The following is a 72,089-nucleotide window of genomic DNA, read 5'->3' as shown; positions in this document are numbered from 1 at the left end:
TCACAATATCAAACATTTTTTGGTCCACACAGTTCGTTAATTTTATTATTTTATATAGCTGTTTTTTACATATAATAATAACATTTATGTTTTATGCTTCATAAACTTGCACCATATTATTATTATTATTATTATTACCAGTTATTTATATAGCGCACACATATTCCGCAGCGCTTTACAGGGAATATTTGTCCATTCACATCAGTCCCTGCCCCCCCAAAAAACAAAACAATTCTGGCCAATGCCAGCATCGGGATTGGAGGCTCCCAATCCAAGGATTCAAGCACGCCCATTTTTAGTCCCACATCCCAGGGATTGGCTTCCTAGTCACTACCACTACTAGGCAGTCCCTGCGGGTGGTGTTTTTTACTGGGAGGGCTGCTGCCCCTATGTAAAATCCGCCACTGCTGGTAATACTAGATGGGTATACAGAGAAGAACCAATGGCTGCTGTAAAACAAAACTACTCCATCATTTTACAAGCTTTACAATAGTCTATTTGAATTGCAGTTTATCTTTTGTTATTACATTCAGCACCCTATTCTCGAAATGGTGATAGAAGTGAGTAAGGCTCTTGAAACCCCATAACGCAACATACTACATATATATATATATATATATATATATATATAGTTAGTTCGTTCAGCTATCTATATATATATATATAATATATATATATAGTTAGTTTAGCAATATATATATATATATATACACACACACACACATATATATATATATATATATATATATGCTTGCTGATGTACCAGGCGTTGCCCAGCCTTTTCAAGTTACTAATGCTGGCCATACACGCTACAATTATTGGGGCGATCTGCCTGATATCGGCGGATCGCCCCGATAATTGTAGCGTGTGGGAGGGGGCGACTGAGGGTTAAATATTGCTCGGTCAGGCATGCTGGATTGTCCAGCATGCCCGTCCGATGCGATATTTCCCGTTAAACTGTCAGCCGCATCGGGCAGTGTATGCCCAGCCGCGGCCGACAGACAGACATTTCCTGTGTTCCTTCCTATGGAAGAAACATGGAAATGTCTCCTCCCCCAGGGGCGGAGCGCAGAGGTCTGCCAAATACACTGTGAGAGAAATCTCACAGTGTATGCCGGCGACAGATAAAATGTCTGTCGGTCTGACAGGCATTTCATATGGCCGTGTATGCCCAGCATAAATTTTATTATGTGATATCGTTCAAATCCATCCAGTGGAAGGACCAGAAAATGCTCCCTGTGTCAAAGTCCTGCCTGGTGCACTCTGCCTTGAGGTTCGACCGGGGCTCCAACCACACCATTAGGCATCCCAGACCAATTGTCACTCCTCTGTGAAGTTTTCATCCAAATCCATTGAGTGGAAGGCCAAGAACAGGCTTCAAGGGTCAAAGGTCTGCCCAGCATACACCAACTGTTGGTCCGACCAGGACCTCACCCCCCCTAGTATGTCTTTCATCCAAATTCATCCAGTGGATGGCCCTAACTTCCCTAAAACCTGGTCAGGATCCAAATGGACCACCTCACATTGGTTTCATCCCAATCAGTGCAAGGGTGTATCTGCCCTGCCCAGTCCTGCCCAGCATACACCAACTGGATGCAAGAAATATCTCTGAATTTCTATTAGCATATAGTTTTCAAGTATTTTTGTAGGTAAAATGTAATGTGCTGAGGGACAACCCCCTGTCTGTTTTTAGGTTTATTATGACCCCTCCCTGTCATGCACCTGAAGAGTATTGCCAAATTATTTGAGCAGCTTCCGCTTTGTTATGTTTGCTGTTTGAGAGGCATAGATGAAACCTGCATTCGGAGGACATGCTGGTTCCTATAGTGCTAATTGAAAGTGCCAGTGGTGACTCCCAGATAAGCTGGCTTTCAATTTGGATGTATTTCTGTATGTGAATTTACCATGAGGCCTTACAATAGACAATTACATGGCCCTAAGTGGGTAGTGTTATCAGGGCCGTAGCTAGGGTAGTGTGGCCGGTGCCATCGCACAGGGCACCACAGGTCAGGGGGTGCTGTTTGGGCCTGTCAAATTTCTGTTTATTATCATTCTCACTTATAACTTTCTCTTATTTCATCCCCAGCATCTCCTGGCCTCCCCTATCTCTTCCCTGGCCCTTCCCCATGAGGTAATTCCCCTTTTTTTGGGTGCATTATGCCCCTTTGAAAAATGAGGGGGCGCCAATGCTCTTTCTGGCACAGGGCACCAAAAAGTCTAGCTACGGCTCTGACTGTTATCATGCAGTGTAGGGACCACCAGTATCAGAGAAGTTGAAGGTACAATTCAGTGTGTTGGGACACACACTGAATTGTCTGTTTTTATGCACTTGCCACCTCCTTGAAGTTTTCATTCAAATCCATCCATTGGAAGGCCCAGAAAAGGCTCCCCAGGTCAAAGTCCTGCCCAGCATACACCAACCGGAGGTCCGACCGGGACCCCAATCGGTGAAAGGGTGCCCGAAGGCATAACTGGACAAACAGATCAATTAACTTTATATATAACATTTATATAAATATATATAAAAAGAAAAAACACTTGGCGCTAAAGTGTATACAATGTGAATAAATATGTGAAAAAATGTATAATACAAAGGTCCAAGATCAATCCAATAGGATATAGTTCCAAATATGCATAGGAAAATCCATGTGAGGGACGGCAACACAGCTCCTTGTTTAGATCCACACCACCTCCATATTATAATATATATATATATATATATATATATATATATTAAATATGATAAGATAAAGGACGGCACTCTTGATACTATTTAATGCATCTTAAGAAAGGTGTTATCTAGCACCAAAATGTTGATCAATTTATGATGTCATAAAATACAAATTTCTATATTGGAAGAAGTCTGGGAGTGCCGTCCTTTATCCTCATCATATTGTATTTCCATGGATCATATGTATGATGGTTCAGGCACCCTGGCGCAGAGACTGGTTTGATTGAGTGCCGGACTTTTAAATTTTTTTATTTTGAGTGAGAAATTCACTTGCTCCGTGGCTCACTACAAACGGGGCGGCTGTCGATGTTGATCGACAGCTCGGCCCGTTTTGTAGGTGGGGAGGGGGGGTGGCTGGCCATTTGTGGGCGGCCCTACTGACATCACTCGTGATGTCAGTAGTGAGCTTCCTGCTCTATTAGAGCAGGAAGCTCACTGGGGCTTGCGGGAACGAGACCCTACCACAAGCGTAAATAAATGGCAGACAGTGCTAACAGACTGGTATTTTAATTAGATGCATAAATAATATATATTTAAATACATATACAATACATATGAATATTAAAACACAATTCATATAAAAAAAATAAACAAAAGGCTGATAGTATAAAAATATATATAGTTATCCCAAGAAAAACAGACTTTGATGGAGCTCAGTGCAGATCTATATAATGAAATTCAGCAGTGCAAAAATATTAAATGTCCTTTGCGCACATATGTAGTTTATACCCCTTCTGTTTTTTAGGGGAATAATAAAACAGAACTCTAGCAATGATTCTTATAATGCTTTAAGATATTAGTCAAGCATAGAAGCAGTGGTGTAGCTTGATTTTCTAATGCTTGTGTTAGTAGTGAGACAGACAAGCAATTTAGTAAAGCAAAAGCAACAGTCTTGTTACATGCAAAACAGAGATCCAGCAGATGGCTGTGCGGCTCAAATTTATAAACTGAAAGTAATGCAGTCATTTGTTAGTTTGTGCCCGCATGGTTTAGTAGAACCGTTTTATCAACATACAGCAAAGACTTTGATCCACATGTGCTGACACACAGGAGCCGACAAAATCCGATCCTTTGTTTAAGAAGGAAGCCTGTACTCACAATTCTCCTGGGAGATTTAGACAAGCAAATACCAGCCGACTGATAGAATGGTTTGTATAGTCTCTTAACACGTTTCTCCGCCTCCTTAACACTCAGCGGGTTCCTCAGAAGTAGAACTATACACTCTGACCCACCTGGTATTTATTCCGGGGATCGGCGTTGCGCGCATGCGCTGTAGGAGTAAATCCGAGCCTCGTTTTATAAAGGAGATCCATGGCCATTTTCACACAACTTTATGGATATCTTCCACTTTGATATCATCGCTAGGCAATCAGAACGCATAGACAGTTTGCTCTGTATATTATAATAGAACATTTCCAATTATCACTTAAGTCTCAACAGGTTAATACAGGTGGATAAATGTTGTAATGTATGCGTTTCGATATACTTCCGCGTTACATATATCCAGATGTAATTGGAAAATAGGAAGTTTGCTACACAGAAGATATATATATATATATACACCCATATACTATATATATATACACAAATAATAAAATTTATATAAATAAATAAAGTATACATAAAGAAAAGAGAGGGATAAAAGAAAGGAATAGCAAAACTAACATATTACATATATGAATATAAATAAATATTAATAAAACTAAATAGTATATATAAACAAATTCATAGATAATTAAAATCACGAGATTATTTTTGACTTATCATGACTTGAATCAAACATATCATATTCTATATTAGGAAACCATACACAAAACGTGACATAAAGGGTCGACTATACAGTATATATAGATGAGTTAAAATATGTTGATGGTTGTGCACTGCGCACGTGCGGCGTGTGTGAGCCCCGGAGCTCACCATGGGGCTCGCTACAAACGGGGCGGCTGTCGATGTTGATAGACAGCTCGCCCCATTTTGTAGGCAGGGAGGGGGTGGCTGGTCAAACGGAGGCATTCCTGAAGGTACACCTGCCATTTGTGGGAGGCCCTACTGACATCACTCGTGATGTCAGTAGTGAGCTTCCTGCTCTATTAGAGCAGGAAGCTCACTGGGGCTTGCGGGAACGAGACCCTACCACAAGGGTCTCGTCGCAAGCCCAATGGTCATGATCATCGCGACCATCACCTGGCCGCTTGCAAAAGCTGTGGGTGACCAGGAGGCCGTTTCTTTTTTTTAAAACGGCTGCCCTGTTTCAGAGCGAGCTCTCGCTTTTTGTGAGCGGCTCTGAATCAGGCCCAGTGTTCTTAATTTAAAACACTCCTTCTTAAAATTGTCTTCTTCTATGATGGATCAGGGGATGTCTATCTCTTTGTGGATTCCGGATTCAGACCTCATACCAGGAAAGCACCTGAAACCAAAGGCCATTGGCTACACGTTAGATACCATTTTAAAATGTTTTATTCTTAAATAATTGGTATTGAATTTTAGACTATGCTTACATAATATAGCATAAGAAGCAGTAATGCCCCACTGGTGGTGACATGTAATTAGCCTTCTGTCTCACCCTGACTGGGTAAAGAGCCCACAACATTGGCCAACACTACGTAGTGTGTATGTCCGCAACTTCATCCGTGTTTCGTCTTATAAAGCAAACTTCTTCAAGGGTAAAACAGATAGTAGATGGAAATGTATCTGAACTATCCCACAGCATTTACAGCTTAATTCCAATAGTAAGATGTGATCTCTAGTTAGTCTACCTGCAGAATCATTCTGTAGATGCTGTGGGATAGTTACTGTAAGATTAATTTCTATCTACTATCAGTTTTACCACTGGAGCAGTCTCGTTAGGTGAAGTTGCAGATATAGATGTGTTGCTAATGATTTAAGTACCATCAGGTGGAGGAGTTAGTTTGCAATGAGCCTATCAGAAGTGGCTAACGATTAGAATGTAAGCTCTCACGTGCAGGGCCCTCTTCCCTCATGTGTTTTTCCTTCCCTCACTTATTAGATCATCTCCTCCCCACTGCTGAAAGCGGCACTGTGGGTTCAGCCAGTGCTGCTTATGACTGCTGGCAATGTTTATAAACCTTGTTGTTGTTTCTTGTTTTGTTCATACTGTTTCTGTTTATGTACTTTGTAATGTGCTGTCTTGTGGAGCCATGTAATAAAGACTAATAATAAAAGTGCTGAAAAAGTAATTATCATTGAGTATCACAGCACCAGCCTCAGCTTGAGATATGGCTTCTAAAAGCCTTATCTGCCCGCCCACTTCACAAGAAAAAGAAGTGTGATCTGGGATTTGAGAGAGTAAGCACATGTGGCTAAGAGCATGGTACAAAAGTAGGTACAATGAATTAACAAATGTACAAATACAACTCTTATTGTGCTTGTACAGTGGGCCGGATTCAGTGTAGTATGCAAACATGATGGTGCATGCTCAGGATCTGTACTGTGCATGCGTTGGCCTTCTACTGCGTGATCTCTTGCAGTTCCTCAAAGCGGTTTGGTGGTTGGGAGTGGGGAGGGGTCAGCCTCTATTAAAGAAAATGGGGGCGAGCCATGACTGTTGTCTGGGAGTGCCTAGGCCATGATCTGGAGATGGCTATGGAGCCGTGGTTACTCAAATTGCCAATGGTCTTGCAGAAGATCCGATGCAGCACTGGGATCTGCGATGCGTCTATAATTAGGTCCATAGTAAATAAAACATTTTTGATAGATTTTCTGATAAAATAAAAACAAGAGTTTCACAAAATGCATAAAACTTATTATTGTCTAAATACAGTACATATATATGATGAAGTAGAATGTTCTTAACAAGTTTTCTCTGAACTTTTTAAGCTATTTCATTACTTGGCAATAACTGCAGAAATATCATAACATACTCTTTTCTCAGCTAATTATGAGACCTTGACTTTCCTCCAATGACAGCTATACAAATTGTTTATTCAGTTCTTTCTGCTATTGTGTTTTTCTCAGCTACTCTTTTCAACCAGAATTTGCAGTGCAAGGATAAGCATATTTTTATTTAGAAAGTAAGAGTACAATGTTAGTTTGGCATGTGCTGCTAGAGGTTAGTTAACTTCTATTGTTTTCTCACTGCATTTGAATAGAGCAGAGGTTCGCAAGCGCAGTCCTCAAGGCACCCCAACAGTTCATGTTTTAGAGATATTTATGTTTGAGCACATGTAGTTAAATTAAATTGACTGAGGTACTAATTAAGGTACCTGTGGTTAAGCATGCATATCCTTAAAACCTGGACTGTTAGGACCATATTTGGGAACCTCTGAAATAGTATCTTCAGCACCTAAGCCTGGTAATCAGAGCAACTGATTAGCTGCTTTTTAATGAAAGATTAGTTCAGCCCACAAAATGTCTTCTTCCAATTTGTACAGAGAACAGCTACACTTTAGTAGTCCAGTAGAGTGCCCACCCATATTGTGAGAGTGTGCCTGGTAAAATCTGAGAAGGTAGGTAAAAGTCTCCCAGGATGAAGTCCAATGTGCTCTGAGCAAGTTGACTGCTTCAGGGTTCACCTGAGGATGGGTTCCCTTTAACAAGGTGGAGAGTTTTGTTGCAAGTTGGACACTGTTGATTTGTGTTGCCTGATGCTCATTCCTCATCCTCCTTCTCATTGATTCTCCCCCCATCCCCTGCGCCAGGGAGCAGCCATGCTGCTTACCTCTGTTGTTGTGCGGCTGTGCCCAACAGCAGACACGTAAAAGATCCTGATTGTGCCCGGTGGAAGTCCAGTCCCTGCAGACAATGCAGGAGAGTGGGAGGGGCAGGAACTGCAGCGCTGCCCACTGTAATTTATATTAGCAGCGGTGAATCTGGCAGAGAAGGAGCGGGCAGTCAGTGGCATCTAGTTCTGCCTGTGGGGCATGTGCGCTATGTGTGAGCGTACCTGCCACACCACCCTAGTTATGGCTGTGGTTTCCTGTTACTTTGACCGGAATGTTCAGGGGGAAATCATATTGCTATGGGGGTGCTAGAGACATATTTAGAGAGTGTGGGCTATGGGGGAGAGGCAGATACATATGGAGAGTGAAAGCGCAAGAGGAGGTGACACTTCTATGGGGGAGGAAGAGGCATATGGAGACTGTGCGCTCAGGGATTGATGACAATGCTCTGGGGAGTGGCAGAGACATGGAAAGTGCGGGCTCAAGGTTAGATGACACTGCTATGGGGAGGGTGAGGAGGTCCATTGAGAGAGGCCAAATGATGATATGAGGGTAAGAAGTTTAGAGACAGAAGAGTGAATTTAGACATCAATAGGGATATTGAAGTTGCCTAAAATGAGGGAGAAAGCAAAGTTGTCAAAGAATTTGGAGATAGGGCCAGGGAGATGATAGATGACAGCTACACAAAGGTGAACAAGTTGGAAGAGGTGAATGAACCTCAAATGAAGAGAATGAAAGGTTCTGAGAGTATGAGTTGGTAGCTGCAGCAGGAGGATGGAAGAACCCCTACACCACCACCATGTCGACCCCCAGAGCAGGGGGTATGAGTGAACATGAGGCCACCAGAAGAGAATTAAGTAGTGTCTGAAGGGGAAATTTAGGATTCAGTGATGGATGGTAGATTCAGGGAGTTGGAGTACAAAAGATCGTGAGTGGGAACGAGTTTATTACAGACCGATCTGGCATTCCAGACGGCACAGAGAGAGGGACAAAGTGAGATTGATTTGAAACACTGAGATAAACAGAGTGTAAGAATGATCTGGGCTCCTGAGTGAGGAAGGGAAACTGCAGGTGGTAGGCATGGAAGGAGTTTAGTGTGATGCACATTGAGAAGAGACAGGAATGGGAGAGGTGGGGTAAGGAAACAGATAGATGTAAGGGAGACAGAGGAGGGGGTGGAGGAGACTAGGGGGGGAGAATAGAGGTGGGAACAGGTGGTAGAAGGAAGGATTATGTAGTTTAGCATGTGCTGCTAGAGGGGAGTTAACTTCTATTTTTTTCTGACTGCATTAAAATAGAGCAGAGGTTCCCAAAGGAGGTCCTCAAGGTACCCCAACAATGGTGTGGATTCCCCCCCTAAAAGCATAATCACCAGCAAACTTTTCAGCCCGTTCTGGTCATGGCAAAATGGGTGAAAAATTACCTGGGGTTCTTGTGTATTTCCAATAACCAGCAGAGGTGTGGGGGGGCACAGCAAGGGGGACACAAAGCATGGGGTCACCCTTGCCAAAGCATTAATCAGCCCCAAACTGGTCACCCCAGCCCCCCAAAAGGGGGTCCCCCCTCCCGAGATACCCCAGGGCTAGGGTGAAGCTCAGGTCTCTTCCCTGCACCCCTGGAGGTGGTGTGTGCAGGGATAATAGGTTGTATGTAGTAATAATATTGTTCTTCACAAATCACAAATCTGAGTGCTGAAGCTGAAGACGAAGAATCTGATCACTTTTGCGACCATCAGTCACAATTGTCACAGGCATCGGCCATCTGAGTAAGGAAATGATCAGTCGGGGCCAGGAAATAGGTTTTGAAAGATGCAGACCTAGGCTTGAGCATGTCTTCAAAACAGGCAACACGCCCACAATTTGTAAAACGATTAGTGTCGCTGCCCCCAAACAGCCGCAGCATGATTGGGGCACTGCAGGAGATCTCACATGCGCAGAACTGGTCATGTACATGCCCTCCTCCAGAGCTACCGAAGTCACATCTTGAAAAGGGAGACGTTTTGATAAAATGGCAACTCCAATAGATTTTCCTGCACTATTATTATTATAGAAGGAGACTGGAAAGTTACAGTCTTTGAGGGTAGGGGCGGCATCAGACCCAAAATGGGTTTCTTGAATAAACCCAATATCCGCTCTAGCAGCAAATAGGTCCCGGAGGACTCTGGACCGTTTCACAGGTAAATTGAGGCCTTTTGCATTAAGCAAGACCAATTTAATAGTCCTTGCTCGAGTACTAGCTGCCATCAATCACTATGCGTGTTGCGGAACCCGAACTGAGGAGATGGGCATCAACTCTGCTGAGACAGGGAACCACACTGGGGAAGAAAGGACGGGTGGGGGGGAAGGTAAAACGAAAAACAAACGGCACATAATAAGAACCAGACAGAAAAAATGATAAACAGAAAATAAAAAATAAATAAAAAGACAATACACTACCGCCACTTGGGAGCCCGGGCATGTGGAGCACGACCAAGACCAAGTAAAAACCAGGCAGCTAGAGGGTCACCGGGGGTCAGTGACAACAGCAACCTTCGTTAAAAGGCCAAAAAATATACTCTAAACATTATACAAAAACATAAGTGAAATGGAACATATATGTAGTACATAACAAAACAAATAAGTAATGACACGTATCAAAGGTGCCAGAAAATAAAAACGAATTGGCATTGCCTGTTTAGAACATATATCCATAGTGCAATAGGACCTATATAAGAAATGACATAAGAAAGTGCAGGGAAGATAAAACCAGAAGGAGGCATGAGTTCAACCAATCCCTATATAGGAACAAAAAAGAAAATGGAATCCTCCCTGCAGAAACTGTATTAAGGCACATAGAATTCCTTTATAAAATAAGAAAGAATCAACTCTAAACTATTGGGCCGGGACCATTGATGTGTGCAGGGCTGTAGGTGGTTTCGGGTTGCATTACACCAATTGCCAATCATTATTAGAATGGGAGAGCTCCAGCGGAATGGAACGTATCAAAGACTCCTGCCAATCCAGAAGGGAGACTAGAGGAATGCCTAGAGCAGGGCAGTAGGAAGTGAGATCAGCCGGTTCTTTAAAAGTAGCCAACTTGCCATTATGGGAGACTTAGATGCTAAAGGGGAAACTCCAACTATATTTGATGCTGAGCTTGTGGAGTTCCGCAGTCAGAGGTTGTAGAGCCCTGCATTTTTAGAGGGTCACCCAGGAAAGATCTCGGAGGATTTGGATATGTTGATTGTCAATGTTTATAACATCCAGGCATTGGACCTTGCGAGGATATCTTTCTTCTGGGAATAATAATGTAGGCAACATATAATATCCCTTGGATGGTCTGACGGGGCTCCTCTGGGTTGCAGTGTGCGGTGGGCTCTATCTAACTCAATCGGAGAACTGTGGTCTTGACCCAAGAGCTCGTTAAAAACCCTGGTAAGAAAGTCAATAAGACCCTGTGGCGGGATATCTTCCGAGACACCCATAATCTTTAAATTATTCCATCTCCCTTTATTGTCCAAATCATCCAGACAGTCTTGAAGTTGTTGAAATTGAACCACCTGACAGAGAACGGCTTCCTGTAAAGCATTGTGAGCAGCAGCTGAATCAGAGTATCTGGGGTATCTGTATGGCGAGCAGAGTCTCTCAGTTGGGAGCACCTCCCGTATTTTTGAGAGCCTTTCTTCTCTTTCCCCAGGAGGGAGGTAGTAATAAACAATGGAAAGGTGAGGAAAAAATAAAAATAAATAAACTGATATGTGAACAGAGTAGTAGACAGTCAAGGTTGATGTTGACCCATTCCCCCCAAAAATGGCTAGGCTGGCATTAGAATGCAAAGACGTCCATTTCCATATGATACAAATGGTCTCCGCGTAGTGTCAACTGCAAACAAGGGGAGGGATAAAGCCAGTCCTGGACACAGAGGAATCTGCTGATTGGTGACTGACGATCCTACACTTCCCGGAAACAATGCAGGGTGTAGTATCAAGAAAGTAGTGAAAAAAGACAAATTGTAGTGTAATCTTCAGTGCGATTGCAAAAGTTGGCCACCAGAGGAAGCTTCAAAAACAGAAAATGTATGGGAGCAATCAAACATAAATGTGTGAGATTGCTGGGATAGACTTATGGTGCATACACACGATCAGATTTTTCCTTCAGATATGAACGATAACGATTTAAAAATCGTTCAGTCGTTCATATCTGATGGAAAATCGTTCATATCTGACATGCCTGAACGATGGACGATCAACGATGCGCGTTCCCGTTTGTCAGATAACGATATCTGACATCTGATGGGTTTGCAGTCAGACTTGGACGATTCCATTCATTTTAATGTAGTCAAAAATCGTTCAAATCGTTCAAATCGTTCAAAACTTTGGTAAAATCGTTCAAATCGTTCAAAACTTTGGTAAAATCGTTCAGATCGTTTAATCGTTCATCTGACAAATCTGACAAGTCTGACAAATCTGACCGTGTGTACGCTCCATTAGGGTGAGTGTGTGAGATTGCTGGGGTAGAATTAGGGTAAATTTGTGAGATTGCTACGGTAGAATTAGGGTAAGTGTGTGTGATTGTGGGGTAGAATAATGGAGCGTACACACGGTCAGATTTGTCAGACTTGTCAGATTTGTCAGATGAACGATTGAACGATTAAACGATCTGAACGATTTTACCAAAGTTTTGAACGATTTGAACGATTTGAACGATTGAACGATTTTTGACTACATTAAAATGAATGGAATCGTCCAAGTCTGACTGCAAACCCATCAGATGTCAGATATCGTTATCTGACAAACGGGAACGCGCATCGTTGATCGTCCATCGTTCAGGCATGTCAGATATGAACGATTTTCCATCAGATATGAACGACTGAACGATTTTTAAATCGTTATCGTTCATATCTGAAGGAAAAATCTGATCGTGTGTATGCACCATTAGAGTGAGTGTGTGAGATTGCTGGGGTAGAATTAGGGTGAGTGTGTGAGATTGCTGGGGTAGAATTAGGGTGAGTGTGTGTGATTGCTGGGGTTGAATTAGGGTGAGTGTGTGTGTTTGCTGGGATAAAATTAGATTGCTTACTGTAGAATTAAGGTAAGTGTGTGTGGCAAATGAGGTGCTGGGATAAATTAGGGTAGTGGGAGAAATGATTTCTGGGGTGTGTCCCAACATCACAATTGCTTTGCGCATTTTCCTCAGTTTGCCAGCATCTGTTGCTTCTGGTGAATGAATGTTCAGTGTGCTGAAAAATGTAAAAAAATATCATCACTCAGCTACTTTATGGGGAGAGAGCGATGGAATTAGCTGGCCATGCTCAACATCAACTGTGGCGTCGCACGAAAGTTGGAAATAAAAGCTAGACAAATACTTCTAATTTGAAATCTCCAATAATCCAGTAAATTAGTATATGTATATAGTATTTTATTTGTACATTTTACTAAAGGTAAGCATTAAAATAAATTGAAAATAAATTTTAAATGCATTTTTTATGCTTTTTTTTTTTTTTTTTAAGAAAGAGGGGGTGGGGGCCTCTTCATTTGGGTTTTCCTGGGCCTATTTTATCAACAGCCCCCAAGTGTTTTATAGACATTGGCTAGAACAAGAATTATATTTCTCTATAGTTTTGGGATGAAGAATAGGCACTCTGGACCAGATAGCTTAGGACTAATGAATTTGTACATCTTATAGTCTGTTTTAGAAATGTATCTAATTTATATTCAGGGCATACTTTCTATATCCTTCCAGGTGGGAGAACTGGGGGCATGACGCAGCCAGCTGGGCGGTATGAGGAGGTCCTGATCGCGAGCCATGACAAATCCTAACCCCGCTAACCCGTTATACAAAGCCGCGACTCCCAGCATTGTAAAGCAGGGAGCCGGGCCACAGTGACTTGATTCAGCGTCTCTGGGAAGCTTGCACACTTTTATATTTATATTTAAATTATATATTAATATGATATTTGAAAATACTGATGAACATTTAAAATTAAATATTTAATGTACTAGCTGAAGTACCCTGGGTTGCTCGGGTTTAAATCTTCAAGTTATTAAGTTAGGCATCCCAGACCAATTATCACCCCTCTTTGAAGTTTTTAATTCAAATCCATCCAGTGGAAGGCCCAGAACAGGCTCATCGGGCCAAAGTTTTGCACAGCATATACCAACAGGAGGTCTGACCAGGATCTAATCTTCAAGTTATTAAGTTAGGCATCCCACACCAATTACCACCCCTCTGTGAAGTTTTCATCCAAATGCATCCAATGGAAGGCCCAGAATAGGCTCCGCGGGTCAAAGTTCTGCCCAGCGTACACCAACGGGAGCTCCGACCGGGACCTCAACCCCCCTAGTATGTCTTCTGGGATTCAATTTTACCACTCTGAAGTTTTCATCCAAATCCATCCAGTGGAAGGCACAGAACAGGCTCCCTGGGTCAAAGTTCTGCCCAGCATACAACGACCCAAACCCTAACCCCCCTAAAGCCTGGCCAGGATCTAACTGGACCACCTTGCGTTGGTTTCATCCCAAATTGGTGCAGGGGTGTCCGAATGCATAACCGTACAGACAAACAAACAGACCAATTAATTTTATATATAAGATGTAATATTTGAGCCTTGAAAAGTTTTAAAATAAAAACCACTGTTTCAAATATCTTTATCACGCTTGGGCTTAAGGACATTAAGGGCTGTTGATTCCAATTAAAATAATATTTCGATCATTATGCACTCCACAACTGACTTAATATCTTTTACTCACAGCTTCCTTCTATTCACTTGAAAAACTCTGGGAATATCCCAATGGATTTACTGCAAGATGTATTCAATTTATCACGAATGGTTCTTTATGTATTAGGAGATCTTGTGTAGTGAAGAACATCGTTAGCCTCTGTACTGCTGGAGGGGTAGATAATTACAAATAAATAGATGTACATTCTGCCACTAGTAATGACTTTTTCCTCACATTTTACACACAGTTAGATATTAAAATGTTTTCATTTAATACGTATCAATTGCAGCAAAGACGTGGTGTAAGTATGTAGTTTTAGTCAAAATATGAAGGGAAATTGGCCTTGTAATCAAGCAAGTACACAAAGAAAGATTTAGTTATACCTCCCAACTGTACCGATTTCAGCTGTGTTTTTGAGAGAAAAAGGTTGTACACGAATATAAACATATCTTTGCAAATATATGAAATAAAGATCTCTGGATTTCTATTATCATGTAGTATTCAAATCTTATTGCTGGTCTATTCCATTGTGCTAGAGGATCATTTTTTTTCTTTTTTTATGTTTAGATTAAACCCTTCTCTTTTTAAGTACCTCTGAAAAACCATTAAGTTGGTAATATCACAGACAATCAGTGACAAGTGCAGGGGAAAGGGTAGGGCAACTTGCTGCAGCTAGAGTCTCTACGCAGTGGTGAGTCGCAACAGCTCTAAATGATCCTGAGCCCATCGTATGGGCTTGCATACAGTGCCAGATTGGCTGAAGGGGAGAAGTTGGCAAAAGACAAGGAGCTCTGATGGCAAAGATAGTGCTGGGAAAAACTAAGAGGGAAGAGTGCCCTTCCCAAGAGCTACAAGGAGGCAGGGATGTAAAGAGGGCTGTGTAGACAGTGCAGCCACATAGGATGCAAAAAAATGGGGTGCCATGACCGCCTGCTAGCTGCTCCAGAAAAAGCAAGCATGCTGTGCTACAGGGCAACTACTGCCTTGCTCACAGCCAGGGCCAGATTAACAATGGGGCGGATGGAGCTTCAGCTCCAGGCCTCAACATAAAAATAGGCCCATTGTCATGACAACATGATGTTGACTGGCCATCTGCCCTCCACACGGTCAGCCATAAATCATAAGTAGTAAAATTGTATTTCTATTTACCTCACAAAATGAAGCATTTTTTTATTTTACATATTTAGGGTGACATTGGGGCTGAGAGTATAGAGATGTACACGCCCACATGGCACTGGTCACACCTCCTCTGCTTCACATAATAAGCCCTTGGTTATTTTCAGCTCCAGGCCCATGTGGCCCTCAATCCAGCCCTGCTCACAGCAGAGAGCCATGACAAGAGCCACAACTGCAAACAGAGACGCTCAAATTCTTCAGCTCCCTGCAGTGTCGCTGACTAAAGTCACTGTACCGTTATTGCAGAGGAGCAGAAGGAGATGAAATAGAGATAGAGAAAGGAAACTGAGGAAGCAGGTGAGTCATGAGAAGAAGGTCAGAAATTCAGAGGCCTATCAGATAAGCTTAGTACTAAAAGTAGCATTGGAGAAAATAGTGATGGGAAAGAATATAGAACAATATGGTTTGGACAGAATAGTGTCGTATGCGAGAAGTGTATTGTCTATTGTTTTATGCTCTCTGTTAAAATCTATAGGTCTATGCAGAAAGGTCATACAATGCGGTCTGCACTATGGTTAGTGTATATTACACTGGGATCTGTACATTACAAACTGCGAGAAAGCATGTGCAGTGGAGTATGTGCAAACGACAATTGGCTGCAAATAAAATTGTGGTTTGCACTGCAGTTTGTACAAAAAAAAAAAGGTGCATCGTGGCCATATTAAGGTCAATGCATTGAGCTGAATGCAAACTGAAATTTGATATACTAAATAGAATGTGGAGCTTTTAAACTGCGGCCTCTATTAAATGTGGGAGATATTTGTAATACTTGATATTTTGGATGGTTTGGGAAATAGGCTTTTTCATTAAATGGGAATGTCATTACTTTAATGTCAGAGCTGGTGGGGAAGAAATAGGTTTAGTCATGAAATGGGATTACTATTCATTTAAAATTAGGTCTGGTGGGGAATTATTTGTAAAGTGCAACAGAATATGCTGGGACTGTATAAATAAATAGAACAAACAAGTAGGTCTACATATTAAATGGTAATGCTATTAATTTAATGTTGGTCTGGTTTGGGGAAAATACTGTAGATGTCTTTATTAAATGTGAATGCTATAGATTGCTAACCAAGCCGCACCTCGACATTCAGCCACATCAATTCTACCAGCAACTAGATGCATCAACTCCACAGGCTATACCAGCCACATCTATATCACCATTGCTACAATTGCCGCATCTATACCAACAGTGCCACATTAGCTGCATCTATACCACCATTGCTACATTAGCCACATCTCTACCACCAGTGCTACATTAGCCGCATCTCAGCATACCGGCTCTCGTGGTGTCATATTTTATTCTGGCACTCCTGGGAGATCTGTGTAAACCCCTGCTACTCCGAGTTTGAGTCCAGGTGGCCGCCTAAGTACCGGTGAACATTCCTAGTTCTAAGGGAACAACAGGTGGCTGTTAAAGGCAGAAGACCTCGTCTTTTGAGTTCTGGGTTTACGCAGGGTATCCTAGAAAAACCGTAACATTATAGCCAGCCAAACTGTAGTGACATGCATGGAGCCATCGCAGAATCCAGCTCAGTTTCTGGCAGGCCAGATTCAAATCCTGACTCAGAAGGTGCAGGAGCTCTCCATCAGAGTGGAAGGTGTTCGTTCCACTTCAGCTCAGATGAGTATCAAAGAACCTAAAATGCCTCTCCCTGACCAGTTCTCAGGTGATCGCAAGCAGTTTCTCAATTTCAGAGAGTTGTAAGCTCTATTTCAAATTACGCCCCATTTCCTCAAGGAACCGAGGTACAACGTGTTGTATTAGTTATTTCACTCCTTCAAGGAGATCCTCAGACTTGGGCTTTCGGGTTACCTTCCACTCATAGCGCCCTTCTTTCCGTGTAGGCATTTTTTAAAGAGTTAGGTCTCCTTTATGATGACCCGAATAAGACCGCAATGGCAGAGGCTAATCTACGATCTCTTAAGCAAGGACTGAGGGCAGCAGAAGACTACTGCACGGAGTTTTGTAGATGGGCAGTGGACTCTGGCTGGAATGACCCCGCTCTCCATAGCCAGTTTTGCTTGGGGCTGTCTGACCCTATTAAAGACATTCTGGTTCAACATCCGGTATCAGAGTTACTGGATGACCATATGCATCTAGTTATCTGCATTGATTGTCGTCTTCGTGAATGCAGTCATGAAAGGAATCTACCCACTAGATCTCCTAGGGTTTCTTCCTGGGGTCCTCCTCCGGATTCAGAAGAACCTATGCAGATAGGAGCTTTTCATCTGCCCCCTGATGAGAAGCGTAGGAGGCGTTCCTTGGGCCTTTGTATGTACTACAGTAAAAGAGTACACTCAGTTAACAACTGTTCAAACAAACTGGTAAAAGGGAAGGCCTAAGTGTTCAGGGGAAATTACATTTAGGCCTCGCATCACTTGCCAAAAAAAATTTAGTCTTGGTCCCTACGCACCTTCAAATTTCCAATAAGAAATTTTACACCTCCACATTCCTTGATAGTGGTGCGGGTGGTAATTTCATGGACCTTTCCTTCTTTAAGATCTTGGGTATTCCTACTGTTTCTCTGGACCATTCCATTTCTATCTCTGGTTTAGATGGTCATACCTTCTGTGACTGGAAGACTTCCAGCCTGGACTCCCGATCACAGATTGGGGTTTTGATCCCCACTGGAACTTGGGGTATCAGGGACCCCCGCCCACTGCGCCATGGTCATAACGATGCTGCCACCACCAAACTCTACCATCAGCATTTGGAACCTCTTTTTAGGTACACTCAGGCTCCTATCGCCGGCGCCTGGAACCACTTCTGCTATGTATGCATCGACTAGCTGTGGCCACACCTCCTGTTTGGGTCAGCTGTTCCCACCTGATCCCTCACAATGGAGCAGGCTCTGCATGGTAGCGGCAGAGGGCTTGAACTTCGGAGACGCTCGGCTCAAGTCAGAACAGTAGGAGAACGGAATAGCATTTGGCGCAATTCTGTTGGTCGCAGGATTCAGATGCAATGGAATAGGCAAAGGTGTTTATTGCTCAAAGTCTTAAAAAAGACTCTCCCTTCGGATTGTAGGGGAATATCAGCATACAAAAGATGGTTTCTTGGCCACGGAGTGGAAGCTTTTTGGAGCACCCTAAAATGGTTAGCTGGTTGCTTTCCCTCTACCTTCTCATGCCACTTCTAGGCATGAGGCCTTACAGAAGGACATTTAATTCCCTTAGGGGAGAGGTTGGGGGACCCAGCAGCCCACAGAGAGCTCCGGATCCCCCTGGGCTTCCACAGACCAAAGGTAAGTGCATTTTGCCCTTAATTATACACTTTAAGCATACATTTATTAAATATATACATATTTCATGCCAGTGCACAGCATCAGGCTTTTCACCCTGCAGCACTGGAGCCCAGGACCTGCTGTCCTGGCTCAGTGCTGCACATACCATTTTCAAACACCTTTATTTATTTTAAATGTGTGTTGGTGTGCTTTTACTCTGTGCCCTGCGCTCAGTACTGGGCTCCACTAGCCCTGCAGTCTGGGACTGCTGGGGCTCTCCCTTGATGCAGCACCCAGTTGCTATCCTCATTGCTGGGTGTCTAGGGAGCGTGCTCTCCCTGTCACCCAGCGTGCAGGCACACAGCTCATTGCGCACTCTGCTGCCTGGCCACGGAAAGCAGCCAGCATGCAGTGATAAGTGGTACCCCCCAGTGGGATGGGGTGCCGGGAGCTAAGCCAGCCCTTGCTCTCCCTGGCCCTGCATCACCACACGGGGAGCCGGCTTGCCCGGACCTCCCCCCAGTGTGCGGCTCTATGCACTCCCAGTGCTGGAGGTACAGGGAGCTGGATTTCCCTGTCCTCCAGCAGGTGGCTACTCAGCCCTGCTGCGCTGGGACACTTGTCCCAGCAGCAGCGGTTTTCTGCCACCCTCCATGCTGGGGATCGGGGAAACTGGCTCTCCCTTTCCCCCAGCGTGTGCACAACCGGCCTTGTGGAGCTGGGGGCACCAGGAGCTAGTTCCCAGTCCCCAGCAGCCGGCACACAGACTCATTCTGCACCCCCTGTGCTGTGGCGCTAGGGGCACTGGGAGCTAGGCCTCCGGTCCCCAGACTCAGTGCACAGCACCACATCACACAGGGAGCCGGCTAACCTGGTCCCCCTGTGTACTACTTAGCCCTGCAGTCCGAGACACTTGTCCCGGCTGCAGCTACTCAGCCCAGTGGCGTAAGTTCATCCCAGACGCCCGGAGGCAAGTTATAATTTGTTGCCCCCTTGTCACAGCCGCTGACACTGTAATGTAGTAATTCGCATGCAGACAGGCTATAGATAGACAAAGGCAGCAGCCGTTGGTCTGACATGGAGCTCTCCTCTAGTGTACGGTGGCTTCTCAGGTGCCGTGAAGGGCCATGACGGTACACTCCGGGTACATAGTTACCACCCTAAGTGGGGTGAATATGTTGTGGACAATGGAGGAGGTGCCCCCTTCAGAGCTGGAGCCCGGTGGCAGGCGCCTCCATTGTCTCCCATAGTTCTGCCCCTGGCTCAGCCACATGGTCCCCCATTGCCGCAGCCACCTACCCCCAAGTATACTGGGGGTTAACCCATCACTGCCGCGGCCGCCGTAGAGGGACCTGGCCGCAGCAGATAAAACACCCGGCGCCTAGCGCCGCTAATACATTGTAAAAATGTTGCCTAGCGCCCGTCATACATATAAATATGGCGCCTAGCACCCATCGATCATTTAAAAATGGCGCCGCAGCACAAGGGGTTAACCCCTTCAGTGTCGCGGCTGCCATTACACACGTGGGGCTGGCCACACCTTCCATCTGTCAGTAGGATTGTTACATTCTGAGGCAATTTATTTTCTGCTCATTCATTTTACCTTGGAACCCATCATCTTGGGTCTTCCCTGGCTCAGAGATCACAATCCTGTTATTGACTGGGAGACCAGTGAACTCACCAAGGGGATCTCCAGATGTAGTTCTCAGTGCCTCTCGATACCAGTCCGGATGTTGCAGCCTCCTGCTTCAGAGATTCCTCTTCAATACAGTGATTTTTCTGAAGTTTTCTCCAAACAAAAGGCCGACGTCCTTCCGCCTCATCGACTGTACGACTGCGCTATCAACGTCATTCCTGGCGCAAAAACTACCCAAAAGGTTGCCTGTATGCCCTGTCCATCCCGGAGAACAACGACGGACTGGCCAAGGGATTCATCCAGCCTTCCAAGTCTCCAGTCAGGGCAGGGTTCTTTTTTGTCGAGAAAAAAGATGGGTCACTTAGACCCTGCATAGATTACAGGGGGCTTAACAACATTACGGTTAAGAATTCTTATACTCTGCCTTCCATTTCTGTTCTACTAGACCAGTTACGTGAGGCTACCATCTTCTCCAAAATCGATCTCCAAGGTGCCTACAATATGATCTGGATAAGAAGTGGTGATGAATGGAAGACTACTTCCAACACTCACTCGGGCCACTATGAGTACTTGTTTATGCCATTCGGGCTATCAAATGTCCCAGCTGTCTTCCAGGATCTTATTAATGATGAAACTTTTTGGGATCTTTGCTGTTGTATATCTGGACGGTATTCTGATCTAGTCTCAATCTTTGGATCAACACCACCAACATGTCCGACAAGTGTTACAAAAGTTGCAAGAAAATAATCTATATGCCAAACTTGAGTAGTGTGAATTTGAGGCGACCGAGATTTAATTTCTGGGATACACCATCTCATCCCAGGGTTTTTCCATGGATCCTGGTAAAGTCAAGGGCATTATGGATTGGGTACAGCCCACTACTCTGATACACAAATTACTATCAGAGATTCATAAATTAGTTTTCTTCTATTGTGGCCTCAATAGTTGAGTTGACCAAAAAAGGAGCTGATACCGCTAACTGGTCCTATGAGGCTGTGCAGGCTTTTAAAGCTGCTTTCATTATTGCCTCGGTCCTCGTTACCCAGATCTGGATCTGCCATTCATTGTTGAAGTGGATGCCTCGGAGTTCGGAGCTGGTGCCATATTGTCACAGAAAGATCTCCTGGACAATAAATTGCATCCTCACGTTTTTTATCTCCCATAAATTTGCTTTTGCAAAGAAAAATTACGATGTGGGCAAACGTGAATTATTGGCGATAAACTGGGCATTTGAGGATTGGAGGCACTAACTATAGGGGGCCAAATATCAGGTCACTGTCCTCACTGATCATAAAAATTTTACATACATTGAAAACAGCCAAACGACTGAATTCCAGGCAGACACAATGGGCCTTATTTTTCACCCGCTTCAATTATGTAATCTTTTTTCATCCAGGATCAAGAAATTGTAAAGTGGATGCATTTTCCAGAAGTTTTGTACTGATGCAACAGACTCAAGGTCCTGATGAAACTATTATTCCTACATCTCGTATGCATCTGGCTGTTGCACGTGAGTTGGCCGATTCCATTAAAGCTTGTCAGTTGGAAGCCCCAGCTGAAAAACCTGCCGGACTTTTGTTTGTTCCAGAGAGACTTCAAGAGACAGTTCTTTTGAATTTCCATACCCAAAAAGCCATAGGTCATCCAGGCTTTTTCAAAACAATGGAATTACTTTCTCACTCAGATGTCACAGTCCCAAACAAACTCATGAACAAGGAGTGAATTTACTAAAGTGAGAGCTTTTAGAAGTGGAGATGTTGCCCATAGCAATCAATCAGATTCTAGCTATCATCTTCTAGAAGGTGCTAGGTAGATGTTAAGTAGAATCTTATTGGTTGCTATAGGCAACATCTCCACATCTAAAAACTTTCATTTTAGTAAATATACCCCTAAGATTCCACGTGTTGCTCCATCTGGTCTCCTTTTACCTTTGTCCATACCTAGGAGACCTTGGACACACATTGCCATGGATTTTGTTGTTTACCTCCTTATTTCTTCTCGTGGTTCAGTGATATGGACTGTGGTAGATCGATTCAGTAAAATGGCACATTTCATTCCTCTGCTCAAGCTTCCCACTGCCAAGGAACTTTCCACACTATTCCTCCAGCATATTTTCCATCTCCATGGGTTACCTTTAGATATTGTGTCTGACCTGGAAACACAGTTTGTCACTCAATTCTGGAGGGATTTCTGTTCTTAATTAGGCATTTTCCTCAGACGGAACATGCCAATCAATCTTTGGAACAATACCTTCGCCGTTATGTGTAAGTGTCATAATGACTGGGTTGCTCAGTCACCTTTGGCGGAGTTTGCTTTTAATAATTCTTGTCATTCGGCTTCCTCAGTTTCTCCATTCTACTGTGTTGCTGGACTACATCCCAGAGCTAATTCCTTTGAATCAAATACCAGGGAGTCTACATCTCCAACCTCTGTCTCCCGGCTGCAGTCCTTTTGAAACAAGGTTCACCTGTGTCTCCGTAAAACTTCTATTCGTTCCAAGACCCTTGCTGACAAACATAGGCAGCCGTGTAAATTCAAGGTTGGAGATTGGGTTTGGCTTGCCATGAGGAATATCAAACTCCGCCAACCTTCACAGAAATTGGGGCCCAGGTTCATTGGTCCTATCCGGATTATTGCCCAGGTCAATCCTGTTGCCTTCCGGCTTATACTGCCTAAATCGTTGCATATTAACAACACCTTTCATTGCCCCTTGTTAAAGCCAGTGTTATTTTCCTCCAAATTCAAGTCAAGGCGTTCAGTTAGACCCTCTCCAGTTGTGCTTCGGGGACCACAAGAATTTGTGGTTGAGAAGATTCTGGATTGAAGGTTCTCATGAGAACGTTTGCAGTTCCTGGTCCACTGGAAGGGTTATGGCCCAGAAGAAAGGTCTTGGGTTCCAGAGAATTTTTTACATACTCCAAGTTTGAAGAAGATCTTCTTTGAAGACTTTCCCTTCAAACCAGGTTCTAGGGGTTTCGTAATCCCTCGTCAAGGGGAGGGTACTGTTACAAGTCACCAGTACGACTTGTCACTCTCTGGCACTTCAGTGACCACATCTACCACTTCCACCTGCCGTGCGGGAATTGCACCACCGGTTGCAAGGTTATCTGGAAGCCGGACGATGCCAAGAGTTACTGTAAACACGGGAGGATCGTCCATAGTTCTCATTGGTTCTTTTTCTGTTTTATGCCTGACAGCGTCCTCATGGTTTTGACGGCTATAGCGTCTCAGTATATGCCCTTCTTGTTCCTGTTTCTGGACTTTGTTCCTGCATTTCTCTAAGCCGCACCTCAGTCCCCACGCTGCATCGAATCCTCCGGCTCTAGTAGCCGCACCACGGCTAACCAATCCGCAGCTCGGTCACCAGGCCGCATTGAATCCTCCCTCTATAGTAGCTGCACCATGGCTAAACATGTCATGCCTCGACATTCAGCCACATCAATTCTATCAGCTTCTTGCTGCATCATTTCCTCAGGCTATACCAGCCACATCAATTCGACCAACTACTAGCTTCATCAATTCCACAGGTTATACCAGCCACATCAATTCTACCAGCTACTAGCTGCATCAATTCCACAGGCTATACCAGCCACATCAATTCTACCAGCTACTAGCTGCATCAACTCCACAGGCTATACCAGCCACATCTATATCACCATGGTTACAATTGCCACATCTATACCAACAGTGCTACATTAGCCGCATCTATACCATCAGTGCTACATTAGCCGCATCTCAGCTACTGGCTCTCGTTGGTGTCATATTTTATTCTGGTGCTCCTGGGAGATCTGTGTAAACCCCTACTACTCCGAGTTTAGTTCCAGGCGGCCACATAAGTACCGGTGAATGTTCCTAGTTCTAAGGGATCAACGGGTGGCTGTTAGTGGCAGAAGACCTTGTCTGTTGAGTTCTGGGGGTTTACGCAGGGTATCCTAGGAAAACCGTAACATTGCCCTAGGGTTGTTTTAATTGGCATCTCAAATAGGATTGCAGAATCCAAAGCAAGTGTTTCCCCACAACCACAGTAAAAATGTCACAGCAAGATCAACCAGGCCAAGGTGATAGACTAAGGAAAAAGTGTTGATAGCGCACACTACATCAAATTGGCGTGCATAGAATGGATGGACAGTGTATATAGAGAATTACCCTTAATTAAGGCAGATGTACAAGAAGCATATATTTAATGAAGTTAAAATAGAGTCAACATTACATATTAAAAAGGTAAATATTGTTGATGGTAATCATAAATAAATAACTCATATAATATGAAAATATATGAAGAAATGTATACCAGGATTGATCTAAACAATAAAAAGTAAAAAAATAAAAAAAATGTATAAGTCAATATTCAGCATATAGAGATTGGGCTGAGTTGGTAAGTCCCAAATGGGAAAATAAATGAATTATCAGGCACGTCACTGTGTAGTTTCAGAGTTACCTAACCTGCAGGTTGGTGTGGTTAATAATCTGTATCCCACGTTGAGATGGATGTGTTGTAATTTCTCCCCATGAAAATACCAGCTATGCAGATGGGCAACTTGGTGCAGCGTTTCAGGAGGAATTCTGCAATCCTGTAGGTATTTAATGGCGATAGACTGAGCTAAAGAAGTTCTGCCCTGCCTACAATATTACTGATCACTATGCCCTACTACTTTGGGGCTCCATTGCTCCCTACTTATTTAGGCAAAGCTCATGTGCCTCGGACCAGTGTTTTCAATGGGTTCAAGACCAAAATACAATCCATGTCATGGTTGAAAGGCATTGCTCCCAAGAAGCATATTCCTGTCCCTCTTGTCAGAAAAAGAATGCGGAAGAAATGCTTGAAAGACTGGCGAATATATTTGTTCCAAGTATCATCTCAGAGTTATAGAGGAGATTCTACTCCAGAAACCAGCAGCTGAGTCATTATGGGAATTTGCCCTGAGACTACAAGAGGTTCTCAGGGCAATCAAGGCCTATGATTCAATAGAAGTACAAGAGGACAAGGCCTTAGTCAGTCAATTCATGGATGGAGTCTATAGAGAAGCCCTGAAGTCCCAACTCCACAATGTCAGGCTTCAAGAGCGAACAAGCTCATTTTTAGGGGCATATTCAATTAGGCACGAGGTTTAGTGAGGTAAAAAAACCTTGCACCCAATTTTGGAATACCGAGGGTATGCGCGCTCCCGATACCCTCGGTATCCATTTAAAAAAAAAAAGTGATTTCTTCACTTACCTGCCTGGGGGTCTCCACGGCTCCCGGTGGCCTCCCCTCTATCTTCTCACTGGAGAGGGGGCTGCTGGGAGATTTAGTTCTCCCAGCACCCATTCCGGGGGGTCCACACTGACACCGGGGGGCTACACATACACCGGGGGTCACACACACCCAAACACACTGACATACTCACCACTGCTGCAGTAGTCCGGGTCCCGTCGCCGGATGAAGAAGACAGCACTTCGGAAGGTGAGTAATTACTGACTAATTAAGCTAATTGGAAATCTCCAATTGCTTAATTAGTCCACAGGGTGGAGGTTCCGCTGGGGTGCCAGAGCAAGTCCCGCTGATCTTTCCTAAAATTATCGATTTTAGGAAAAACCACACTTACTCGGGAGGTGCGAGAATTGAAACCTCCAGTGCGAAAAAAAAAAGAAAAAACCTGCACCTATTTTAATAGCAAATAACCCGCACCTGCAGGAAAAATCTTGCAGGTGCGGGTTTTTTTGCTATATCGCACCCAATGGAATATGCCCCTTAGAATTTAAAGAGACTGCTATCAGAATACTGGGCTCTAGTCTGGGCCAGGGAGTTTCTTTTTCCAGAGCACAGAACTCACCTCAAGCTGGCCTGAGACAAGGATCAGATGTACTCCTACCCAAGGAAGCCATTGTACAGCATGCTCAGTTGACCTCAATTAATGGTTCCATCAAGACTTTGAAAGATCAACTTGTTGAGTTGACTCAAGGCATCACAGAAATGTGCAGAGAGCTACACAGTCTAAACAAGATAGTATGGTGTACCAAAAGAAGTTATAAATGGAAAACTGTATGGCTTTCCCCAATGAGGCATTCTACAGACGATCAGGGAATGCCAATATGTAGGCACTGTCAAACGAATGGTCATATTAAGTGTTCCTGTCGGCATTCAGAGTCTTTAAACTCAGAAATCTTAAGGTCAAGGACTTGCTCTCAGGAAGAACAACCCAGAGATATTTGTCTAAACACAATATTGCAGAACCAGGTTAAAGTAGTTGGCGCACCACATGCAGGCAATGTTCTTTGCCAGCCAGCGGAAGAAACATTTTGGGTCAAGTTGTGTGGTTCAGTGTATAATGAGGTTATGGCTTCATAAACTGAAATGACACCATTATTCTGCCATTCAAAATAACAATCCTAAAGAGTATCTCTGGAGCTTGGGAGGAGGAGAAATTGTTGAATTATATCTGGTACATGGAAAAAATGGTGTCGAAGCCCCTAATGTGACTGGTCCTGGAGGCGTTCCATGGAAGTAGATATGCAGCTGAACATTGGCTTTATCCAACCTGCAGAGGATATTTCCAACAATGGTCATATATTAGATGCTATGATGCCCCAGGTACAGTAGATGGGGAAAGTCACATGGACACCAACCACAGTATCCAAATCGGTCCCACTCCTGTTGAAACCAAGCAAATCAAGATGCTAGACAAGGCAGTTGGACCAGATGTCGGGAGTCAAGATTGGATGATGTGATAGTTAGCTCTGATGAGGAACCAGTTATGGTCAAGAAGTGCTAGTCAACCCAGGGAAGGAGCAGTGCTATGGAGAGATGTGTCATCTCCTATAAAGGGCAGATCAGTTACTTTAACCTCAAGAGCTATTTTCACAAAGGCAGCCCAGAGGGATAATAGCAATTGCAGAATAGATTCTTACAATCAGCAAGATGCATGTGAATCTAAATGCAAGAGTGATACTGGCAGAGATACAGACCTGTCCATAGCAGAGGGATTGAGGTCAGTGGAATCATATAGTCTAGCCAAAAAAGTCCCATCATCTGCTCCAGCAGAGTATAAATCCCCAGACCATGAATATACTGAGTTAAGTTCTAGTGAGATTGCATAAATTATGCAGGTCTTGAGTAAGTCAGGAATGAAAAATAAAGGTGCTCTATCTAATCAGTATAAAGAGAGTCTGCCTCTAGACAGGTATGTAGGGTAAGCCATATGTAAAGCAGGTCTTGCTGGGCTCCTGTCACTGTCTTTTACCTCAGATTCCCAAGTTTTGGTTTTCAAAAAGTTTGCTGCTTCAGTGTTTCTAGACCTTTTTGGCAGATGTTACTTGGTATACTGAAGTAAAATTACAAACATTTCATAAGTGTCAAAGGCTTTTATTGACAAATACATTCAGTTTATGCAAAGTCAATATTTGTTGACCCTTCTTTTTCAAGACCTTTGCAATTCGCCCTAGCATGCTGTCAACCAAATTCTGGGCCACATACTGACTGATGGCTGCCCATTCTTGCCTAATCGATGCTTGGAGTTTGTCAGAATTTGCGGGTTTTTGTTTGTCCAGCCACCTCTTGAGGATTGACCACAAGTTCTCAATGGGATTAAGGTCTGGGGAGTTTCCTGGCCATGGACCCAAAATTTCAATGTTTTGTTCCCCGAGCCACTTAGTTATCACTTTTGCCTTATGGCAAGGTGCTCCATCATGCTGGAAAAGGCATTGTTCATCACCAAACTGTTCTTGGATGGTTGGGAGAAATTGCTCTTGGAGGATGTTTTGGTACCATTCTTTATTCATGGCTGTGTTCTTAGGCAAAATTGTGAGTGAGCTCACTCCCTTGGCTGAGGAGCAACCCCACACATGAATGGTCTCAGGATGCTTTACTGTTTACATGACATTTCCAGAGCTCCCCAGTGAGCCAGTGCTTAACCAGTGATCTGCAGCAGGTGAGAGATTCCTCCTTCTTTCTTTCCCTGACTCAGGAGCTGCCAGAGGGGTTTTGTCTCCAGCCCCTGGCTCTCCTCTTCCTCTGCTACTGGATTATAATGGATGTGGGTGGAATAAACTTCCCACACCCCTTTTAGGACACCACTGGGGCCACACTCAGCATGCCTTTTCTCCCCTCACAGGACCAAACAGCAGCGCAGCTCTGCCTGGCGCAAAAAGTGCCTCACACACTCCCTACAGCTTTCCAGGTTTATTACCACAGCTCTCCCTGACCAACTGCCACTAGCTTCCAACTACCACTTGCATTACCACCTGACACTGCTCATGTGACTACCTCCTGACCTCAGAGGCTGCTGGGAATTGTGGTCTGCCTGTGTAATGACATGCACATGTGCTGTAGTGCGATGCAACGTGTCAGGCGTAATACCTTGCATAGTGGGGTATTACAGGGAGATGGGGAGATAGACTGGGAGAAAAGAGAGACTGGGGAAAGGAGGAGAGAGAGACCAGAAGAGAGGGATAGAGACAGAGAGAGGGGGTGGGAAAGAGACAGAGGGGGGGAAGTGGTAGGGAAAGACAATATTAAAGCAAGATGATTTTGGTTCAGATTCATAAATTGTTGATGCTAGGAAGGGAGTCTTATTTTGGATCTATTAGATTATGGAGCTCATTTAGACCCGCTCGCTGGCAAAAAGGGTCTGGATATTGAAATTAATCGCTCGCGCTGCATCGCGTAAGGATGCTCACAATGTTTTAGCGAGCTACGGCAAAGTGCGCTCGCAAATGTCTGAAGATGCCCCCTTGCCACTCGCAAAACACATCATCTCCGGGAAATTAAGGATTAATCGGGACCATTGTGAACCATCTGAGCTGCTCGCAGCCCTTGGGATTGCCTTAGCCTTCCGCAAGCACAGCGATCAGTGCTGGCTGAAATACATGTAGGTGACATGTACAATGACGCTACTTTGCTAATTATGCACGCCCTTTAAACGCCGTTTTGGCAGCCTGACATGCCTGCGTTTGCACATCCACTCCCCCATTCACAAGCACCTTCCCCTGTTACCACCCACAAACAGCACTATCTGTCACTCAAAGCAGTGACCTGAAAGTGGCTTACGAGCAACCAAAAACAGATTGCAAAAAATGGCTTGCGCACTGCGAACTATATGCATGCGCAGATGGGCGAAAATCGCTCAGAGCGAGCGATCGTGCCTTAGCAAGTGGGTCTGAATCAGGTCCTATATATATTTCTAGAAAATCAAGTTGGAGAAGGGTCGGCTAGCATAAATAAGTTGCAAGCAGTATTAAAACAATAATCCACATGCTATATTGTGAGAAATATTTTAAGGTTATGTTACAAACTATTTTGCAATAAAATGTCACTCAAGAGTTAATTTAATTTTATCCAAGAAATCTTTCTAATATATAATAATGTCTTCTACATGTTTCACATCATCTGTAACATAGTTTTGGTTTAATCTCAATTGTTATATAGTTATTTGAACAAGCTAAAATGTAGTTTTCCTGCAAGTGCTCTCAAATGCTCAGTTGTTGTTTTGTTATTAGTCAAAGCACAAAAACGTATATACATAAAAATGTACCTTGATTGTACTCACATATTATATATCTGTATTAAAAAATAAAAATAAACCTGTCCTGGAATCTTAAAAAAGAAAAAAACATTATATGAGGGTTTGTTGACTAATACCTTTATTATAGAAGATCGTTCCAGTGCCAGCTGGTAGCCATGGTGCCCGGGACTGCCTATAGCTCACACACAGCATGGTGACAACTTTATAATGAAATAGGAAATTCATGGAGGCATAAACACAGCTGTTTCTACTCATAAAATAAGACGTTTACAAGGAAAAGTATAATCAGTGGTATGAAGTGTTATGTCAATTACATTAATGCAGGAAAGGAAAATGATACATACTTGACAGAAGGACATTTCTAAGACAATACATTTGCATATAATGTATGCTTTTGCTACGTATATAATGCATTATAAATTAGAATTAGCCATTATTCATTAATTTATATTTGACCCAAATAGAAAACAAAGCCAAGCTTGGATAATGTTTTCATGCTGTTCATGAACAGAAAACGCCAGTTATTTCCCCAAATTCTGAAGAAAAAAAATGACAACAGCAACTTGCTAACTAACTAACCTTCCACAAAATGTTGCTTTACTCGTATTATGTGCCCTCATTATTTCAGCTACTCCATACCTCCCAACTGTCTTAATTTAGGTGGGAAAGTCCCAATATAAGGGCTCTGTCCTGGTCATTGCAGCTTTGTCAAGTAGGTAGATATGTCCTGTTCAATAAGTGGGCCCATCATTTAAGGTATTTCTAAGGGGATTGGAAGAGGTTTGGGGATGAAGCAGTATATTGGAATGCTGGACACGTCTCAGTGACATGTGACCATGTTTAAAAATTGGCATATGTAGCTGAGCTAAATTGTGGCCTCAGTTTACTTTTTCTTTGATGCACATTTAATTTAGACGATATTTCAGTTAATATGGCACATATATCAAATTCATACATAAAGAACCCAGCTTCAGTAATGAAACCAGCTATTAGGTACAACATTTGCAGCTGGACAACCATTTTATGCTTACATTTAAAATGCAAACCCTGTTTTAGACTTATGAGGAGGGCTAAGTTCATATTCTCAGTGAGACAAATTGTTAATAAACAACAAAAAAAAAAAAATATATATATGCTAATGGGGAATAATACTCAATGACGTGTTATAGAAACATGGCTTTGTCCAAGAGGTGAAGTGAACAACATGATAGACACTAATGTTAAATGCTTTTCTTTACCAAACAAAAAAAGTTTTCATATATGCAAAACACATGAAACATGATATAAAATACCCAGTGTGAAGTATATGATTTCTTTTGGTTACAAGTTTATATGTTCACCCAGTGGTTGTGAGAGTTTTCTCCAGGTACTCTGTGTCACGATCCTGATTAAATTTTCCCATATTCTCCTATTTTTCCTCTGTGGTGTTTGTTCCAGCTAGCGCTGAGGTCCGCTTGCGATGTGACCGCACATCAATCGCGGATGGTGTAGAGGTCCACCTGCACTGCACATCACATCCAGCTGCCTATGAGGTCTGTCCACACTGTTCCTGCTCTGTGCTCTCAGCATGCTAGCACTCAGGCTGCACACCAGAGTTCCCTCCAAAACTCAGTACGTGCGCAGCCATGTTAGATTCAGGTCACCTGACTCTCCGACAACACTCAGAGTGCTGCTCCCAGACCAGCTGATCGCAGCATCCAATCCCTGGGGATTCACCCCTATATATTCCATTTCCTGACTGGCCTACTTTGCCAGTACAACGTTGCTTCTGCTGACATTACAGCTGTGTGCTGAGCTCCCAGGTACTCTGTATCACCCAGGTTCTCAAACTCAGTCCTCAGGACCCTAAACAGTGCATGTTTTCCAGGTCTCCTCACAGAATCACAAGTGAAATAATTAGCTCCACCTGTGGATCTTTTAAAATGTGTCAGTGAGTAATGAGTACACCTGATAACCTGCTGGGTGACCTGGAAAATGTGTCCTGAGGACCGAGTTTGAGAACCACTGCTGTATCTGAATGATTCCAGTACGTATCATTCCAGTTCCAAGTTTGTTTATCAAGTCTCCACTTCCATCTAGTACTCCAGTCTGCTTTTACCGCAGAGCCTTGTTCATAACTATCTCTATTGGTCCCAGCCAATATCTCCAATCAACGGCCCCAGCCGATAACTCCAGTCATGGTCCCCAGCCGATATCTCCAATTATCGATCACAGCTGATATTTCCGTTCATCGGTTCCACAGAGGCACTCACCCAGCGGCTGGAAATGCTTGGCGTCCACTGCTAGCTAACTCTTGCCCAGTTATGAATGAGAAGATGGGCTCTAGGGGCCTGGGGAAGAAATGGGTGACCTCTGCTGCAGTGACTGGGAGGGGCAGCAGCAACCGCCAATCCCATCATCCACAGAATAGATCCACAGGCAGACAGTGTGTGTGTGTGTGTGTGTGACCCTGGCTTTGAGACGCTGCCTGCGCTGCTCACCTCACATCCCTACTTTCCAGTACCTGATGCCGCCAGCGGGGAGCCATGGGAGTAGTGGATCAGGAGGGGATGGGCTGATTTGCAATGCATAGTCAATGGTAGCTGGTCCCTGGGGAGTGGTCAACCACCATGAACAAATCATGTCGGCTTCAGCCATTAATATGCCAGGGCAAACTCCCGTTGGGTGGGTCAGGTCACATATTTAAAAAAACAGAAAAATAAATTTGAATTGAGTGGCCCCATAACAGTCTGGCCCACCGGGAAAACTCCCTGTGAGGTCTATGGCCAATCCGCCCATGATGGTTATTTATACACACTGAAAAACCATCCTTGTCTCTGGCCACAGGTCATGATCCCCTCCCCGCCAGCCTCTGCAGCAAGTGTGCGGGCGGTTGGCTGACCACCCATACACACCGCTAGTTGAGCATATATATCTGCAGATATGTCTGCCATCGGCTATGCTGCACAGCCGACGCGATATGTCTGTGACATATAGACTGTGCACACTGGCCGACGCTCACATGATATATCGGCCATTCAGTTAAACACCCGATATGTCTGCCAGTGTATACCCAGCATAAGGGTGGGAGGACCTAATGTCCTACTCATACAAAAAAGCATTTAAATACAGTACTTATATAAAGTCATAGCAGTGTCAACATTCTATACACAATACCCCATAATAACAATGTGTAAAAAGTTTTTTTTTTTGAGATTTTTGCAAATTTAATTAAAAAAAAACCCAAAACACTAAGAAATCACATGTACATAATTATTCACAGCCTTTGCACAATACTTTGTTGATGCACCTTTGGCAGCAATTACAGCCTCAAGTCTTTTTGAATATGATGCCACAAGCTTGGCACACCTATCTTTGGGCAGTTCCGCCCATTCCTCTTTGAAGCACCTCTCAAGCTCCATCAGGTTGGATGGGAAGCATCGGTGCACAGCCATTGTCAGATCTCTCCAGAGATGTTCAATCATATTCAAGTCTGGGCTCTGGCTGGGCCACTCAAGGACAATCACACAGTTGTCCTGAAGCCACTCCTTTGATACCTTGGCTGTATGCTTAGGGTAGTTGTCCTGCTGAAAGATGAACAGTCACCCCAGTCTGAGGTCAAGAGCGCTCTGGAGCAGGTTTTCATCCAGGATGTCTCTGTACATTGCTGCATTCATCTTTCCCTCTATCCTGACTAGTCTCCCTGCTCCTGCCGCTGATAAACATCCCCACAGTATGGTGCTGCCACCACCATGCTTCACTGTAGGAATGGTATTGGCCTGGTGATGAGCGGTGCCTGGTTTCCTCCAAACGCCTGGCATTCATGCCAAAGAGTTCAATCTTTGTCTCATCAGACCAGAGAATTTTGTTTCTCATTGGTCTGAGAGTCCTTCAGGTGAATTTTGGCAAACAGCAGGCGGACTGTCATTTTACTAAGGAGTGGCTTCCGTCTGGCCACTCTACCATACAGGCCTGATTGGTTGATTGCTGCAGAGATGGTTGTCCTTCTGAAAGGTTCTCCTCTCTCCACAGAGGAATGCTGTAACTCTGACAGAGTGAACATCGGAATCTTGGTCACCTCGCTGATCGCTCAGTTTAGACGGCCGGCCAGCTCTAGGAAAGGTCCTGGTGGTTCCGAACTTCTTCCATTTACGGATGATGGAGGCCACTGTGCTCATTGGGACCTTCAAAGCAGCAGATATGTTTCTGTACCCTTCCCCAGATTTGTGCCTCGAGACAATCCTGTCTCGGAGGTCTACAGACAATTCCTTTCACTTCATGCTTGGTTTGTGCTCTGACATGCACTGTCAAGTGTGGGACCTTATATAGACAGGTGTATGCCTTTCAAAATCATGTCCAATCAACTGAATTTACCACAGGTGGACTCCAATTAAGCTGTATGAACATCTCAAGGGTGATCAGTGGAAACAGGATGCACCTGAGCTAAATTTTGAGCTTCATGGCAAAGGATGTGAATACTTATGTACATGTGATTTCTTAGGTTTTTTTTTTTAAATACATTTGCAAAAATCGTACAAAAAACATTTTACATGTTTTCATTATGGGGTATTGTGTGTAGAATTTTGAGGACAAAAATTAATTTATTCCATTTTGGAATAAGGCTGTAACATAATAAAATACCGGCGCAGGCATCCCAATTGCCAGGATCCTAAAGGTAAGTAGCGGGGTTAGGGGGAGGGTTAGGCACTAAGGGGGAGGTTTAGGGTACGGGGAGGGTATAGGCATCGGGTAGGGAGGGTTAGAGCCGTCTGGATTGTAACCTGGTCGGGATTCTGACTGCCGGTGTCCCATATATACACACACACACACACGGGTGGTTCAATGAATACCTAATTGCGTAAATGTATTTGACTTGTACATATACGTATAAATCAGTAGCATTTCTTTGATACAGATTATTTTTCCACATAGTCCCAATACTTATTTAAGCATTTGTTCCAAGGCGTCTATATAGGCATAGAAGAAATCAGTGTCAAGCACCTGAAGCCAGGACAGGACTGCCTCCTTACTTCACCGTCGTACCCAGCCTGAACACATTTTCCTGTACCCCAGTTTGTCAATGAATGACGTTGTGCACAGTACCCAGTGAGATATCCAGTTTGTCAGCAATATCACTAACTCAAAGGCATCTGTCCTCCTGAATCAGACCTTCAATTTGGCACAAATTGTCATCTGTGGTGGACGTGCCTGGCTGGCTGGATCGCTGCTCATCTTGAGCATCTGTCCTACAGTTATCAATAGCAGTGCACCAAACTCAAACTGGTTTCCATGACATGACATTATCACTGTACACCTGGACAAGTTGGCAATGAATTTCAAGTGCCTTTTAGATGCAGAAATCTGATCACACTACGCACCTCAATGTTTGATCATGTTTCTGCCAGCCCTACCATCTTACCACTGATGTTGGGTCTGTATGACCGATATGAGGTGCAGTCTAATGTCTGAGAGTATATAGCGGGTAAGCAGTGACCGCACTCACAGGACCTTCAATATGCAAAACAAATGCTGGTCACGACAAAAGCCCAGTCTGACGTTTCAGATTTATTAATTTTTCCTTAGACGAAAGATTCCCAAATATGAAATGTCGGACTGAGCTTTTCCTGTGACTAGCATTTGTTTTGCATATTGATGGTCCCCCTGAGTGCTGCTTCTACTTAACCGCTGTAAAATTTTATTCTGGAGGGCACCTGGGCAATATTCTCCTTATGCAATACACACACATACAAAAACAGTTCTGGTGTGAGGAAAATGGGAAATACATTGACATGTCAGAAACATACCTGCCGCCGTTTGTTTATTTTACTGACCTTAGCGCCGCTTCTATGGCATATATATATATACACATACATACACGTGTGAAGCCTTTAGTTTTGATTAGCCAATCATTCAGTGAGTTCATAGGAGCTCTTAAATGACTAACGACTATAGAATATTTTAATCTTGGCCATTTTAAAACACAACCCCAGAAAGGACCAGTAATTTGAGAAAATCAACATATTACGCTTTTATAGTATGTTCAACTAATATAATGTATCAACTCATGTATGTAAGTGTTTCATAATGGAGATGATTCTATTGTTTCCCTGCAAGTACTAGGATTAGACCATACAGTACACCAGGGAAGATTAGCACCTGGCTGAAGAGTTGGCACTTCTCTTACAGGATCAAATGGTAAGCCTTTACAGACTACTATTCCATCTTAATGTATTCTTGAAATCAGTGTAATGCAAATAATTTATTGTAACAATTTTCAATTTATAGACAATACCCCAAAATAAGCCATAATTCCAATTTACGAAAGTAACTCTAGGTCACAAACTTTAGAATTGATATGTTATATATTTTTTAAAAACTCAAGTTCAGAAAAGAAAGTCTTGGTATGTACACAAAAAACAACAATGTATTCAGAATTAAAAAAAAACAAAACATTTATTTACATTTACACAAATAAATCCTTTTATTAAATATATCTGAGTATTTGAAACCAAACTTATTTGAAGATGAGCATTATGTATATAAAAAATTGCAAACAAAACAAGCAGCCGCCAATGTATTAGACACTGGAGTAGTAGGCCCCAAATATGTTTCAAAGGAAAGGAAAAAAAAAAAAAAAGTATGTACAATTACATTGAATATGTTGCATAGATTTGATAAAAATATTTAGTAAATAATGAATACAAAAAGGTCAGCACTAATAAATCTGCATATTTAAATACTGAATTCCCTGAGATCTTATTGATGCATTTCATGTTCTAACAGGGAGAGATCAGAGTGTTACATTTGAAAACCACTTATAACGGAACGGTGTCAGAGAATATATTTGGCGTAAACATGTATTTAAATGAACTAAAAACAAAAATACAAACTTCCATGCCAATTTTGCATTACCCAAAGGAAACTGGAACATTTGCATATGAACTTGTGCCAAATGTATATATTTAGTTCCACGTTGTAGAAATAATACCTTCCAGGTGTAATTGGCTTGGTGACACACACAAGTGCAAGTATGAAAGCTCTGAAATGAAAATGACTGAAAATTATTTTTATCTGGTAGTGAACCAGTATGGGAATATAAAGAAGAAATTGTTGTAGTGCTCAGCCTATGCCACTAAAACAATTTCTTCTTTATATACTATTTTAACCAAATAGGGAAGGGTACCTATTAGTTGTAAGCAGCTTGCCGCCACAAGAGAGCTCAGTGCGCAGGTCAACTCAGATCTAACAGTATGGGAATATGCAACATCTATACTTAAGGATTATAAGTGCTACTTGTTTGAGCTCCTATCGGTTGAAAATTGGAAACAGAGCTTATAAAAGAGGTCACTGATCCATAAGTAGAACAGAGGGGATATGTAATAATCTGCGACTTGCTGGGATTGTTGAGATCTCGGCAAGTCTGGCCAATATTTTTAAGTGGAAATCACATAAAAGGCAAAAACCATGCTAATACATTTCCTCCAGGAGAGTCTATGGACCATAGAAGGAACACAGGATTTATCATGATTTTGCATTTATTTTTCCTCTGCCAATTTTACATTCGTCTTAAACACCATGTGTATGGCATCTCTGTGTGGCATCTGTGACCCATATTTAACCTCTGTTTAAGGTTAGTGCCAGGATAAAAGGGGATGTAGTCAGGATCTCATCCGTCAGAATCCCAACGGTCACAATACTGGCTCCAGTATCCCGACGGTAATCACAATACCAGCTCCTGAATCTCAATGGTCAGAATCTTGATGGTGTGTATTAGGGTTAGGAACTAGGAAGAGAGAGTTAGGCTGCCAAAGAGGACGATTAGGGTTAGGCTTCAGTAGGGGTGGGTTAGGGTTAGAATACTCGCCAACATGTGTCGATATTTTGACCGTCGGGATTCCGGTGCCAGCCATGTGCCAGTTATGATTCTGACCGTCGGAATATCATACCCAACCCGAATGGGTGCTGGAGCTCAGGTGTGGTTTAAGCTCCAGTGCTTGTCTAGCCTAAATGTGAAAAATCCTCCTATGAAAAAGCTACAAGTAATATTCAGAATAACTGCATATATATGCAAAGATCTTGACAGAGCCTATATTGGCATGTGCAAATTTTGGGAAAAACATTTTCCATGTGCAGCAGAACAGGGAAACCATCTGTAAATGTCACTGAAGGGCACCAGCCAGTGTATGGGAAATTATTGCTTACATTCTGCAAATAAGTGTACATACAATTTCAGATGCTTTTCATTCTGAATAAATGTTACAAGACACTTCTTCATATTAAATGAACTTGGCTTGGTAGATGTTTAATTCTCCCAAGCACACAGGTATAAATTGTATATTGAATACTTATAAGAACAGACAAACACACACCTCAGTAACAAAGTTCAACTTTTTAAAAAGCTGCAATGGAGACGATAGATATGTTTCTTTACAGACAAGATGTAACAATGCAGTGCACTGATGAATCAGCATGATTTCTTCCAACAAACAAGGTGACACAAATCTCTGTCTCTCTATATATATATTTACATATAGATATTTTACTTTAAGTATACTTTGAATAATAATAATAAAGATGATGAACCAGTACCTCATTTTGGATGGTAATTAGGATCTAACCAGTTTAAAGCCTTGTCCTGTGTCAAGGACTGCTGGAAGAAACCAATTCATTTTTAATCTTTTCAAACACTTATAACATACTTTACAAATCCAAAAAATGTTGAGTGCTCCACACCAGTTAGCTAGATGGACGAGAGGGTATGTAATTCGGGGAAAATAAATCATCCAGTGCTTGGTGACATCATTTCCTGTAGGCAAATGCAAGGTGTAGTCACTCCAGTGCTTTGACACTCCATATGATGCTTTAATAGTGCGCCCCTTCTCGGACCAGTTTATGTTGTGATCGGGGTTGCAGTTGTACTCCACCCACTCTGTAGTAAAATCCCCCAGCTGCGGTGGATCAGCTTCTTCAATATCTACCACCCTTGCCATTTCTGCCCCTTGAATAGCAATATATTGATCATTAACTTTTCGAACTTCCTTAACCCAGGGCTGCGAGCTCTCTGTGTCCAACACAATAATAAGTCGGGAGCAGTAGGCACTGTTTTTCTCCCTCCACCACTCCAGGAGAGTGTCAAATCGTAATGTCTCACCACCTGTACATGTAGTAGAAAATAAAGGCATTATTGTAAATTCCAGCTAGACGCATTCTCTGTAAATTTTATTTTTCATCTTTTGTTTGCAAAACTAGTTACAGAAAAATGAAATACGGCAATAAAAAATTTGCAGCTACTAAATATAGTTTTAAAAAATAGACATTACTGTTGAAATATTCTATTTACACAGGTGTACTCATTTACCTAGCATTTTTGTGCCATATGGCGTGAGACAAGTGACTTATTAGATGCCACTGGTAGCTAAATTAAAAATTTTTGCACATTAGTGTCTTTCGCACCACAACGTATTTATTTTTGCATCACAGCTGCACACAATCAGGATTGTAGTGTACTGAGGTCATAGAATATGTACTTTTCTCGCAATTGTGGCAGTGCAAATTTACAAGTTGTTGCGTGGCATGGTACTGCTTAGTTGCATTTTTCAAGGAGCGCCAAATAGGGCACACAGTGCTGGTACACGTCACCGTCCTAGGCATGCCCAAACACGTTTCGTCATAGGTAAGACTTAGTCAGTGGGTGACGTGTACCAGCACTGCGTGTGAGGACTCCGTGGAACTCCACAGCAATACGTCTATTGCTCTGAAGGCGGCTGCTGAAAAGAATCCCCGCTGGGTATCAGAGCCAAAGTCTGGCTTAGAGATGAATAAGAGGTTAAACGGCAGTATCTGGAGTGACGGGCAATCCACAAGGTTATCAGGCTTTTTCGTGAGCTGATTAATGTTTACCTCATTGTACGTTTTCATGATTTTTTTTTTATTACATAAATTTTACTACAGTGTGCGCTGCTATATTTCTTTCCTAGAAATATAATCTAGATATATATATATATATATATATATATATAAATAACTAACCATGTCTTCTATATAAAAATGAAAATTTGTCCTGTCATTCTGTCTTTCTATGCAAATCCACAGTTTACAAGCCAAGATTGTGAAATTTACATACGAGTGTATTAAAACACGCCAGAGGCAACTCAAAAATTTGAAATCGAAATTAATTACTGTTAATTTCTAATTAACTAAAAACCACAATTTTTGCATAGCATTCGCCCTCTACAAGTCAGGTCCGGAATTAGAAAAGGATTTAGCCCACAGTTTACAAGCAAAGATCTCTCATGGTTCTACACCTAAAACACCAAAGAAGAATAAAAGCATTGTCCTGTTTGGTTTATTGTTAGATGCAGATTTGGAACTATTCTTCTTGGGCCATCTGCAAGGTCAATAATAAAAATATAAAAATTTTAGTTTTGTTTCATTTCATAATTTGATTTTATAACATGCATTTTGCTACATACGAAGTAATTATGGAATTTTATTCTGTAGCATATAATCTACGTCTCTGAACATCATTTACTATGGCTCTCGCATGGAGTTTACAGTACCTTTTAAATGCTGTATGAATTTATTAGGGATGAGCGGGTTCGGTTCTCAGAGAACCGAACCCACCCGAATTTCGGGCTTCGGGGCGATCCGAGCCAAGCTCGGATCTCCCTGCCTGCCCTGGATTCCTCACCCGAGGCAAAACCCCGCGATGCCGCTGTTGGGTTGCAAGGTTTTGTATTGAGCAGACTTAACGCCGATTGGCTGAGAGCCGTCTGTCACGGCTCTCAGCCAATCAGTGTTAAGCCCATTTAATATGCACACAGGAAGCAAAAGAAGATGGCGCCCGCCATCCCTCACTGCCAGACATCGCCGGCACCCCCTACTGCCGACACCTCCACTGGCAGCATCCCCCGCTGCTGACACCACCGCTGCCGGCACCCCTGCAATGCTGCCCCACATACTCAGGATACCCTTAGTGACCCCCACACTCCCACACTGAGGACACCACCAGCACCCCTGCACTGCCGACACTGTCAGCACACATGCACTGAGGACACTGCTGGCACCCCCGCTCTGCCGACACCGCCGAAACCCTGCATTGAGGACACCCTTGCACTGCCGTCACAGTCAGCAAACCTGCACTTAGGAACCACTATTGTAATTAAGCCAGGCTTATTAGGAGTCAGAATATGGTCAAAATTGATATCTGCATCCATAAGGAGAGATCCATCTGATTTACAGTCAGGCCCATAAAGATGGCAACTATGCTGGGATGTAAAAACACAGCTCTGCAGCACAAATTTTTATTTATACTTGCTCAAGCATCAGCTTACACAACTAGATGGTGTCAACCAAACTTTATTGTCTACCTCCTTGGTTGCTGGACCGCACTATGGACCGCACAGAGGCTACTTCCGGTTCATTCCTTTGTCAGCCCCTGAAGGGTAAAACCGATTGGATGAATCTTATACACCGTGGAGACCCTGAATGCCGGAAACAGCTGCACAAGGAACTGGAAGTAGCTGCAGTGCATTTCATAGTGCGATCCAGCAACCAGGAAGTACACAGTCATTCTAGTATCAGAGCAACAGAAGCTCTTGGCCATGTTTACACTGTACATCTGACAAATTTTTAATGCTTCTATCTCTGAAGTTTGCTTTACACTGTTACAGGTCCTACTTCCTTCAAAGACCTTAGGACTGTGGATGAGGAAGTTTGTCACACTTTTCGTGAGGCCTGCCTAAGGAGAGGTTTGTTGGAGGATGATGTGTAAACAAACATTCTTAAAATCCCAGGCAACGCCGGGTACTCCTGTGTGTGTGTGTGTACACTATATCAAGGCAAAAAACAAGGAGCGCACCATCGTGATCCAAATAAAATACTGATTTATTTTATTATCATTGAGAACTCACACATTGTATCCAAATATACAAGCATGAAAATAGGGCTCAGGTAAACACCGCACGTTTGCTCCGTCTGAGCGTCACGGCTGATGTTGATATCCCAGGAAGGAGTAACAGTGATTGGTCACAGCACGAAGGAGAAGGGTCGGTCCTCGCATTCAGCCGTGACACTCACGATGTGGTTCACGATGGTGCGCTCCCTGTTTTTTTGCCTTGAATTAGATACGTCTCAGGAGGTGGGCTAAGGAGGTGAGATGCATTCATCAATAAAGAATCTTTACAAAAAGAGCTGGCTGGATAAAAGGTTTCACATCACAGAAGAACATTGCGCAACAGACTTTTGCTACACATACATAGATATAGATAGATAACATAGATAGATAGATTATATAGATAGATATATAAGCTCACAGGTACAAGGGTAATGAAACGCATTCAATTTGCTTCCGGATCTGGTTAGTTCAGATACTTAAGGAGCACAGGAATGAAGGATCCCTATGCTGCATACAAGTGTATATTCACATAGTTATGTCAAGAAATGGACCACAGACTATGCACCCCAGAACAGGATGAAACACACCAACACCCTACAGAACGTACAGCGTTATGATCTGAAGTTTCTATGCTAAACAGGGCAATGGTCCAAACTGGCACCAGCAGTACTTTGGGCATCGGCGACCAAAAGAAAATAATTCAGTTTATAAGCAATGAAGTTTCTATAAACATTGTGAAAAAAAAAATCCTTATTTGTGTGTTATTCACTCAAATACAGAAAGTGTTTACCTGAATTCTTCAAACAGACCAAATAGAAAAGCAGTAATTTACAAGCACCTTTTCAACAAAAGTTAACATGCCCAACAAACACCTCATATCATATAAAAGACAGTTAACTAACAGGAGGGTTTGTTATATGTGCCGAATTCAATTCAGTGCAATGTTGAATAGCCGCGGGAGGGAGCTCCCAAAGCTATTCAATAAACCGCGCTGTTTGGGAAGCTAAATGATTTCTACTTGCACCCCCCTGGGGATGCGAGGAGAAATCTGGTAAAAGTGCCGGGAGCGCAGCTGTTTGCTGGCTTAGCGCGGCGGTAACAGCCACGCGCCCGGCACTTTAGTTGGAGAATGCCGGTTACCGCGCCTTAACACCCAGGTTAAGTCGCGAGAACCGTCATTCTCAGACTTACCTGCTTCCCGACCAGGCAAACATCGCGTTGAAATGAATAGCCGCAGGAGGTCCCTCCCTTGGCTATTCAAAATCGAATTACATTTAATTCAGCCCTATATGACCTATGACCAGTCCAAATCTTACTGAACACATATTGAGTGCTCTATATTAATGGTTTGATATGCAGCAACTCCAGGCCCAGAATTGGAATGAGGGCCTATCAGTTATTACCTGGCTCCTGCAGAAGATAAAGCACAGTACTTGGCACCCACTTTGTACTGGGGGGGCACACGGTAGTCCTACCTTGTAGCAAGGAACTTCTATCTTTTGAAGTCGCCGCTTATAGTAAATGGTACTGTATATATACATCTATGCAGATTTTAAAAGAAAAATTTCATGAATACTGCCAGGAGAGATCACATTTTAATATTTTATTTGTGCATTTCTCAGTAGCTTACTATGCAGGTTGATGGATGTCCAGATTAAACTAAAAGCTAAATGGAGATCTGCTCCATCTGTCACAGCACAGTATTGACTGATAAACTATTAGTAGATTTCCACCATCTTTCCATTCAGTGAGTAATGGCTGCGTCCAACATTGAAAAATGTATAGGCAAAATAACCATAGGTTTTCATAAAACTTGTCAAGTAATACTATTTGGCAAAACCATGATCATTTGGTACCCTTACTGTAACTAAACGAATAATTATGTGCCATAGTAATAATTTTGTATATTACAAAGTCAGGGTACCTAAAACCCTACCTGCTAAAGCCCATTCTCCAGTACTATGGGAGTGTCCGCTGTAGTAGATTATGTAGGTATCATGCCTGGGTCCATCAGTGGTTCTAAGCTCCAGAAAAGACTTTAGTTTTGAGTGCAGGTTGTCAAACGTTAGTCCACTTGTAGAGTAGTCACAACCATAGGTCTCTATCATGTGGGATGCAAAGAATCTTTGGATAGAATTTAGCATTCCTGTTGAGCGCAAGTTCAACTCCTGCACATGTTCAGGTGGAAGTAGCATGGGCTGACCATTTGGGCTGATGTAGAAGGGAAAAAAAAAAATTACTACCCCAATGCAAAGAGAAAATGGTTATGCAATATGTTTTTTTCAAAGATACTGTAATGATTATATATTTTTAAAGAATAATTAAGGTTATTTAACAAACAAATTTGTACAGATTTTTTTAAATAGAATTGCATGCTGTTTTATGAACATTTATTATGAGTCCAACAAACTATTCATAGATTACTTTTATACCTTAACCCTATAAGTGTATGGATTTTAAAATAAGCACTATCATTATATAAGAGAGGTAGACAAAGCTAGTGCTATAGGGAGTTCTTATTCTTTAGGAATACACATAAAACATATATTGTGATGAACAAACAACATACCTGCAAAAATTAGTAGGGATTACAACTGCATATCCAACACAGGTTCCTCCTAAGCAGTTGCCAAGTTCATGGAATAATCCATGTGCCATTGACTCAAGTGGTAATACAATAAGAAACAGGCTCATAAAGATCCCTCTAGATGGCTACAAGCAAAACAAAGTCACAATGTTACCATTAACGGAAACAAAAAAATAACACAAGTATCTAACAAAATACACACTTAAAATTGCAGGGGTCAATTCAGTTAGATGCGAGTTTGCAAAAGCGAACTAGCATAAAAAAACCGTATACATAAAGGCAATGGGTGCACCTGTAAGGTTCAATTAGAAATGCCAATTCGCTGGACTCGTGCGACTTTTCTACAAAAAGTGACCTAGCAGAAGTTAATGAAAAAGTGGGGAAATCATCCTGGACCCCAGAAAAGTGGAAAATAAGGTAGTAGGACAGTATACAAGGCCGTTTGTGTCCATAAGGAAAGTATTAGAGGTTCTTAAAAGGTGTCAAACGGCATTTCTTTCATTAATGGTGGAAAAATGTTCCAGGAAAAGTTTTAGTCTTAGTAAATTAAAGTCTTCACAGTTATCTGGGGTACATATACATTTATGTAAAGTTTGTAAAAAGTTGGGGAAAAAAAAATCACTTTCTTACTTCAATCTGTAAGTTTTAAAAATCTCTTTCCCATCAATACAACACCTCAGCATACTTATCCCACCTCACTGATCCCATTATTGAGCTTTTTAGAGAAATTCACCTTAAAACTAACATGCTTTTATTGGCCACATTATACTGTTTTAACACCTTCAAGTCCTTGCTCATTCATTGGCAGGGGGGGGGGTATACCAGTGTTCCTGCGCTGTTCCCACACATTTTTTACCCTTAAAATCAGGGCTGCCAAGAGCTGCACCGAGTCCAGATGTAGGGGGCGTTGTCTACTGGCGGGAGGCGTGGCCACGCCCACGTAAGAAAAAAACCTAGAGAAAAAAACATTTGCAGCGGTGCTGCGGAGGGGTGTGCTTTGAGCCCCTCAGCCTAGCGCAAATCCATGAGGGAGGGCGCTATCAGGATGATCACTCCCCCCACAGGCAGAGGAGACTGCCGCTCTCCAGCAAGCAGTATCCCTTTTCAGCCTAGCACACAGCAGCGTGTGCTGGGCTGCTCAGCTGACAGGGAGGAGGGTGGGGCGGTGTCGAACTTGGGGCCCCTCCAGCAAGCCTGGGTAATTAGTACCTTCTCCCTCCGCCCCTGCTTAAAATAAGTTCCTTACTTTTTCATCTGCTCAGGGGGTGTGTGCAAAAAAACGTGCTTTTCTAGGAAAATGCAAAGCGAGTTTGGAATTGCAAATGCAATTCTTGCAGTAAATACGCTCGGAAAACTGCTTGGACAAAGTCAATTCACTCCTAATTGAATTGGACCTTATAGAACTACAGTATATAGTGAAGCGATAGTTCAGAGTTAAGAAAATGCAACATGCTTATCGCATGTATACGAGCTCCCATTTATCGTGCAATCCAATTACAAAACCGGCAATAACACATTTGCACGATAATTCTTGCAGTGATGACAGGCAAAAAGTACAGGAGAAAATGGGGAAATCAGCCTGTACCCCAAAAAAAGGTAAACTAATATTGCGTAACACTATAGAAGTATTTTATTGGCCATAATCAAAGGGTTTTGAGTTCTTAAAAATAGTGTCAAATGGCTGTTATATGCATTTTTCTATAACAGTAAAAAAAAAAAAAAAAAAAGAAATAAAAATGTTTTTTGGCCAAAGGAAATGCTCTAGTTAAATTAGGGGTTATTAAAAATGGGGGTAAGTATATTTTTGAGTCATTTTAGGGCACTTTTAAACATTGCATTGCAGCAGGTGTGTTTTTAACTTTTTTAAAACGCCTGCCCCATCCATACAGTCCCCCAAAATACCTAACACACTACTTTGAATCCATTTTACTGCACTTTTTACTTTTTCACTCCAAAAATGACGTCATTATTGGCCCAAATAAGCTAATTAAAATATATATTTTTGTCTAATTAGTCATTAAGGGGGGTGTCCCAGGTGTTTTGCACCAAGTCCTGACATTTTAGACCAAAAATGGGGATTTTGCTAAACTTTTCACCTACTCAGAGATGGATGAAAAATAATTTACGATAATTGCTATGGAAGACTTCGGACTGCGGCTAATTAAATAGCACAATACCCATTTTTGGACAGAAGTTTTCACAAGTGAAAACTTTTAGCTGAAAAATGGGTTATTGCGGCTAATTGAATACCGTCGTTAGTCAGCTTAATGAGTACAATTTAGAATCAATAAATGATAACACATCTGAGCATATACAGTTCACCCTTTTCTTGGGAGTTAATATACACAATTTCATATTCTCAGAGTGGGTAACCTACGTGTTTCATCTCCAAGAGACTTCTTCAGGGGTTAATCTCAATTTGATTACATATTACAGACAATTGTTGACAATCAAAGTGCAGCTTGTGCGGTAATGGGAATGGGAAGGTGATTTTCTTGCTTCCTTCAAAAATCCGTAATGGTTTAGGAAGAATATCACACCTTTAACATCTTGGACCAATCAGATAATTATAGGCTGCAAATTGCCAGCTGTGGAAGTATAATGTACTTCAATTTGTTGTATCAGCGGAGGAACTTCCTTCTATGTAGAGACGAAAATGCTCTAACACTGATACGTTTACCAAAGGAAGACAGTTGTGTGTAACCTCTGAGTGCCGCTCGTAAATCACATACATTATATATCTATATATATATATCTATATATATATCTATATATATATATATATATATATATATACACACATATATATACATACACACACATTAATATATGTATATATATATATATATATCTCTCTCTCTCTCTCTCTCCAAATAAGGTTGCACTCACCAGACATGTAGAAAAACAACAAGGTCCTTTACTCATAGAAATTATTGTCTATGAACAAAGGACGTTGCCGATTCTCTACAAGTCTGGTGAGTGCAACGTTGTTCGGACATGTGTTTTGAAGCTGCTGTGCCCAGGGTTGGTTGCTACACACACTCACATATATATGTATACACACATAAGGGTAAGTGGAAGAAAGGTCGCACCAAGGACTGATATTCAAAACATCATAAGTTCTTAGATAACCCTTAAATTTATATTGCTATTATAATGATCAGGTAAGGGGTGCTACTCAGGGACATTATACATTAAAGGTTATATTTTATTTTTATTATAAGTAATAGTGTACTCATATAGGGATTCTTTCCTTCTCTCCTCTTTTCAAATATATACTGTATGTATGCATTGTATAAAAAAAAAACTGCTTTTCTGATATTCACAATACACACAAATAAAACTCCTTTTAACTTTCTTTTATTATTGCAAGGCATCACAAAGAATAGCTGCTAGTGAAAGGATGTGTTACTTAAAGTCAATTAGGCAGTATCTAAACCACAAGCAAGTCACAAGATTTGGCATTGTTTGTGGTATTATCGTTTCAATGCATCATGCAAAATTTGTGACAATGCTGTAGTAGCAAATCTGGCATTAGTTACAGTACAAGTAAGCAATTACATTAGGTTAATACCAATCACATATAGATGCGATTCAAAGGGAGCATAACATTAATAAAAGGTGTGATATAAATAAAGGAGAAGTAACAGCTCCCCTGCAGCTTTTCAAATCCCTGGTGGGCTTTGCCACACTGCGTCACCTTGCAAACATCAGCAGTTTGAACAGTATTGCACAATAGTCTACACTCACTATTCAGTACAACTGGTACATCAACAAAACAGAAAACTGCAGAAGCAGCATAGCCTAGCTAGATACATTACTAGAGCACATGTATCAAGTAATAAACAATGTGCTTACCTGCCACGAAACCGCACCAAGAATCGCTGTTGCCAGAAGACTGAAGAACACCAAACGCTCTGAAATTAGGCAGAAATGGCGCATTCCTTTTGAGGCCATAACTCTTTCCAGACTGTTATCTGACCTGTGTGTGTAATACACTTTATGGCATTCATTCAACTTAGTATGGAGACCCCAAAGAGTGATTAAAAATATAATATGGCAAATTAGCCAGAAAATACCAAAGATGGAAAAGCCAGGAATGACAATATACCAAAGATCTAAATCTCTTAGTTTTAAGGCTGCCAACACAAAAAAAATTAGCTCAATCAACCCAACAGAAATGACAGAAAGCCGTCTGCAAATTCTGCCACGATAAAGATATGGTTTCCATCGTTCTGTGACAGAAAGACCACTGAAGTAGACATCAAGAAGTGGCTCGCTAATGATACAACAGAAAAAGCAAGACAAGGCATATGGATTGACTGGAATATGCAAATTTGGGAAAAACAACACAGGTGTCAAGACTGCAAAAATTCCTAGGTTTGGAATCGCCAAGAAGGATTTCATTCGCAGGTCAATAATTATCAAAGCAAGTGCAGTGACAAGCAAGATGATACTAATGGACTTTTGGACCAGCATGATGGTACTAGCAATTGCAAATCCAACCAGTTCCAGAAATTCAGATGAGGTGAGCAGTATGGGACGATGCCGGACATACCCACAAATCCTCTCCACTAGGGCACACATTGTTCTTATGCTTATAGAGGATATAAGTAAATATTTGGTAGCTTCTTCTTTTACATTGTGCTTGAATGTTGAATTATCAATAAAACAAAGGAGACCCAGAAGAAAGCCAAACCAAAGATTAGAAAGGCTTAAACTGGCTGCTTCCATGGAAAAATAGTAGTAGAGAATGCTTGCGATTCCAAGTATGAAAAGGCCCAGTATAAATATTACTAATATCAATGTGTCTGCCGTCTGCTCCCACCTCACATAAAGGCCCATGCATATAGCCACTAGTAAGCTTATCCTGGCTAAGTAGCCCAGGTATCTGACTGATGAATGCATGTTGACCTCTCCGTTTGCCTCTTCCAGTCGAGTCATTGCTGCATACAGACAGTGACTAACACAGTAACGAAGTGACCTGCACATGGGAGTGTTTTTTTTCACAGTTGCCAAAGTTTTCAGTTTTCATTCAGAAAGGCCAATATGTTGGTATTTGCTTTATATTCGTATCATTTCATCAGCCTACAAAAAAGGACAATAGCAGTAGTAAGCAACACAACAAGCAAAAAAATATATATTCTACAATCCTATGAAAAATTATTAGACTAGTTGGGATAATGCATAGACTTTAGCACAGTAGTATTTGGTCACACATCTGAACAGCTGAAGACCAGGGTGTAGAATTAATAACGCTTCTAAAACAAACAAGTGAGAGTGTTGCCCTAACAACCAATCAGATTTTGTCTATCATTTCTCAATTGTATCCTAGAAAATAATAGACAGACTCTGATTGGTTTCTATGGGCAACACCACCACTTGTCTGTTTTACAAGCTTCATTAGGACTACCCAAGCTGTCTTATTAAGGGGTCTATCTACTAAGACTTGGATGGAGTTAAAGTGGACGGCGATAAAGTACCAGCCAATCAGCTGATAACTGCCATGTCACAGGCTGTGTTGTAAAAATGACAGGAGCTGATTGGTTGGTACTTTATCTCCATCCAAGGCTCAGTAAATAGACCCCTTAGAATGTCTTGCTTCTTCCAGCACTAAATATGAAGTTCTTAATCATGCCAAATTGCCTTTAATTTGAAGGCTTTCAGTCCTTCTTTTGGCTGCGCCCTGACAACCCATCCTGTAAATAAAGCACATGCCAGGGGTGCATCGTCTGAATTTCTGTGAGGCAGGTTCTAAGGTTTTCTGCACACCTTTCCTATTTTCTTTGAACGTTCCACCAGAGACAAGAAACACACCTTATCCTATGGCTGTCAAGGTCCTGTCAAATACTAAGGTACTAACTTTAAGCAAAAAGAACAGTATTTGTGTTTAGTTTAAAAAACATGAAAAACCATTCTGCTGAGACTATAGTTGCAAATTTGCACAAAAGTTATAAATAATTCAGTAAACATACTACATATTTCTCAATCACCTATCAAATCCAAATATATTTTCCATACTGTTTAACATACTATCCTTACATGGCATTATCCTTACCCCCCTGCATGACACCCTGTTATTACTTCAAATACAGAACCTGTTCACAACTGCACCGCTCTCTAATCAACACATATGAAATTATTTCTTAGCTTCATTTCTAAACTGTAATATCTTCAACATGTTGGCACAATAGAAATCCAGCAAACCTCATACATTTCACCAATTTCCCATCACTTACAAAATCTTTTAACTATGCCCTACTGAATGCATACTGTTTGTAACTAACTAACTCCCATCCATGAGCTTTACCTCTCAAACAACTGGGTCATTCCATGTCAAGTGGACCAGGGGCCCCCAATTGACCATCTCTGATCTTGTTGACATTTTGCATGAAGGTTGGTATATATGTAGAACTAACTTTGGTAAAATTTCAGTTCACAGTATGCAATAGTAGTAGAGTTGTGGCCCTGGTAGTGGAGGTAGGTGAAACGGTCACAGACTCCACTTTGCACAATCAGCCATGTTCAAGTAATTGCTGTGGAAGATCTATGAGAGCAAAAGTTGTGAAAGTGCACATGCTTATACAACTTTTGAGGCAGATTTAAAAAATTGCTGCCTCAAGGCTTACAAATAGTACTTTTTGACAGTATGAGGCCAACATTTTTTTTCCTGAAATTCAGCTGCCCATACCTCCAAAGGAAAACGACATTAGTATAGCTAACTATCGAGTGGACACCATCACAATTATAAAATAACAGACTTTAAAGTTACTTAGTTCCTGTGATAATGTCATCTAAAATTGCTTTCACAAATAGCTGAAAATTTAACGCTGTGAAATCCGATAGTAAAAAAGAAGCATAACCGATTTTCTTGAAACAACACTCATTAAAAAGAACAGACTTTAAACTAAAACATATATTTTTTTCTGGATAGGCGTTTTGCCTCAGAAGGTAGAGAACAGGCTTTAAAATATGAGATATGGTAAGAACTTACCTTTGTTATCTCTATTTCTACAAAGTCCACAGGGTTCCACAGGATACCTTGGGGTATAGGTGATGACATCAGGCATCGGGCACCATAGAGTTAAGTTTCAGCCTCCCAGGATGCACTAGGGTCCCCCTTCTATACCCCGCCCCCGAGCCAAGGCATCTCAGTTACGTACCAAGCCATAGGCCGGAGGAGGAGAATGAAGAGAGAGAAAAAAGATCTGGACACACATAAGAATCACATTCTCACCAGAGGGAGCCGGAAAAAAAACGGTGACCAGAGTAAAGCCCATCTGCAGCACAGGTGCGACAGGGCGGGAGTCCTGTGGAACCCTATGGACTTCGTAGAAATAGAGATAACAAAGGTAAGTTCTTACCATATCTCATATTTTCTACATCAGGGTCCATAGGGTATCCACAGGATACCTTGGGGATATCCCAAAGCAGTATCCTTTAAGGGTGGGGACGCTCCTGTGCTGAAAGGAGAATCCGCCACCCGAAGGAAGCATCCTGAGAGGCAAAGGTGTCAAATGCGTAATACCTCACAAAGATATGGACCGAGGACCATGTGGCAGCCTTGCAGATCTGGACTGCAGAGGCACCACGTCGAGCAGCCCACGAAGGACCCACAGACCTAGTGGAATGAGCCCTCACAGAGGAAGGAACCGGAAGGACTTCATGAAGATAAGCTTCTGAAATGGCCATACGAATCCAGCCTGCCAAAGTCTGCTTTGAAGCAGGCCAACCCGTTGTACGGAAGCCATAGAGGACAAACAAGGCGTCCGACTTCCTAAACGAAGAAGTGCGGTCAACATAAATCCTTAAGGCCCGCACAACATCCAAAGTGGCCTCACCCACTGAAAGATCAGGTGAGTTAAAAGCCGGCACAACGAGTTCCTCGTTGATGTGAAAACTGGAAACAACTTTAGGAAGGAAACCAGGACGAGTGCGCAGCACCACCCTGTTCCTATGAAAAATCAGAAAAGGGGGTCTACATGAGAGAGCCCCTAAGTCAGAAACACGTCTGGCCGAAGCAATGGCCAAAAGGAAAATAGTTTTAGCTGTCAGCCATTTGAGGTCCACTGAGCCCAGTGGTTCAAACGGCGGCCCCTGGAGAGCCCTCAGGACCATAGCTAAATCCCAAGGCGCCACCGGTGGAACACAAGGTGGCTGAATTCTGAGAACACCTTGCATAAAGGTGCGCACATCAGGGATTGCAGCAATCCTACGATGGAACCAGACGGACAGGGCAGACACCTGCACTTTCAGAGATGCAAGGCGAAGCCCATGGTCCAGTCCCGCCTATAGGAAAGCTAACACTCTAGACAGACTGAACTCCCGAGGAGCATAACCTCTCGGCCGACACCACTGGAAGAACGTATGCCACACACGATGGTAAATCCTTGCAGAGGACGGTTTCCGAGCCCTGAGCATTGTTTGCACTACAGAGCTGGAAAACCCCCTGGACCTTAACATGGCCATCTCAACAGCCACGCCGTCAAAGACAGCCGAGTCAGGTCCGGATGAAGACAAGGACCCTGTGACAGGAAGTCCGGGCGTAACGGCAACCGTAGAGGAATGTCCACGGACAGTCCCTGGAGGTCTGAGAACCAGTGCCTACGGGGCCACGCGGGAGCTATCAACAGGAGCGTCCCTCCTTCCTGTTTGAATTTCCGGATTACCCGTGGAAGAAGGGAAAACGGAGGAAACAGAGAAGCAAACCGGAACGTCCACCGGACGGACAGAACATCCACCAGAGACGCCTTTTCATCTCTTGTGCGAGACCCGTACACCGGCAACTTCTTGTTGTGCCGTGACGCCATGAGGTCGATCTCTGGAAGACCCCACCTGTCCACCAGAAGTTGAAAGACGTCCTGGTGCAGAGACCATTCCCCCGGATGAACGTCCTGACGACTGAGAAAGTCCGCCTCCCAGTTTAGGACTCCCGGGATGAAGACTGCTGATATGGCCGGGAGATTGCGCTCCGCCCAAACCAGGATTCGGGACACCTCTACGAGAGCCGCCCGACTTCGGGTTCCTCCTTGCCGATTTATGTAGGCCACGGTGGTAGCGTTGTCCGATTGGACCTGCACTGGGTGACCTTGGAGAACCCGATGTGCCTGCTGGAGAGCATTGAACACCGCGCGGAGCTCCAAGATGTTTATTGGAAGCTCTGTTTCCACCCGAGTCCACCTGCCTTGGAACAAGTGTGGACCCGTGACTGCTCCCCAGCCTCGAAGACTGGCGTCCGTTGTCAACAGGACCCAATTCGCCACCCAGAACGGACGACCCCTGTTGAGATGGGTCGTCTGCAACCACCAGGCCATGGACAGGCGAACCTCCGGAGTGAGCACCATCGTCTGGGATTTTAGACTCTGAGGCAGTCCATTCCATTTGGACAGGATCAATTGCTGCAGAGGTCTGGAGTGAAACTGGGCATATTCCACCATGTCGAAGATCGACACCATGGAGCCCAGTAACCTCATCGCCGAGTGCAGAGACACACGGCGATTCTGCAGACAACTGCGCACCCTCAACTGCAAGGCAGAGATCTTTTCCCCCGTCACAAAGATCCTTTGCTGTCCGGAGTCCAATAAGGCTCCGAGGTGCAGAATCCTCTGAGACGGGATCAGGGTGGACTTCTGCCAGTTTATCAACCAGCCGTGCCGTTGTAGTACCGCAATGGTCAGGTCCAAGTGGCGTAGAAGCAGCTCTGGAGATCCTGCCACCAACAGAAGGTCGTCCAAGTACGGCAACATGCGGACTCCCTGCAGCCGCAAGGAAGCCGCCATGAACGCCATCACCTTGGTGAATACACGTGTGCTGTCGCCAGCCCAAAGTGGTCGTTGCAGATTGCAAACCTGAGGAACTGTTGATGGCGCAAAAGAATAGGGACATGCAGGTCAGCGTCCTGTATGTCCAACGACACCATGTAATCCCCAGGTTCCAGCGCCAGAATGATGGACCGTAGGGTCTCCATCTGAAACCTCGGCACCCGCAAAGACTTGTTGAGTGCTTTGAGGTTGAGGATCGGACGATACGACCCATTGGGTTTCTGCACCAAAAACAGATTGGAATAGAAACCCTGGCCCCTCTGGGAGAATGGAACAGGCACTATAACTCCAGCCTGGAGCATAGTGTGCAAAACCTTCCGCAGTTCCATGGCTTTGTTCCGGTCTGATGGAAGACCCGTGGTGAAGAATCGAGACGGGGGCCTGTGCCGAAAGGAGAGGACGTACCCGTGAGAAACCACCTCGAGAACCCAAGTGTCTGTCATGGTAACCGACCAACACTGGGCGAACTGCATCAGGCGGCCACCCACTTTGGAATCCCCCAAAGGGAGGCCCGAACCGTCAGGCCGCAGGCTTGTCATCGGGCTTAGGGGCCAGACGTCTGGTACTCCAGGCCTGTTTCCGGGGCTTGGCCAATTTTTTGGGGCCAGCCTGTCTAAGAAAAGACTGCGTCTTAGGCCTACCCTGGGCCCTGTAAGGCCGAAATGACGACGTACCTGAAGCGGAAGGAACCGCAGCAGACGGAAGACATGCCGATTTGGCTGCCGCCAGCGTGGCTACGATTTTGTCCAGATCCGGACCAAAGAGGACTTCTCCATTGAAAGGCAAAGCTTCCAAGCCCTTCTTGGAATCAGCGTCCGCCTTCCAAGATTGCAACCATAAGGTGCGACGAGCAGCTACAGCCGCCAAAGAAATCTGAGACGCCAAGGTACTGATATCCAAGGCCGCCTCATTGATATAAGTGGCCGAGTCCCGAAGATTGCCTATCAACTCGGTCTGTTCAGCCGAACAGTCGGAATCGAGAGACGTCTCCAAACTATCAGCCCAGCACTCCATAGTCCTGGCTACCCAACAAATGGCCATAGCCGGCCTAGCTGCCCCCCAGCAAGGGAATAAACGGACTTTAGGCAGATCTCTACCTTACCGTCCGTAGCATCCTTCAAGGAATACATGGAGGGCATGGGCAATGTGGCACTTCGGACTAGGCGTGTCACATGAGAATCCACCTGTGGAGGGGATTCCCACTTAGAAAAATAATTATCCGCAAACGGATAAGCCACCGGCAAACGCCTCTGAGGCTGATACCGTTTGCCCGGATGTTTCCACGCCTCCTCTAAATGGTCCACTAACTGACCCGAAAGAGGAAACACTGTGGCGTCACCCTTAAGATCCTTAAAAAAGGCATATTTAGATTTTGACACCGGAGGATTTTCATCCTCAATCACTAAAGCTGTGCGGACTGCCCGAATAAGTCCAGGAATGTAAACCTTGGACCTAGCGTCCGACTCTTTAGTACGGAGAGGTTCCTGGTCCGAAAGATCCAGAATCTCCCCATCATCAGACGTCACGTCATCATCCTCATAAGGAGCGGACAGAGACACCACCGACCGCTTATGTGGCCTCAACATAGACTCCCCTTGTAACACGTCCGACAAGTGCTGTACAGAACTTGTCTGAGAATTAACCCACGCAGGCTCCTGAGAAACCTGGGGAGGGGAAATAGGGAGACTGTGTGGTACCATCAATTGTCTCGGGAAACCCTGCATGGGTGACGACACCACTGACTGCTGGGACACACCCATCTGTGAGAATGCAGGCTGCGGAGCTAACTGGCCCACGAGGGTTGTAAGCGCTTTGGCGAAACAAGCCCAGGGCGGCTCCTGTACCGGGGCCGTGACAGTAATTGGCCGCGCCAATAAATAACACTGCCGACATAGCCCCTCCGCGCTACCCCCCCCCTCCGCTATTGGTACCTTACACGTAGTACACATAGGTAGGAGAGGAAAGTCACTCTCAGACATGATGGTAAGTATGTGACCCCTCTCACTGATACTTGTAGTATAGTGTGAGACCACCCTGCAATCACCGCACCGCAAGGGCTTTAGCAGAAAAAGATCAGGGACAGTGAAAAGGCTGACAGCAGAAAATGAAAGTACAGGCAGCAGCGCTAGCAGAAGTCACATACAATGCAGAGAAAATCAATTCCTGCACTAACAGCGCTGATAATCAACTACAGAGACACGGAGCCTGGTAGGACACAGCGCTGCATACACAGACCTGAACCAAACGGAGGAGAGGTATGCCGGGGGACCCAGACCGCTATGCCACCGCTCCCAAGCTTCCAGCAGTGTTCACCATGCGTCTTGTAAAGACGGCCACCGAGGAGCATAGAGGAGGCCGGCCTGGGGGAGGAGCACTGCCACAGGGCCAGTCAGCACAGTGCAGAGAGGGCTGTGTGCAGCGGGGGAGGCGCCGGCTGTGTACAGGGAAGGCGCGCTCCCCTGGCATGCAATTAACCCCTGGGACGCCGCAGCGCTACCGCTCAGCCGCGGTCCGCTGTCCCAGGGGGGTAGTGGAAGCGCAGGTTAGGTACCTGGCTCCACGCTGCAGCCAGTCCCCAGGGAGCCCCCTGCCTGGGGACTCTGGACCATGTTTCAGCAGGGTCCCGCCACGGGACCCTGCTGCTTACCTGCTGCCCCCTTGGATCCGGCCATGGTCCCAAACATCTGGGGTCACCGCTAGCTGTGACCCCAAATGCTTACCAGCATCCCCGGATTGGTACCGGCGTTCTGGTACTGGCGGGGGTGTAGGGAAGACAGCATGGACGTCAGCACTGACTGTCCATGCTGTACTTCCAGATGTGCTGCCACAGCTGCATTGAAGAAACTTCAGGGGCTATTCTTAGCCCCCCTCTAACAGGTGCATCCGACTCCGGCCGTGCACCAAACGAAACTGAGATGCCTTGGCTCGGGGGCGGGGTATAGGCGGGGGACCCTAGTGCATCCTGGGAGGCTAAAACTTAACTCTATGGTGCCCGATGCCTGACGTCATCACCTATACCCCAAGGTATCCTGTGGATACCCTATGGACCCTGATGTAGAAAGTTAGGTCACTTTTGGCTTATGGTGCATACACACGGTCAGACCTGTCAGACGAAAGATGAACTACGAACGATAAATGACGAACAATTTGAACGATTTTACCAACGATTTCATGAACTACAAACGATTTTGACAGTATTAAAATGAATGAAAATCGACCAAATCTGACTGCAAACACATCAGATGTCAGATATTGTTATCTGACAAACGGGAATACGCATCGTTCATCGTTGTAGGCAGACGTTAGATTTTCTTTCAGATATGAACAATTTTTTAAATCGTTATTGCACAAATCTGAAGGAAAATCTGGCCGGGTGTATGCACCTTTACGCTGTACTTAATGTTATGGACAACATGGCATTTTTAACTTGCTTTTACTATAAGGCAATGAGAGTTTGAATCTTGTAATTGGGCACAGCTATACAACTTTTAGTGCTCATTTTAAAAATATTTATTTGGACTAAATAATTATAATAATAAATAATAATAGTCCAATAGTTTATGGATACATTTGGCACGGCTTTGATTCACTTTCGTAACTTTCAGCAGGTTAAATTTTTTTCTAATCTGAAAAGTTTATTGTATTGTTTATTGTTCTTGTAATTAGGCACAGCTATACAACTTTCAGTGCTCATTTTAAAAATATTTCTTTGGACTAATAAAGACTAAGATTTTTTTGTTAAATTAAAATTAAAAGTTATAAAAAAAAAAAAAAACGGTCACAACTCACAACAACTTTGACAAGATTTTGCTTAAATTGTTAATTTGGAATAAAACTTTAATGGAACAATAAGTTAGTGAAAATCATCGCTTGTTTTGTATTTTGTTGCATATACAGTACATATTGTTACATGTTGTGTCACTGATGTTTGAATTAAATATTAATACTGTTATTTTTGAAATATTGTTATGTATTCGAAACTGTATATTAAAAATGTTATGTATTTTTTAATCTAATTTCAAGTAAATGCATTTTTCAGATTAGAAAGTAAGATAAAGATGGAACCTGCTGAAATTTACGAAGTGAATCAAAGCTGTGCTAAATGTATCCGTGAACTATTATTATTTATTAATATTTAGTCCAATAAACATTTTAAAAATGAGCACTAAAAGTTGTATAGCTGTGCCTAATTACAAGATTCAAACTCTCATTGCCTTATAGTGAGAGCCATTTAAACATGCCTTGTTGTCCATAATATTAAGTACAGCGTAAGCCAAAAGTGACCTAACTTTAAAGCCTGTTTTCTCCCTTCTGAGGCAAAACGCCTATCCAGAAAAAATGTGTTGTAGTTTAAAGTCTGCTTTTTTTTAAATGAGTGTTGTTTCAAGAAAATGGGTTATGCTTCTTTTTAGCTATTGGACTTTAAAGATGGCTGAAAATTTAACGTGCGGTTTGTGAAAGCAATTTTAGATGACATTATCACAGGAACTAAGTAACTTTAAAATTTTATGATTGTGATGGTGTCCACTTGGATAGTTAGGTATACTAATGTTTTCCTTTGGAGATATCGGCAGCATAATTCCAGAAAAAAATTTACACAACGGATTTTTTGGCCTACTTTGGCCTCATACTGGCAAAAAGTACTGTTTTGTAAGCTTTGAGGGAGGGATTATTGTAATCAGCATCAAAAGTTGTATAAGCATGTGCACTTTCACAACTTTTGCTCTCATAGATCTTCCAGAGCACTTACTTGAACATTGCTGATTGTCACCGACTCTGCGGTGCACAGTTTCACCTACCTCCACTACCAGGGCCACAACTCCACTACTATTGCATACTGTGAACTGAAACTTAACCAAAGTTAGTTCTACATACAGTATATACCAACCTTCATGCAAAATTTCATCAAAATCAGAGATGGTCCACTTGACACGGAATGACCCAACTTCAACCTTCTCGCTATAAGTGACACATGGCTCACACTCGGACACTGCCTCATCTGGTCACTGGCAAGACCATCATGATTTTAAATCTTGCATCTGGTGGGAGTGGCTATGCCCCCCTGTTGAGACCACTGATGTTGGTAACTATGTATGGTCAGGAGCAATATGCAATCTGTGCTAGTTAAACTTATTATATACCATAAGCTTGTAAAAAAAAACGTCTTTCTCTGTTGTTAATAATAGAGATGGATTCATCATCTGTTAAACAATAAAACAAAATTAAAGTTGTAGCATAATTAGCATTTTTGGAAAAAAACACATTCACCCAAAGTGCACATATTTACAGATATCTATTTGGTAAGCATACATAAATCCAACAATTGTGTGCATGCACGCACACTGCATCTAGTGTGTATACTGGGTATGAACATACATTTTTTTGAAGTTTAAATGCCCAATAAATCTAAAACTATAAATAATATGAACAAGTAGCAATTAGTTATATAGACCATCCTCAAAGCATAAAAAGTATAATTACCCATAAATAAAGAATAAGAATAGATATTGAGAATAATACTGATGAAGGGAGATTTGCCACTAAAACTGTTGCAATATATTACATTTGTTTGCACATGCTCAATAAATGGCTAGTATTTAGGGGTCTATGTACTAATAATTGCGGAATTGCTGTGATTATTATGTACCCATATCAAAAGGGTATGCAGTCGGGAAGCCGGCGGACCTAATCCCGACAGCCGGCTTCCCGACTGTCACATCTCGGCAAGGGTCTAAAGACAGGCGTCGATATGCCGACGCCTGTCATTAGACATACGCCGTGAGCCCGACGCCCGGCATCAAAATCGAAGGGACGATGGGCACGGATAGCCGCGGGGGGGAGGGATAGGTTTAGGGTTCCCGGGGGGGACTCAGGGTTAAGCACCCCCCTGGGAGGTTAGGTTTTAGGCTAGGGGAAGTTAGGGTCAGGCACCCCCCGGGGGGAGGTTAGGGTCAGGCACCCCCCGGGGGGAGGTTAGGGTCAGGCACCCCCCGGGGGGAGGTTAGGGTCAGGCACCCCCCGGGGGGAGGTTAGGGTCAGGCACCCCCCGGGGGGAGGTTAGGGTCAGGCACCCCCCGGGGGGAGGTTAGGGTCAGGCACCCCCCGGGGGGAGGTTAGGGTCAGGCACCCCCCGGGGGGAGGTTAGGGTCAGGCACCCCCCGGGGGGAGGTTAGGGTCAGGCACCCCCCGGGGGACTTAGGTTTAGGCTAGGGGAAGGGGGGGTTAGGTTTAGGCACTTAGAGGGGGGATTAGGGTTAGGTACTGGAGGGGGAGGTTAGGGACCCCTAAGGGAGGGTTAGAGTTAGGGGGTAGAATTAGGTTAGCTAATACTTAACTGAGGATGATCGGGATTTCCACTGCTGCCGGGATGCTGGTGTTGGGATTCCAACCGCCGGGATTCCATCAAAGGGAATATTTTAATTTTTAATTAAAATATCCCCACTATGTACAAATGGGAACTCGCAGGGGCAGCGGTTGCTGTAACTGCTGTCCCTCCAAGTTATATCCCTGGTATTTAGTAGAAGTCTTTCACGTTTGTGAAAGACTTCTCCGGGGGAAGCTGACACTGCGCATGCGCACAGTGTGAGCTTCCCGAAGCCGGTCAAAGGCTGTGAGGGAGAGAGATCAAAAGATTTCTCTCCTGCATATGGTGTAAACTATCATTTCGATTTTTGTAGTGTGGTACATCGGGTCAGTTTGTAGTCCCCATTGATAGTAATGGGGACTGCGATCTGCAGTGCTAATTAGTACTCTGCCGGATATTTCTGTGAAATCGCCTGCATTGTGCCATTAGTACATAGGCGCAATACATAATATTATGCAAAAACTGCAGTTTCTACATAATTTTATGTAAAAAACAGCTTGATACATAGGCCTGTCAATCATTAATTTCTCTGTTAACACAAAGACCACCTTATTGAGGCGGTGTGAATACAGGAAGGGACAAAAACAAGCAACTATCAAATCTGAATGATAGAAATCTAAGGTATTTACAGATTAATGGGGCCTATGTATCAAGCTGTTTTTGCCATAAAATGATATAGAAACTGCAGTTTCTACATAATTTTTTGTAGTGTACCTATGTACTAAAAGCACAATGCAGGAGATTTCACAGAAATCTCCGAAAAAGTGCTAATTAGCGCTGCAGAGAGCAGTCCCCATTATTATCAATGGGACTACGATCGGACCCTCAATTTACTAAACTCCAAAAAAACAAGAGATATGGTAAGAACTTACCTTTGTTATCTCTGTTTCTACGAAGTCCATAGGGTCCACAGGGTTGACCTTGGGGTATAGCTGGATCTGGATCCACGGGCACCACGCAGTTAAAGCTTTGCTGCTCCCAGGATGCACTTGGGTCCGTCCTCCTCTATACCCCGCCCCCGGCCACAGGCACCTCAGTTGGTAAGCAGCTAAGGCCGGAGGAGGAGACTAAACAGAGAGAAGGAAGACTGGAACACACAAGAAACCATTCTCACAGAAATGGGAGACGGAAAACCGGTGACCAGCCACACAGCCCATATGAAGCCAGGTGCGTCAGGGCGGGCGCCCTGTAGACCCTATGGACTTCGTAGAAACAGAGATAACAAAGGTAAGTTCTTACCATATCTCTTGTTTTCTACTTCAGGGTCCATAGGGGGTCCACAGGGTTGACCTTGGGGATGTCCCAAAGCAGTTCAACTAAGGGCGGGGACGCTCCTGTGCTGAAAGGAGTACCCGGCACGCAAAGGATGCATCCTGAGAGGCGAAGGTGTCAAACGCATAGAACCTCAAAAACGTTTGAATTGAAGACCAAGTGGCCGCCTTACACAGCTGAACAGCGGAGGCGCCACGTCTAGCAGCCCAAGAGGGACCCACAGAACGAGTGGAATGAGCCTTAACAGAGGCTGGCACAGGTAAACCCTCCTGTGCATAAGCCTCACAAATAACAGAACGAAGCCAACGGGCTAACGTTTGCTTGTTGGCAGGCCAACCCCTCTTGTGAAAACCGAAGAGGACAAACAATGAATCCGACTTCCTAACCGGAGCAGTCCGGTTCACATAGATTCTAAGTGCCCGGACTACATCTAAGGAAGCCTCACCAGCTGAAAGATCAGGTGACTGAAAAGCTGGCACAACAAGTTCCTGATTAATGTGGAACTTTGAGACCACTTTGGGCAAAAACTCAGGACGAGTGCGAAGCACCGCTCTGTCCTGATGAAAAATCAGAAAAGGGGGGGCGACAGGAAAGCGCCCCCAACTCTGACACCCTCCTGGCAGAAGCAATTGCTAGGAGAAAAACGGTCTTGAACGTCAGCCACTTGAGGTCCACCACCTCGAGAGGCTCAAAAGGAGGACCCTGCAAGACCCGTAGCACCACCGCCAAGTCCCAAGGAGCCACAGGAGGCACGAAGGGAGGCTGTATCCTGAGAACACCCTGGAAAAAGGTGTGAACATCCGGTAGTGTAGCAATCCGTCGCTGAAACCACACGGACAAAGCAGACACATGAACCTTCAGAGAGGCCAGGCGTAAGCCGAGGTCCAAACCTGATTGAAGGAACTCCAAGATTCTGGAAACTCGGAACACCTGAGGATCATAGTTTCTGGATTCACACCACTGAAAGTAAGTGCGCCACACCCTGTGGTAAATCCGTGCGGAGGCAGGCTTGCGTGCCCTAAGCATGGTACCAATGACCAAACTGGAGAAACCCCTAGACCTCAAGACGGCTGTCTCAAGAGCCACGCCGTCAAAGACAGCCGACCCAGATCCGGGTAAAGGCAGGGCCCTTGAGACAACAGGTCCCGATGCTGAGGAAGAAGGTACGGAGCGTCGATGGAGAGACACCTCAGATCGGAGTACCAAGGACGTCTGGGCCACGCCGAAGCAACCAGCATGAGCGTGCCGCCGTCCTGCTAGAATTTCCGCAGAACCCGAGGAAGTAAGGATATCAGAGGAAACAGATACGCCAGGTGAAACATCCATTTCACCGACAGCGCGTCTACCAGACTGGCGCCTGCGTCTCTTGTCCTTGACCCGTAAACGGGCAACTTGTGATTGTGACGGGAGGCCATCAAGTCCAGCTCCGGCAGCCCCCACCTGTCCACGAGTAGCTGAAACACCTCTGGGTGAAGCGACCATTCCCTGGGATGCACGTCGTGACGGCTGAGGAAGTCCGCCTCCCAATTGAGGACTCCAGGAATGAAGACTGCCGAGATCGCTAGAATGTGACACTCCGCCCAAGCAAGGATGCGAGACACCTCCGACATCGCTGCCCGACTTCGAGTTCCTCCTTGGTGGTTGATATACGCCACCGTGGTGGCGTTGTCGGACTGCACCTGAACCGCCTTTCCGTGAAGAGCGGGACCGGACGACTGCAGGGCCCGATAAACCGCCCGCAGTTCCAGAATGTTGATGGGAAGAAGAGCTTCTGGCATCCGTCGTGAGCAGGACCCAGTCCGGGATCCAAAAGGGGCGCCCCTCGACCAGATGAGCTGTCTGAAGCCACCAAGCCAAAGACTGCCGAACCTCCGGGGACAACACCAGCAACTGAGAGCGGATCCGGTGAGGTAATCCGTTCCATTCCGATAGAATCAGCCCCTGCAAGAGCCGGGAATGGAACTGGGCAAATTCCACCATGTCGAATGTTGACACCATGGAGCCCAAAACCCTCATAGCCGAATGGACCGACTGGCGGCAACTGCTCAGGCAACTGTGTATTCTCAGCTGCAGGGAGGAGACCTTCTCCGGGGTCAGGAAGATCCTTTGCTGACGAGAATCCAGCAGGGCTCCCAAATGAACCATCCGCTGAGATGGAATCAGGGAGGACTTTTTCCAATTTATCAGCCACCCGTGCGCTTGCAGGCAAGCGTCCGTCAAGTGGAGATGATGAAGCAGTACCTCCGGGGAACTCGCCAGCAACAGGAGGTCGTCCAGATACGGTAGTAGCCGTACATTCTGGTTCCGAAGATGTGCGGCCATGACCGCCATAATCTTCGTGAACACCCTCGGTGCCGTGGAGAGACCAAAGGGTAGCGCCCGGAACTGGTAATGGTGTTGAAGGATAGCGAACCTCAGATAGCGCTGGTGCAAAGGTGCTATCGGAACATGGAGGTAGGCGTCCTGGATATCCAGGGACACCATGTAATCCCCCGGTTCCATCGCCAGAATGATGGAACGTAACGTTTCCATCCTGAACTTGGGAACTCTGAGGAATTTGTTCAGAGACTTCAAGTTGAGGATAGGGTGATGAGAACCATTGGGTTTCTGCACCAGAAACAGAGAAGAATAGTACCCCGTCCCTCGTTGTATTTGAGGAACGGGAACAATGACCCCTGCTGTCAGCAAGGACTCTATAGCTTCCTGAATCTGTAAAGACTTGGTCGTATCCTGAGAAGGACTCGTGCAGAAAAACTGGTGGGGCGGTCTGTGCCGAAAAGACAGGGCGTACCCCTGGGAGACCACTTCTCGAACCCAGGCATCCGTGGTGGTATTGTGCCAGCACTGGGCAAATAGAAGAAGTCGGCCTCCCACTCTGGGGTCCCCCAGAGGGAGGCCCGTTCCATCAGGTAGGTTTATCTTCCTGCTTGGAAGAAGGGTGCCTGGCACTCCAGGGCTGCTTCTTGGGCTTAGAAGCGGCCTTGGTCGTCGACTGCCTCGGGAAGGACTGACCTTTGGCCTTGCCCTGAACCCGAAAGGACCGAAAAGCAGAGCTCCGTACCTTGGTAGGAGCAGAAGCCGAAGGGAGGAAGGCTGATTTAGACTTAGCCAGAGTGTCCACAATTTTGTCCAAGTCTGGACCAAAAAGCAACTCCCCATTAAAAGGTAAGGCCTCCAGTCCCTTTTTGGAGTCAGCGTCAGCTCTCCAAGACCTCAGCCACAAGGACCGACGCGCCGACACAGCTGCAGCCGACACCCGAGAGGTTAGCAGGCTTGCGTCTAACGATGCTTCCCCAATGTAGGAACCCGCATCCCTCATTTGACCTATCAATGCTCTCTGGATCTCCGGAGCATCTTCCAGAAAGGTATCCTCTAAAGCATTGGCCCAGCTCTCGATGGCCTTAGCCACCCAAGAGATGGCCATGGACGGACGGGCCACCGCCCCCGAGAGAGAGTAGATAGACTTCAAACAAGTCTCCACCTTCCTGTCCGTGGGATCTTTCAGGGAGGAGATCGACGGCAAAGGCAGCGTAGCGCTTTTAATTAAGCGGGTAATGTGGGAATCCACCGCTGGAGGAGTTTCTCACTTCCTGCAATGAGCCTCCGGAAACGGATAGTTCGAAGCCAACCGCTTCTGCGGTTGGAACCTCTTGCTGGGCAACTGCCAGGCCCCAGCCATATGATCCGTCAATTAATCGGACAGGGGAAAAACCGTCGAAGCTACCTTGGCCTTTTTAAAATTTGGGTATTTTGACCTGGGGGCGGGCACATCCTCCTCAATGTGAAGGATGGCCCGCACCGCCCTAACCAATGCCGGCACATTATTGGAAGACTTAGCCTCCATCTCCTGGGCCCCGGCATCCGAGTCAGAGTCCTCATGGATCTCCCAGTCATCCGAAGACACGTCCGTGTCCATGAACTGAGCCGCCAGTGAAGCCGGAATGGAACGCTTGGACGCCCGTGGGGGCAAATCACTGTGCAACATATTTTGAAAAGCCGATGACGAAGCCACCAGACTCTGAACAGAGCTGGAGAGGACGTCCACCCAAGGCGGGGGCACTGCCTGAGGATACCCCTGAGAAGGTACCTTCGACTGCTGCGGCACCGTGGGGGATTGCACGTATACCGGCAAACCCGCATAAGGACCCACAGTCTGAGACCCGGGAGGAGACTGCACCAGACGAGTCACACCCGGGGAACGGGGGATGGTAGGCTGGGGCAACGCCCTAGAAGGGGCCGCAGTCGGGACCGCAAGTCGGTCCGCGATTGACGCCAGCACTTGCGTAAACATCGCCCACGGAGGGTCCTGTGCCACCGGGGGATTAGAGGGTCCAGGTACCAACTGGCACCGCCCGCACAGACCGTCCTGAGACAAATCTGCCCCGTCAACCCCTGCCGAACAGCGTCGGCAGGAAAACAACACAGGAGCCTCGAAGCGCTCATTCCCCTCATCAGACATGACACAAACTTTTTTTGCAATAAAAGTGTATCACCGAAACGAGGTAAGTCGTATAACACCCACGCACTCCCAAGTATGCAACCCAAACAGCCCACAATATGGTACTGAGGAGCACACCGCAGTATGTGACGGACCTCACAAATACGTAGATTTATATAAGTGAGGTACCCAGAAAGAACACCCCTCCCCCACGCACCTGCGGGACGTAGGAGAAGGAAAGGGATAGGTAAAAAGCTGACAGTAAGTAGAAAATAAGCACAGACAGCAGCACTAGCAATAGTCACATACCATGCAGAGAAGTATTACTCACTGCACCTTCCGCTACAATCAACCTCCCAGATTCAGTGTCTGGGAGGGCTATAGCGCTGCGAACACCGTCCTGAACAGGGGAGAGGTACGCAGGGGGACTGGTCCACTGTAAGCCTGCCTGGGAGCTCTGCGATGCTGCCTGAGGAAGATGGCCGCCGGAGAGCTCTGAGGAGGAGTGGCCAGAAGATAACAGCCCAGCGACGCCAGCACACATGAGAGAAGGCGCGCTGGGCTGAGGGGAGGAGCGCTGAAGTAGGGAAGGCTGCCTCCCCTGCTAGTACTAAACCCCCGGGGAAGCCGGTTCCCCGCCGGTACTTACACCCCGGGGGCCAGCGGTCACGCGGGGTATTCCTGAAGAGGGGGAGCCCGCCGCCGCTACTAGCGCCGCCGGTCTGTCCCCAGAGACCGGCGGCATGAAAACTGCATTATCCCCGCGTGCAGCGCTGACAGCACTGCACGCGGCTTACCTGGCCCCTTCAGTCCGGCAGCAGTCAGTGGGAGCTCCCGGAGCCACGCTAGTACTGACTCCGGGGTCCTGCTGCGATCCCCGGATCAGTACCGGCGTCGCAGCGCCAGCGGGGCTGTTGGAGCGGCAGCGTAGACGTCCAGATGGACAGTCTGATGCTGCCGCTCTGAAGACAGTAAAAATAAAATAATAAAATCTTCGTTTTTTAAAAAAAAATAAAGCTTAGGGGCTGCTTATGCAGCCCCACTGCGCAGGGTGACCCGACTCCGGCCGGGCACCAACTAAAACTGAGGTGCCTGTGGCCGGGGGCGGGGTATAGAGGAGGACGGACCCAAGTGCATCCTGGGAGCAGCAAAGCTTTAACTGCGTGGTGCCCGTGGATCCAGATCCAGCTATACCCCAAGGTCAACCCTGTGGACCCCCTATGGACCCTGAAGTAGAAGCAAAGCTTTTCAGAGTTTAGCCAAGGTAGTTTACACCATCTTCAGATGGTGTAAACTACTGTAAGCCTATGGGGGCTCAAGGGGCAGGGGTAGGAGAGAGATCTTTCGATCTCTCTCTCGCAGCCCCCGGCCGGCTCCAGAAGCTGACACTGTGCACAGCTTTCCCCGGGGAAGTCTCACTCCTGTGAAACACTTCCACAATTTGCCGGGAATGTAACTCGCAGGGACAGTGGTTACCGCAACTGCTGTCCCTGCGAGTTCCCCTTGGTACATAGCAGGGGATATTTTCATTAAAAACAAAAATATCCCCTGCAAGTTGGACAAATAATAATCGCGGCAGTATCACGATTTTTAGTACATATACTCCTAATGAGAGAAAAGGTATACAGTATGGAATCTTCATTATCTGGGTGAAATGAGTCAACATGTAATGCTCAGTTTTTGTCCTAGGCCCTGCCACTACATTTTTACACTTCCTTATACTAAGGATTCATTCCTACAAGGAAATTACCTATCTTTCTTATTCCAGCATAGGTTGAACACCAATCACTGGCTCTCACATTGAGCTTGTGTTATAATCAAAGTGTTCTAAAGTGATCCCAATAGAATACATTGCCACTCCCTCTACCCTGCAAGTGTTCGTGAAAACAGATCTTTAGGCCAACCTGTAAAAGTATAAATAATAAAGGCCTAATAATAATGAAAGGTTTGTTATATTTCTCTATATAACACAGTGAAACACTGTAAAATGACTGATGGCTACATCCATAGCTACCTATTGTCACAGAAAAGAAAAAAAACATTGAAAATGCTCCCAGTTTACAAAGACTACATTTCTCAATGTGATATCTTGGACAAAATTAAAGCTAAAGGAGAATACTAGCCTTTCCGACCTTTTCAATTACTTAATATAAACTCCATTTTCCAAACCGTAGTCATCTAACCTGGTAACCTCACAGCCTGACTCACTCCAGACTCCAATGCTACCGTACACAGAGATTTTAAATTTCTCCACGTACTACAGAGTTAACTTCATCCAATATAACACTGCAACCTAGGGGCCTATGTATTAGTAATAGCAACACTGCCGCATTTAAAAACAGTTGATCTTGCGGCAGATTTTTTACTAAAATGCCCTGTCTATGTACTAACTGTAACTTGCAGGGACTGTGGGAACGATAACCTATCTCCAGCATATTGGAGAAGTCTCGCATTTGGCGTAAACCGAGGGGATAAAACTGCTTTGGTACATAGGGGTCAGACCGTAACTGCGGTTTCTACATAATTTTAGAAAAAATGGGCTTGCTAGTGCTGAGATGTTTCTTAAAAAAAGAAACAACAGTCAAGCACAAATTTTTGCACAAAGTATCTCAGACATGTTTATACAGGGCATAATGCCACGCACACAAAAAGCATTTTAGGTCTTGTTAAGTAAAACTTTTATACTTGTTACTGTACTGCTGTGATATATTTTGCATACATACTCCACAATGACGAGAGGTGAATAGCAATAGGGAATATGCCATTAAGTACTATTAAAACTCGTCGGTGATAACATTTCTTATTTGTGCTGACTTCCTGGTTATTGTTACGTCATTAGATACATTGTAAACAAAGAATATTTTTCTTTTATAGGACATCGCCATGACAATATTGCTATCTGATTAATGTGCTATGTGCTGATGCATGGCCAGTTACACTGACTGCTACGGTAGGTGTCCTGCGGGCTTTCTAGCGGCTTGTCCGGGGCCAGATCATCTAGTATTTAAGCTGTCCAGTTCCTGTGGCACTACAAGTGCAAGCAGACCACACACCAGCAAGGGATATGCAGTGCAATCACATAGGTTCCCCGGATCTTTAGTACTATATAGTCTTTGTATGCCAGCCCCTGCTCGGACATTAATATTACAGTATATATATCCCGTACACACTTACTCGGCGCTGTCCCGGTTGGCAGGGTGCAATCACAGCTCTCTCGGTAAAGCCATTAAAGTTTCCCTGTTTCCGCAAACGCCGCCATGTTCAGGCTGTCACAGACTACGGGGCGCAGGAAGGGACAAAAAGCCAACAGCAGCTCAGGCTCAGCAGCGATAGCTCAGGTTTGATTTCTCTTCAGAGAAGAGGTCTGATAGTTTCTTGATTATTGGTTTCAGCACACAGCTTTCACACAACTGCATCTGATGTCCAGACTGTTTGAAATGCAACACAGGGGCATATCTGTTATAACTATTAAGTCAGTATCACAACGGATATTTTCATTTTGAATAAAAATATTTCTATGTACTACAGTTGAGTTAACTTATACCCCTTTCACATAGCTATTGGCAGGTCGCACACACGTCGTTCCCGGGTGCAACAGGCCTGAGATCCCCTTTCAGACTAGAGGCCCGACACGGCAATAATGCTGGGTCGATGACGTCACCACCATCACTGCTGAGCCGGCGCTTGAAGATGAGATCATCTCCAAGTGCCGGCTCTCCCTTTGCATACTTGCCTACTTTTGAAAAAGCATTTCAGGGAGATTGTGAAAGCAGCACCTATGAGCGCGGCGGTAAAGTGGATGTGTACTGAGGGGTGTGTCATAAAATGACTTACATCCTAATGTATATGAGCCCCAAAGCAGTTGGTAAGATCTACTTGTTGATGAAAATACACTGATACTTTTCAGAAAATGCTTGTAGCCATAGGGATCAATGGGGTAGATGTATTATAGCGGCACTTACCTTGCCGCTATAACGCTTCCCCTCTTTACCGAGGCGAAGCAGGAAGCACTACCTCTCATCGGCCGGAGAGGGGTAGCGTTAACTCCCCCCTCCGGCGCTACCCGCTAGAGACAGCAGCGCATCAGCCTAGTGCTGATGCGCTGTGTCTCTGTCCTGGCCAGCTCCACTGAGAATGCGCGGGATCTCGCAAGTATCGCGAGATCCCCGCATGGAGCCGATAGCCGCCGCAGCAGGGACAGCGCTGTCCCTGCTGTGTGGATAGGCTAGCGCCAGGCTGTAGCTGTCGATAACGACAGCTACAGCCGGCCGAACGGTCAGACGATCTGACCGTTCGTACATAGCCCAGGCTATCGGCGCTGCTATCTTGTAGATAGCAGCGCCGATAATGACAGGGGCGCATAGCGCCCCTGTCATTTACCGCCCAGACCCCCATTCATACATCGGGGAGAAGCGTTATCAGCGCACATAACGTGCGCTGATACCTCTTCTGGGCTTCGTACATCTACCCCATTGTGCCTTATAACCAATGCAAGGACATTATACTAATGACCCCATTTGAAAGTATATATACATACCTCCCAACTTTTCAGGGACTGTCCCACCCGCGAGCCGCAGTGTCCCGCGGTGTGGGGTGGGGAGAGCACACGGCATCTTTACTGTGTGGGCTAAGTCTCTGGGGCCAGCCCAGCATATTCGGGACTGCTGGGCATGCTCCCAGAGTGACGAAACGGGGGTGCAAAGTGAGACCACGCCCAGCAACGCTAAGCCACGCCCCTAAGCAGTAGGCCCTGACCCCCTTTTCGGCGGGGCCTACCCTCTTCCCCCATTATGTCCCTCTTCTAGCTTCTTCAATGTTGGGAGGTATGTATATGTCTTTTTTTTTATATATATATACAACAGCTTCATAATGGGGGTAAGGTGCAATCAGGGAGATTGCTGGACTCTTCAGGGAGTCATGGAGATTGCTACTATTTCAGGGAGTCTCCCTGACAATAAGGGAGAGTTGAAAATTATGTCCCTATGCAGTGAACGGGACCCAGGTCACCCGTTCACACAGCCCCACGAGTCGTGTTGAACTCGTGTTCATCCCGGCTCGTTACCCGGATTGAAATGCTGGGTTATTTCAACTGGGCCATTTCACACTGCGCAGTAACCAGAGTTGCGCATTCATGTGCAGTAACCGGGGTTATTTGATGGCAGTGTGAAGGGGTATTACAGGAAACTGGAGGTAACTTGATAGCTAACACTATAACTTTAGTATACACCAGTGATGTGTGAAATTAAAATTGATAAAGTGCTCCGTGGTATTTCAGTGAATAAGAGTTTCAATGATAGTGCGAGAATCTAACTAGAGATATAGAGTAATGTGGGAAAGCTCTATCTCTATAAATGTATGGATATTGAGTAATATAACAGAAAAAAATGAAATAAAAATAAAATAAACTAAATTACTAAATAAAATTAGAAATTGGAAAAGGTAATGATCCTGGTTAATAAATGCTAAGTGTCTATAGTCATCGACCAAAATGTTCAGGACCCGTGTGTGTCTGTATATATCGTCACAAATGGGGGTGTAGAAAATTATATGAAAGCTGGTAGGCAAAAACTTGAGGCTGGGTGTTCAGGACTTAAGTCCCCTGGAACATATACGATAAGGGAGTAGTCAATGATGACCTTCTAAAAAGTCAGTATTCAGTGTAAATCCAAGTGAAGTGAACATCCGGGGGTCACTTATCACCGGGAAAGGACCAATACCTAGGTAGGCAAAAACTGTCAGCAGGGTGTTAAATGTTCACATTAGCCAATAGTAGAATATCTCAGGTATGCAAACACTCCAGTGGTCAGCGGAAAAATCAGAAGTAGACCTGAAAGTCACCCCCCCCAAATACATGCACATTTTGATTGGTATATGCTCACAACTATATCATTAGTACATGCCACTGAAATCAATGGGGGGTTTCTGATGAATATTGCAAAAGTGATGGGGGTGTAGTTCTTTGAGTGCAGGGGATGTTTGAAATAAGTTATACATGCAGGAAATATTTCTCAAGGTCTAAGGTGTAATTATTATGGCAAATGATTTGCATAAATGTTTCAGTAGTTGAACAAATTACTGGTATCTGA

The 72,089-nt window shown here is 44.4% G+C and overlaps 1 protein-coding gene across 1 annotated transcript; it reads right to left on the bottom strand.

Annotated features, from left to right (window-relative positions):
• Positions 1–36,059: 36,059 nt before the first annotated feature.
• On the bottom strand, positions 36,060–69,403 carry TMEM168 (transmembrane protein 168). Its single transcript, XM_088457700.1, has 5 exons — positions 69,178–69,403; positions 47,967–49,196; positions 44,091–44,233; positions 43,458–43,732; positions 36,060–38,779 (listed from the first exon to the last, which is right to left on the bottom strand). Exons 2-5 carry the CDS (start codon positions 49,098–49,100, stop codon positions 38,232–38,234), a joined length of 2,100 nt encoding a protein of 699 aa, XP_088313826.1. The 5' UTR covers positions 49,101–49,196; positions 69,178–69,403; the 3' UTR covers positions 36,060–38,231.
• Positions 69,404–72,089: the final 2,686 nt, after the last annotated feature.

This window comes from Taudactylus pleione, unplaced genomic scaffold, assembly GCF_031769625.1.
Source record: "Taudactylus pleione unplaced genomic scaffold, aTauple2 ptg000041l, whole genome shotgun sequence".
In the NCBI taxonomy this organism is placed as follows: Eukaryota; Metazoa; Chordata; class Amphibia; order Anura; family Myobatrachidae; genus Taudactylus; species Taudactylus pleione.
This window is presented reverse-complemented; position numbering and strand designations above follow the sequence as displayed.

What these genes read in the sequence shown, in the direction of transcription:
- TMEM168 (XM_088457700.1), bottom strand. Translation starts at nt 49,100, where the DNA reads ATGTGCAGGTCACTTCGTTACTGTGTTAGTCACTGTCTGTATGCAGCA. An exon ending in TTGGTGCGGTTTCGTGGCAG is followed by an intron (nt 44,234 to 47,966) that starts GTAAGCACATTG and finishes TTTTGCTTGTAG; the next exon opens with CCATCTAGAGGGATCTTTAT. An exon ending in ATCCCTACTAATTTTTGCAG is followed by an intron (nt 43,733 to 44,090) that starts GTATGTTGTTTG and finishes CTTCTACATCAG; the next exon opens with CCCAAATGGTCAGCCCATGC.